Below are 72,089 nucleotides of genomic sequence, written 5' to 3' on the forward strand. Positions count from 1 at the left end.
ACAGAGTCTACCTCTGCTCCAAACACTTCAATTTTGCGAGACAACTGTGATATGGCACGTACTCATGACAAGGAAGCCTCTGTGCAAAACTGAATACAGTGGTACCTGTCTTTGTTGAAACCATGATGTGTTCCCTACAAGGCACTTACCTGTGTTCCGAGGAAGGTACCTATGCAGAGAAACGAGTCCTGGTGGATACTCAATCCAACCAGTGTGTTCTCCTTTTACGAAATAAGGTAGAACAGGGACGGACTATGGGCACCGCAGGTACACTGAGTGAAGTGCAGCCTAAGGCGCTTAGGCATCCCAAACACATAGTGGATGTTCAATACCTGTGGTTATCCTCACTCTGTTTTTCTGTGGAAAAGACTTCAAACCTTTGGAGGGAAGTCTGTTTTAGGTGGGTTTCGAGGCCTTGTTGAATGTTTCATGAAAGAAGCTGTTAGGACTGCCTGTGTGCTAAACAGGAATAGGCGCGTATAGGGCTCTAGTGTCAGATGGCCATCCCCTCGAGCATAGGACATTCTGTTTGAGGCAAACTCCTTGAGGCGCATTCTCCTTTCTGACAGTGTCTTTCCAGTGGAGGAAAGCAGATAGAAAAAGGACGGAGAGAGGGCAGGTTGCATACTGTGAGTGAAGGGCAGGGTAATGCACTTGGCCTCACAGACACATACTCGACGTGCAGCACCCTTGATATTCCGCAGAGTCTAGCTCTGCTCAAAACACTTCAAATGTTCTGAGAAAACAGTGCCATGGGACGTACTCATTACAGGGATGCGTCTGTGCAAAGCTGGAAACTGTGCTACGTGTCTGTGGTGAGATCATGATGTGTTCCATATAGGGCTCTTACCTGTGTTCATAGTAAAGTGCTATTCAGGGAAACTAGTTCAGTTGGATACTCACTCATAACAGTGTCTTCTCCATTAAGGAATGAAGGTAGAACAAGGACGGACTATGGGCACTTCAGATACTGTGAATGAAGTGCAGGCTATAGCGTGTAGGCATCCAAAACCAATAAGGAATGTGCACGACATATGGTCATCCACACTCTGTTTCTGTGTCGATTCCCCAGTGTCCACCTCTGCTCAAAACACTTCTAATGTCACGAGGAACGGCGTTCTAGGACGTACTCATGACAGGGACGAATCTCTGGAAAGTGGGTAGCTCTGGGAACTGTCTGTGTTGAAATGATTAAGTGTTGCACACAGGGCCCTTACAGGTGATTCATAGGAAAATATCTGTTTGGGAAAACGACTTCAGGTGGATACTCATTCATAACAGTGTCTTCTCCTTGGAGGAATGAAGATAGAACAGAGACGGACTATGGGCACTTTGGGTACTGTGAGTGAAGTACAGCCTATGGTGAGTAGGCATCCCAAACACATATGGATGTTCACGACCGGTTGTCATCCGTACTGTCTTTCTTGTCAAAAAAGCTTCACACATTGGGAGACAAGTGTGCTTGAGGAGGGATTCGTGGCAGTGTTCAGTCTGTCCAAGAAAGAAGCTGCTGGGACTGCATTGTGGGAAACAGGAATAGTCGCTTATAGGGCTCTAGTATCAGACGTCCATCGCCTTGACTCTAGGACCTTCTGTTTCAGGCAAACTGCATCAGGCGGATCCTCATATCTGACAGTGTCTTTCCAGTGGAGGAAAGCAGATAGAAAAAGGACGGACAGAGGGCAGGTTGCATACTATGAGGGAAAGGCAGGGTAATGCTCTTGCGCCTCTCAGACACATACTAGACGGGCAACACCCTTGATAGTCCACAGAGTCTACCTCTGCTCAAAACACTTCAAATGTCCTGAGATAACTGTGCCATGGGACGTACTCATGACAGGGATGCGTCTGTGTAAAGCTGGAAACTGTGGTACCTGTCTGTGGTGAGGGCATGATGTTTTCCATACAGGGCGCTTACCTGTGTACATAGTAAAGTGTCTATTCAGGGAAGCTAGTTCAGTTGGATACTCACTCATAACAGTGTCTTCTCCTTTAAGGAATGAAGGTAGAACAAGGACGGACTGTGGGCACTTCAGATACTGTGAATGAAGTGCAGGCTATAACGTGTAGGCATCCAAAACCAATAAGGAATGTGCACGACATGTGGTCATCCGCACTCTGTTTCCGTGTCGATTCCCCAGTGTCTACCTCTGCTCAAAACACTTCTAATGTCACGAGGAATGGCGTTCTAGGACGTACTCATCACAGGGACGAATCTGTGGAAAGTGCGTAGCTCTGGGACCTGTCTGTGTTGAAATGATTAAGTGTTGCACACAGGGCCCTGACAGGTGATTCATAGGAAAATATCTGTTTGGGGAAACGACTTCAGGTGGATACTCATTCATAACAGTGTCTTCTCCTTGGAGGAATGAAGATAGAACAGAGACGGACTATGGGCACTTTGGGTACTGTGAGTGAAGTGCAGCCTATGGTGCGTAGGCATCCCAAACACATAATGGATGTTCACGACCAGTTGTCATCCGTACTGTCTTTCGTGTCAAGAAAGCTTCACACATTGGGAGACAAGTGTGCTTGAGGAGGGATTCGTGGCAGTGTTCAGTCTGTCCAAGAAAGAAGCTGCTGGGACTGCATTGTGGCAAACAGGAATAGTCGCGAATAGGGCTCTAGTATCAGACGTCCATCCCCTTGACCCTAGGACATTCTGTTTCAGGCAAACTGCTTCAGGCGGATCCTCATATCTGACAGTCTCTTTCCAGTGGAGGAAAGATGATAGAACAAGGCCGGACAGAGGGCAGGTTGCATACTGTGTGTGAAGGGCAGGGAAATGCACTTAGGCCTCTAAGACACATACTGGCAGTGTATTGAACCCTTGAGAGTTCACAGAGTCTACCTCTGCTCCAAACACTTCAATTTTGCGAGACAACTGTGATATGGCACGTACTCATGACAAGGAAGCCTCTGTGCAAAACTGAATACAGTGGTACCTGTCTTTGTTGAAATCATGATGTGTTCCCTACAAGGCACTTACCTGTGTTCCGAGGAAGGTACCTATGCAGAGAAACGAGTCCTGGTGGATACTCAATCCAACCAGTGTGTTCTCCTTTTACGAAATAAGGTAGAACAGGGACGGACTATGGGCACCGCAGGTACACTGAGTGAAGTGCAGCCTAAGGCGCTTAGGCATCCCAAACACATAGTGGATGTTCAATACCTGTGGTTATCCTCACTCTGTTTCTCTGTCGAAAAGGCTTCAAACCTTTGGAGGGAAGTCTGTTTTAGGTGGGTTTCGAGGCCTTGTTGAATGTTTCATGAAAGAAGCTGTTAGGACTGCCTGTGTGCTAAACAGGAATAGGCGCGTATAGGGCTCTAGTGTCAGATGGCCATCCCCTCGAGCATAGGACATTCTGTTTGAGGCAAACTCCTTGAGGCGCATTCTCCTTTCTGACAGTGTCTTTCCAGTGGAGGAAAGCAGATAGAAAAAGGACGGAGAGAGGGCAGGTTGCATACTGTGAGTGAAGGGCAGGGTAATGCACTTGGCCTCACAGACACATACTCGACGTGCAGCACCCTTGATATTCCGCAGAGTCTAGCTCTGCTCAAAACACTTCAAATGTTCTGAGAAAACAGTGCCATGGGACGTACTCATTACAGGGATGCGTCTGTGCAAAGCTGGAAACTGTGGTACGTGTCTGTGGTGAGATCATGATGTGTTCCATATAGGGCTCTTACCTGTGTTCATAGTAAAGTGCTATTCAGGGAAACTAGTTCAGTTGGATACTCACTCATAACAGTGTCTTCTCCATTAAGGAATGAAGGTAGAACAAGGACGGACTATGGGCACTTCAGATACTGTGAATGAAGTGCAGGCTATAGCGTGTAGGCATCCAAAACCAATAAGGAATGTGCACGACATATGGTCATCCACACTCTGTTTCTGTGTCGATTCCCCAGTGTCCACCTCTGCTCAAAACACTTCTAATGTCACGAGGAACGGCGTTCTAGGACGTACTCATGACAGGGACGAATCTCTGGAAAGTGGGTAGCTCTGGGAACTGTCTGTGTTGAAATGATTAAGTGTTGCACACAGGGCCCTTACAGGTGATTCATAGGAAAATATCTGTTTGGGAAAACGACTTCAGGTGGATACTCATTCATAACAGTGTCTTCTCCTTGGAGGAATGAAGATAGAACAGAGACGGACTATGGGCACTTTGGGTACTGTGAGTGAAGTGCAGCCTATGGTGAGTAGGCATCCCAAACACATATGGATGTTCACGACCGGTTGTCATCCGTACTGTCTTTCTTGTCAAAAAAGCTTCACACATTGGGAGACAAGTGTGCTTGAGGAGGGATTCGTGGCAGTGTTCAGTCTGTCCAAGAAAGAAGCTGCTGGGACTGCATTGTGGGAAACAGGAATAGTCGCTTATAGGGCTCTAGTATCAGACGTCCATCGCCTTGACTCTAGGACCTTCTGTTTCAGGCAAACTGCATCAGGCGGATCCTCATATCTGACAGTGTCTTTCCAGTGGAGGAAAGCAGATAGAAAAAGGACGGACAGAGGGCAGGTTGCATACTATGAGGGAAGGGCAGGGTAATGCTCTTGCGCCTCTCAGACACATACTAGACGGGCAACACCCTTGATAGTCCACAGAGTCTACCTCTGCTCAAAACACTTCAAATGTCCTGAGATAACTGTGCCATGGGACGTACTCATGACAGGGATGCGTCTGTGTAAAGCTGGAAACTGTGGTACCTGTCTGTGGTGAGGTCATGATGTTTTCCATACAGGGCGCTTACCTGTGTACATAGTAAAGTGTCTATTCAAGGAAGCTAGTTCAGTTGGATACTCACTCATAACAGTGTCTTCTCCTTTAAGGAATGAAGGTAGAACAAGGACGGACTGTGGGCACTTCAGATACTGTGAATGAAGTGCAGGCTATAACGTGTAGGCATCCAAAACCAATAAGGAATGTGCACGACATGTGGTCATCCGCACTGTGTTTCCGTGTCGATTCCCCAGTGTCTACCTCTGCTCAAAACACTTCTAATGTCACGACGAACGGCGTTCTAGGACGTACTCATCACAGGGACGAATCTGTGGAAAGTGCGTAGCTCTGGGACCTGTCTGTGTTGAAATGATTAAGTGTTGCACACAGGGCCCTGACAGGTGATTCATAGGAAAATATCTGTTTGGGGAAACGACTTCAGGTGGATACTCATTCATAACAGTGTCTTCTCCTTGGAGGAATGAAGATAGAACAGAGACGGACTATGGGCACTTTGGGTACTGTGAGTGAAGTGCAGCCTATGGTGCGTAGGCATCCCAAACACATAATGGATGTTCACGACCAGTTGTCATCCGTACTGTCTTTCGTGTCAAGAAAGCTTCACACATTGGGAGACAAGTGTGCTTGAGGAGGGATTCGTGGCAGTGTTCAGTCTGTCCAAGAAAGAAGCTGCTGGGACTGCATTGTGGCAAACAGGAATAGTCGCGAATAGGGCTCTAGTATCAGACGTCCATCCCCTTGACCCTAGGACATTCTGTTTCAGGCAAACTGCTTCAGGCGGATCCTCATATCTGACAGTCTCTTTCCAGTGGAGGAAAGATGATAGAACAAGGCCGGACAGAGGGCAGGTTGCATACTGTGTGTGAAGGGCAGGGAAATGCACTTAGGCCTCTAAGACACATACTGGCAGTGTATTGAACCCTTGAGAGTTCACAGAGTCTACCTCTGCTCCAAACACTTCAATTTTGCGAGACAACTGTGATATGGCACGTACTCATGACAAGGAAGCCTCTGTGCAAAACTGAATACAGTGGTACCTGTCTTTGTTGAAATCATGATGTGTTCCCTACAAGGCACTTACCTGTGTTCCGAGGAAGGTACCTATGCAGAGAAACGAGTCCTGGTGGATACTCAATCCAACCAGTGTGTTCTCCTTTTACGAAATAAGGTAGAACAGGGACGGACTATGGGCACCGCAGGTACACTGAGTGAAGTGCAGCCTAAGGCGCTTAGGCATCCCAAACACATAGTGGATGTTCAATACCTGTGGTTATCCTCACTCTGTTTCTCTGTCGAAAAGGCTTCAAACCTTTGGAGGGAAGTCTGTTTTAGGTGGGTTTCGAGGCCTTGTTGAATGTTTCATGAAAGAAGCTGTTAGGACTGCCTGTGGGCTAAACAGGAATAGGCGCGTATAGGGCTCTAGTGTCAGATGGCCATCCCCTCGAGCATAGGACATTCTGTTTGAGGCAAACTCCTTGAGGCGCATTCTCCTTTCTGACAGTGTCTTTCCAGTGGAGGAAAGCAGATAGAAAAAGGACGGAGAGAGGGCAGGTTGCATACTGTGAGTGAAGGGCAGGGTAATGCACTTGGCCTCACAGACACACACTCGACGTGCAGCACCCTTGATATTCCGCAGAGTCTAGCTCTGCTCAAAACACTTCAAATGTTCTGAGAAAACAGTGCCATGGGACGTACTCATTACAGGGATGCGTCTGTGCAAAGCTGGAAACTGTGGTACGTGTCTGTGGTGAGATCATGATGTGTTCCATATAGGGCTCTTACCTGTGTTCATAGTAAAGTGCTATTCAGGGAAACTAGTTCAGTTGGATACTCACTCATAACAGTGTCTTCTCCATTAAGGAATGAAGGTAGAACAAGGACGGACTATGGGCACTTCAGATACTGTGAATGAAGTGCAGGCTATAGCGTGTAGGCATCCAAAACCAATAAGGAATGTGCACGACATATGGTCATCCACACTCTGTTTCTGTGTCGATTCCCCAGTGTCCACCTCTGCTCAAAACACTTCTAATGTCACGAGGAACGGCGTTCTAGGACGTACTCATGACAGGGACGAATCTCTGGAAAGTGGGTAGCTCTGGGAACTGTCTGTGTTGAAATGATTAAGTGTTGCACACAGGGCCCTTACAGGTGATTCATAGGAAAATATCTGTTTGGGAAAACGACTTCAGGTGGATACTCATTCATAACAGTGTCTTCTCCTTGGAGGAATGAAGATAGAACAGAGACGGACTATGGGCACTTTGGGTACTGTGAGTGAAGTGCAGCCTATGGTGAGTAGGCATCCCAAACACATATGGATGTTCACGACCGGTTGTCATCCGTACTGTCTTTCTTGTCAAAAAAGCTTCACACATTGGGAGACAAGTGTGCTTGAGGAGGGATTCGTGGCAGTGTTCAGTCTGTCCAAGAAAGAAGCTGCTGGGACTGCATTGTGGGAAACAGGAATAGTCGCTTATAGGGCTCTAGTATCAGACGTCCATCGCCTTGACTCTAGGACCTTCTGTTTCAGGCAAACTGCATCAGGCGGATCCTCATATCTGACAGTGTCTTTCCAGTGGAGGAAAGCAGATAGAAAAAGGACGGACAGAGGGCAGGTTGCATACTATGAGGGAAGGGCAGGGTAATGCTCTTGCGCCTCTCAGACACATACTAGACGGGCAACACCCTTGATAGTCCACAGAGTCTACCTCTGCTCAAAACACTTCAAATGTCCTGAGATAACTGTGCCATGGGACGTACTCATGACAGGGATGCGTCTGTGTAAAGCTGGAAACTGTGGTACCTGTCTGTGGTGAGGTCATGATGTTTTCCATACAGGGCGCTTACCTGTGTACATAGTAAAGTGTCTATTCAGGGAAGCTAGTTCAGTTGGATACTCACTCATAACAGTGTCTTCTCCTTTAAGGAATGAAGGTAGAACAAGGACGGACTGTGGGCACTTCAGATACTGTGAATGAAGTGCAGGCTATAACGTGTAGGCATCCAAAACCAATAAGGAATGTGCACGACATGTGGTCATCCGCACTCTGTTTCCGTGTCGATTCCCCAGTGTCTACCTCTGCTCAAAACACTTCTAATGTCACGACGAACGGCGTTCTAGGACGTACTCATCACAGGGACGAATCTGTGGAAAGTGCGTAGCTCTGGGACCTGTCTGTGTTGAAATGATTAGGTGTTGCACACAGGGCCCTTAGAGGTGATTCATAGGAAAATATCTGTTTGGGGAAACGACTTCAGGTGGATACTCATTCATAACAGTGTCTTCTCCTTGGAGGAATGAAGATAGAACAGAGACGGACTATGGGCACTTTGGGTACTGTGAGTGAAGTGCAGCCTATGGTGCGTAGGCATCCCAAACACATAATGGATGTTCACGACCAGTTGTCATCCGTACTGTCTTTCGTGTCAAGAAAGCTTCACACATTGGGAGACAAGTGTGCTTGAGGAGGGATTCGTGGCAGTGTTCAGTCTGTCCAAGAAAGAAGCTGCTGGGACTGCATTGTGGCAAACAGGAATAGTCGCGAATAGGGCTCTAGTATCAGACGTCCATCCCCTTGACCCTAGGACATTCTGTTTCAGGCAAACTGCTCCAGGCGGATCCTCATATCTGACAGTCTCTTTCCAGTGGAGGAAAGATGATAGAACAAGGCCGGACAGAGGGCAGGTTGCATACTGTGTGTGAAGGGCAGGGAAATGCACTTAGGCCTCTAAGACACATACTGGCAGTGGAAAACCCTTGAGAGTTCACAGAGTCTACCTCTGCTCCAAACACTTCAATTTTGCGAGACAACTGTGATATGGCACGTACTCATGACAAGGAAGCCTCTGTGCAAAACTGAATACAGTGGTACCTGTCTTTGTTGAAACCATGATGTGTTCCCTACAAGGCACTTACCTGTGTTCCGAGGAAGGTACCTATGCAGAGAAACGAGTCCTGGTGGATACTCAATCCAACCAGTGTGTTCTCCTTTTACGAAATAAGGTAGAACAGGGACGGACTATGGGCACCGCAGGTACACTGAGTGAAGTGCAGCCTAAGGCGCTTAGGCATCCCAAACACATAGTGGATGTTCAATACCTGTGGTTATCCTCACTCTGTTTTTCTGTGGAAAAGACTTCAAACCTTTGGAGGGAAGTCTGTTTTAGGTGGGTTTCGAGGCCTTGTTGAATGTTTCATGAAAGAAGCTGTTAGGACTGCCTGTGTGCTAAACAGGAATAGGCGCGTATAGGGCTCTAGTGTCAGATGGCCATCCCCTCGAGCATAGGACATTCTGTTTGAGGCAAACTCCTTGAGGCGCATTCTCCTTTCTGACAGTGTCTTTCCAGTGGAGGAAAGCAGATAGAAAAAGGACGGAGAGAGGGCAGGTTGCATACTGTGAGTGAAGGGCAGGGTAATGCACTTGGCCTCACAGACACATACTCGACGTGCAGCACCCTTGATATTCCGCAGAGTCTAGCTCTGCTCAAAACACTTCAAATGTTCTGAGAAAACAGTGCCATGGGACGTACTCATTACAGGGATGCGTCTGTGCAAAGCTGGAAACTGTGCTACGTGTCTGTGGTGAGATCATGATGTGTTCCATATAGGGCTCTTACCTGTGTTCATAGTAAAGTGCTATTCAGGGAAACTAGTTCAGTTGGATACTCACTCATAACAGTGTCTTCTCCATTAAGGAATGAAGGTAGAACAAGGACGGACTATGGGCACTTCAGATACTGTGAATGAAGTGCAGGCTATAGCGTGTAGGCATCCAAAACCAATAAGGAATGTGCACGACATATGGTCATCCACACTCTGTTTCTGTGTCGATTCCCCAGTGTCCACCTCTGCTCAAAACACTTCTAATGTCACGAGGAACGGCGTTCTAGGACGTACTCATGACAGGGACGAATCTCTGGAAAGTGGGTAGCTCTGGGAACTGTCTGTGTTGAAATGATTAAGTGTTGCACACAGGGCCCTTACAGGTGATTCATAGGAAAATATCTGTTTGGGAAAACGACTTCAGGTGGATACTCATTCATAACAGTGTCTTCTCCTTGGAGGAATGAAGATAGAACAGAGACGGACTATGGGCACTTTGGGTACTGTGAGTGAAGTACAGCCTATGGTGAGTAGGCATCCCAAACACATATGGATGTTCACGACCGGTTGTCATCCGTACTGTCTTTCTTGTCAAAAAAGCTTCACACATTGGGAGACAAGTGTGCTTGAGGAGGGATTCGTGGCAGTGTTCAGTCTGTCCAAGAAAGAAGCTGCTGGGACTGCATTGTGGGAAACAGGAATAGTCGCTTATAGGGCTCTAGTATCAGACGTCCATCGCCTTGACTCTAGGACCTTCTGTTTCAGGCAAACTGCATCAGGCGGATCCTCATATCTGACAGTGTCTTTCCAGTGGAGGAAAGCAGATAGAAAAAGGACGGACAGAGGGCAGGTTGCATACTATGAGGGAAAGGCAGGGTAATGCTCTTGCGCCTCTCAGACACATACTAGACGGGCAACACCCTTGATAGTCCACAGAGTCTACCTCTGCTCAAAACACTTCAAATGTCCTGAGATAACTGTGCCATGGGACGTACTCATGACAGGGATGCGTCTGTGTAAAGCTGGAAACTGTGGTACCTGTCTGTGGTGAGGGCATGATGTTTTCCATACAGGGCGCTTACCTGTGTACATAGTAAAGTGTCTATTCAGGGAAGCTAGTTCAGTTGGATACTCACTCATAACAGTGTCTTCTCCTTTAAGGAATGAAGGTAGAACAAGGACGGACTGTGGGCACTTCAGATACTGTGAATGAAGTGCAGGCTATAACGTGTAGGCATCCAAAACCAATAAGGAATGTGCACGACATGTGGTCATCCGCACTCTGTTTCCGTGTCGATTCCCCAGTGTCTACCTCTGCTCAAAACACTTCTAATGTCACGAGGAATGGCGTTCTAGGACGTACTCATCACAGGGACGAATCTGTGGAAAGTGCGTAGCTCTGGGACCTGTCTGTGTTGAAATGATTAAGTGTTGCACACAGGGCCCTGACAGGTGATTCATAGGAAAATATCTGTTTGGGGAAACGACTTCAGGTGGATACTCATTCATAACAGTGTCTTCTCCTTGGAGGAATGAAGATAGAACAGAGACGGACTATGGGCACTTTGGGTACTGTGAGTGAAGTGCAGCCTATGGTGCGTAGGCATCCCAAACACATAATGGATGTTCACGACCAGTTGTCATCCGTACTGTCTTTCGTGTCAAGAAAGCTTCACACATTGGGAGACAAGTGTGCTTGAGGAGGGATTCGTGGCAGTGTTCAGTCTGTCCAAGAAAGAAGCTGCTGGGACTGCATTGTGGCAAACAGGAATAGTCGCGAATAGGGCTCTAGTATCAGACGTCCATCCCCTTGACCCTAGGACATTCTGTTTCAGGCAAACTGCTTCAGGCGGATCCTCATATCTGACAGTCTCTTTCCAGTGGAGGAAAGATGATAGAACAAGGCCGGACAGAGGGCAGGTTGCATACTGTGTGTGAAGGGCAGGGAAATGCACTTAGGCCTCTAAGACACATACTGGCAGTGTATTGAACCCTTGAGAGTTCACAGAGTCTACCTCTGCTCCAAACACTTCAATTTTGCGAGACAACTGTGATATGGCACGTACTCATGACAAGGAAGCCTCTGTGCAAAACTGAATACAGTGGTACCTGTCTTTGTTGAAATCATGATGTGTTCCCTACAAGGCACTTACCTGTGTTCCGAGGAAGGTACCTATGCAGAGAAACGAGTCCTGGTGGATACTCAATCCAACCAGTGTGTTCTCCTTTTACGAAATAAGGTAGAACAGGGACGGACTATGGGCACCGCAGGTACACTGAGTGAAGTGCAGCCTAAGGCGCTTAGGCATCCCAAACACATAGTGGATGTTCAATACCTGTGGTTATCCTCACTCTGTTTCTCTGTCGAAAAGGCTTCAAACCTTTGGAGGGAAGTCTGTTTTAGGTGGGTTTCGAGGCCTTGTTGAATGTTTCATGAAAGAAGCTGTTAGGACTGCCTGTGTGCTAAACAGGAATAGGCGCGTATAGGGCTCTAGTGTCAGATGGCCATCCCCTCGAGCATAGGACATTCTGTTTGAGGCAAACTCCTTGAGGCGCATTCTCCTTTCTGACAGTGTCTTTCCAGTGGAGGAAAGCAGATAGAAAAAGGACGGAGAGAGGGCAGGTTGCATACTGTGAGTGAAGGGCAGGGTAATGCACTTGGCCTCACAGACACATACTCGACGTGCAGCACCCTTGATATTCCGCAGAGTCTAGCTCTGCTCAAAACACTTCAAATGTTCTGAGAAAACAGTGCCATGGGACGTACTCATTACAGGGATGCGTCTGTGCAAAGCTGGAAACTGTGGTACGTGTCTGTGGTGAGATCATGATGTGTTCCATATAGGGCTCTTACCTGTGTTCATAGTAAAGTGCTATTCAGGGAAACTAGTTCAGTTGGATACTCACTCATAACAGTGTCTTCTCCATTAAGGAATGAAGGTAGAACAAGGACGGACTATGGGCACTTCAGATACTGTGAATGAAGTGCAGGCTATAGCGTGTAGGCATCCAAAACCAATAAGGAATGTGCACGACATATGGTCATCCACACTCTGTTTCTGTGTCGATTCCCCAGTGTCCACCTCTGCTCAAAACACTTCTAATGTCACGAGGAACGGCGTTCTAGGACGTACTCATGACAGGGACGAATCTCTGGAAAGTGGGTAGCTCTGGGAACTGTCTGTGTTGAAATGATTAAGTGTTGCACACAGGGCCCTTACAGGTGATTCATAGGAAAATATCTGTTTGGGAAAACGACTTCAGGTGGATACTCATTCATAACAGTGTCTTCTCCTTGGAGGAATGAAGATAGAACAGAGACGGACTATGGGCACTTTGGGTACTGTGAGTGAAGTGCAGCCTATGGTGAGTAGGCATCCCAAACACATATGGATGTTCACGACCGGTTGTCATCCGTACTGTCTTTCTTGTCAAAAAAGCTTCACACATTGGGAGACAAGTGTGCTTGAGGAGGGATTCGTGGCAGTGTTCAGTCTGTCCAAGAAAGAAGCTGCTGGGACTGCATTGTGGGAAACAGGAATAGTCGCTTATAGGGCTCTAGTATCAGACGTCCATCGCCTTGACTCTAGGACCTTCTGTTTCAGGCAAACTGCATCAGGCGGATCCTCATATCTGACAGTGTCTTTCCAGTGGAGGAAAGCAGATAGAAAAAGGACGGACAGAGGGCAGGTTGCATACTATGAGGGAAGGGCAGGGTAATGCTCTTGCGCCTCTCAGACACATACTAGACGGGCAACACCCTTGATAGTCCACAGAGTCTACCTCTGCTCAAAACACTTCAAATGTCCTGAGATAACTGTGCCATGGGACGTACTCATGACAGGGATGCGTCTGTGTAAAGCTGGAAACTGTGGTACCTGTCTGTGGTGAGGTCATGATGTTTTCCATACAGGGCGCTTACCTGTGTACATAGTAAAGTGTCTATTCAAGGAAGCTAGTTCAGTTGGATACTCACTCATAACAGTGTCTTCTCCTTTAAGGAATGAAGGTAGAACAAGGACGGACTGTGGGCACTTCAGATACTGTGAATGAAGTGCAGGCTATAACGTGTAGGCATCCAAAACCAATAAGGAATGTGCACGACATGTGGTCATCCGCACTGTGTTTCCGTGTCGATTCCCCAGTGTCTACCTCTGCTCAAAACACTTCTAATGTCACGACGAACGGCGTTCTAGGACGTACTCATCACAGGGACGAATCTGTGGAAAGTGCGTAGCTCTGGGACCTGTCTGTGTTGAAATGATTAAGTGTTGCACACAGGGCCCTGACAGGTGATTCATAGGAAAATATCTGTTTGGGGAAACGACTTCAGGTGGATACTCATTCATAACAGTGTCTTCTCCTTGGAGGAATGAAGATAGAACAGAGACGGACTATGGGCACTTTGGGTACTGTGAGTGAAGTGCAGCCTATGGTGCGTAGGCATCCCAAACACATAATGGATGTTCACGACCAGTTGTCATCCGTACTGTCTTTCGTGTCAAGAAAGCTTCACACATTGGGAGACAAGTGTGCTTGAGGAGGGATTCGTGGCAGTGTTCAGTCTGTCCAAGAAAGAAGCTGCTGGGACTGCATTGTGGCAAACAGGAATAGTCGCGAATAGGGCTCTAGTATCAGACGTCCATCCCCTTGACCCTAGGACATTCTGTTTCAGGCAAACTGCTTCAGGCGGATCCTCATATCTGACAGTGTCTTTCCAGTGGAGGAAAGCAGATAGAAAAAGGACGGACAGAGGGCAGGTTGCATACTATGAGGGAAGGGCAGGGTAATGCTCTTGCGCCTCTCAGACACATACTAGACGGGCAACACCCTTGATAGTCCACAGAGTCTACCTCTGCTCAAAACACTTCAAATGTCCTGAGATAACTGTGCCATGGGACGTACTCATGACAGGGATGCGTCTGTGTAAAGCTGGAAACTGTGGTACCTGTCTGTGGTGAGGTCATGATGTTTTCCATACAGGGCGCTTACCTGTGTACATAGTAAAGTGTCTATTCAGGGAAGCTAGTTCAGTTGGATACTCACTCATAACAGTGTCTTCTCCTTTAAGGAATGAAGGTAGAACAAGGACGGACTGTGGGCACTTCAGATACTGTGAATGAAGTGCAGGCTATAACGTGTAGGCATCCAAAACCAATAAGGAATGTGCACGACATGTGGTCATCCGCACTGTGTTTCCGTGTCGATTCCCCAGTGTCTACCTCTGCTCAAAACACTTCTAATGTCACGACGAACGGCGTTCTAGGACGTACTCATCACAGGGACGAATCTGTGGAAAGTGCGTAGCTCTGGGACCTGTCTGTGTTGAAATGATTAAGTGTTGCACACAGGGCCCTTAGAGGTGATTCATAGGAAAATATCTGTTTGGGGAAACGACTTCAGGTGGATACTCATTCATAACAGTGTCTTCTCCTTGGAGGAATGAAGATAGAACAGAGACGGACTATGGGCACTTTGGGTACTGTGAGTGAAGTGCAGCCTATGGTGCGTAGGCATCCCAAACACATAATGGATGTTCACGACCAGTTGTCATCCGTACTGTCTTTCGTGTCAAGAAAGCTTCACACATTGGGAGACAAGTGTGCTTGAGGAGGGATTCGTGGCAGTGTTCAGTCTGTCCAAGAAAGAAGCTGCTGGGACTGCATTGTGGCAAACAGGAATAGTCGCGAATAGGGCTCTAGTATCAGACGTCCATCCCCTTGACCCTAGGACATTCTGTTTCAGGCAAACTGCTTCAGGCGGATCCTCATATCTGACAGTCTCTTTCCAGTGGAGGAAAGATGATAGAACAAGGCCGGACAGAGGGCAGGTTGCATACTGTGTGTGAAGGGCAGGGAAATGCACTTAGGCCTCTAAGACACATACTGGCAGTGGAAAACCCTTGAGAGTTCACAGAGTCTACCTCTGCTCCAAACACTTCAATTTTGCGAGACAACTGTGATATGGCACGTACTCATGACAAGGAAGCCTCTGTGCAAAACTGAATACAGTGGTACCTGTCTTTGTTGAAATCATGATGTGTTCCCTACAAGGCACTTACCTGTGTTCCGAGGAAGGTACCTATGCAGAGAAACGAGTCCTGGTGGATACTCAATCCAACCAGTGTGTTCTCCTTTTACGAAATAAGGTAGAACAGGGACGGACTATGGGCACCGCAGGTACACTGAGTGAAGTGCAGCCTAAGGCGCTTAGGCATCCCAAACACATAGTGGATGTTCAATACCTGTGGTTATCCTCACTCTGTTTTTCTGTGGAAAAGACTTCAAACCTTTGGAGGGAAGTCTGTTTTAGGTGGGTTTCGAGGCCTTGTTGAATGTTTCATGAAAGAAGCTGTTAGGACTGCCTGTGTGCTAAACAGGAATAGGCGCGTATAGGGCTCTAGTGTCAGATGGCCATCCCCTCGAGCATAGGACATTCTGTTTGAGGCAAACTCCTTGAGGCGCATTCTCCTTTCTGACAGTGTCTTTCCAGTGGAGGAAAGCAGATAGAAAAAGGACGGAGAGAGGGCAGGTTGCATACTGTGAGTGAAGGGCAGGGTAATGCACTTGGCCTCACAGACACATACTCGACGTGCAGCACCCTTGATATTCCGCAGAGTCTAGCTCTGCTCAAAACACTTCAAATGTTCTGAGAAAACAGTGCCATGGGACGTACTCATTACAGGGATGCGTCTGTGCAAAGCTGGAAACTGTGCTACGTGTCTGTGGTGAGATCATGATGTGTTCCATATAGGGCTCTTACCTGTGTTCATAGTAAAGTGCTATTCAGGGAAACTAGTTCAGTTGGATACTCACTCATAACAGTGTCTTCTCCATTAAGGAATGAAGGTAGAACAAGGACGGACTATGGGCACTTCAGATACTGTGAATGAAGTGCAGGCTATAGCGTGTAGGCATCCAAAACCAATAAGGAATGTGCACGACATATGGTCATCCACACTCTGTTTCTGTGTCGATTCCCCAGTGTCCACCTCTGCTCAAAACACTTCTAATGTCACGAGGAACGGCGTTCTAGGACGTACTCATGACAGGGACGAATCTCTGGAAAGTGGGTAGCTCTGGGAACTGTCTGTGTTGAAATGATTAAGTGTTGCACACAGGGCCCTTACAGGTGATTCATAGGAAAATATCTGTTTGGGAAAACGACTTCAGGTGGATACTCATTCATAACAGTGTCTTCTCCTTGGAGGAATGAAGATAGAACAGAGACGGACTATGGGCACTTTGGGTACTGTGAGTGAAGTGCAGCCTATGGTGAGTAGGCATCCCAAACACATATGGATGTTCACGACCGGTTGTCATCCGTACTGTCTTTCTTGTCAAAAAAGCTTCACACATTGGGAGACAAGTGTGCTTGAGGAGGGATTCGTGGCAGTGTTCAGTCTGTCCAAGAAAGAAGCTGCTGGGACTGCATTGTGGGAAACAGGAATAGTCGCTTATAGGGCTCTAGTATCAGACGTCCATCGCCTTGACTCTAGGACCTTCTGTTTCAGGCAAACTGCATCAGGCGGATCCTCATATCTGACAGTGTCTTTCCAGTGGAGGAAAGCAGATAGAAAAAGGACGGACAGAGGGCAGGTTGCATACTATGAGGGAAGGGCAGGGTAATGCTCTTGCGCCTCTCAGACACATACTAGACGGGCAACACCCTTGATAGTCCAGAGAGTCTACCTCTGCTCAAAACACTTCAAATGTCCTGAGATAACTGTGCCATGGGACGTACTCATGACAGGGATGCGTCTGTGTAAAGCTGGAAACTGTGGTACCTGTCTGTGGTGAGGTCATGATGTTTTCCATACAGGGCGCTTACCTGTGTACATAGTAAAGTGTCTATTCAGGGAAGCTAGTTCAGTTGGATACTCACTCATAACAGTGTCTTCTCCTTTAAGGAATGAAGGTAGAACAAGGACGGACTGTGGGCACTTCAGATACTGTGAATGAAGTGCAGGCTATAACGTGTAGGCATCCAAAACCAATAAGGAATGTGCACGACATGTGGTCATCCGCACTGTGTTTCCGTGTCGATTCCCCAGTGTCTACCTCTGCTCAAAACACTTCTAATGTCACGACGAACGGCGTTCTAGGACGTACTCATCACAGGGACGAATCTGTGGAAAGTGCGTAGCTCTGGGACCTGTCTGTGTTGAAATGATTAAGTGTTGCACACAGGGCCCTTAGAGGTGATTCATAGGAAAATATCTGTTTGGGGAAACGACTTCAGGTGGATACTCATTCATAACAGTGTCTTCTCCTTGGAGGAATGAAGATAGAACAGAGACGGACTATGGGCACTTTGGGTACTGTGAGTGAAGTGCAGCCTATGGTGCGTAGGCATCCCAAACACATAATGGATGTTCACGACCAGTTGTCATCCGTACTGTCTTTCGTGTCAAGAAAGCTTCACACATTGGGAGACAAGTGTGCTTGAGGAGGGATTCGTGGCAGTGTTCAGTCTGTCCAAGAAAGAAGCTGCTGGGACTGCATTGTGGCAAACAGGAATAGTCGCGAATAGGGCTCTAGTATCAGACGTCCATCCCCTTGACCCAAGGACATTCTGTTTCAGGCAAACTGCTTCAGGCGGATCCTCATATCTGACAGTCTCTTTCCAGTGGAGGAAAGATGATAGAACAAGGCCGGACAGAGGGCAGGTTGCATACTGTGTGTGAAGGGCAGGGAAATGCACTTAGGCCTCTAAGACACATACTGGCAGTGGAAAACCCTTGAGAGTTCACAGAGTCTACCTCTGCTCCAAACACTTCAATTTTGCGAGACAACTGTGATATGGCACGTACTCATGACAAGGAAGCCTCTGTGCAAAACTGAATACAGTGGTACCTGTCTTTGTTGAAATCATGATGTGTTCCCTACAAGGCACTTACCTGTGTTCCGAGGAAGGTACCTATGCAGAGAAACGAGTCCTGGTGGATACTCAATCCAACCAGTGTGTTCTCCTTTTACGAAATAAGGTAGAACAGGGACGGACTATGGGCACCGCAGGTACACTGAGTGAAGTGCAGCCTAAGGCGCTTAGGCATCCCAAACACATAGTGGATGTTCAATACCTGTGGTTATCCTCACTCTGTTTTTCTGTGGAAAAGACTTCAAACCTTTGGAGGGAAGTCTGTTTTAGGTGGGTTTCGAGGCCTTGTTGAATGTTTCATGAAAGAAGCTGTTAGGACTGCCTGTGTGCTAAACAGGAATAGGCGCGTATAGGGCTCTAGTGTCAGATGGCCATCCCCTCGAGCATAGGACATTCTGTTTGAGGCAAACTCCTTGAGGCGCATTCTCCTTTCTGACAGTGTCTTTCCAGTGGAGGAAAGCAGATAGAAAAAGGACGGAGAGAGGGCAGGTTGCATACTGTGAGTGAAGGGCAGGGTAATGCACTTGGCCTCACAGACACATACTCGACGTGCAGCACCCTTGATATTCCGCAGAGTCTAGCTCTGCTCAAAACACTTCAAATGTTCTGAGAAAACAGTGCCATGGGACGTACTCATTACAGGGATGCGTCTGTGCAAAGCTGGAAACTGTGCTACGTGTCTGTGGTGAGATCATGATGTGTTCCATATAGGGCTCTTACCTGTGTTCATAGTAAAGTGCTATTCAGGGAAACTAGTTCAGTTGGATACTCACTCATAACAGTGTCTTCTCCATTAAGGAATGAAGGTAGAACAAGGACGGACTATGGGCACTTCAGATACTGTGAATGAAGTGCAGGCTATAGCGTGTAGGCATCCAAAACCAATAAGGAATGTGCACGACATATGGTCATCCACACTCTGTTTCTGTGTCGATTCCCCAGTGTCCACCTCTGCTCAAAACACTTCTAATGTCACGAGGAACGGCGTTCTAGGACGTACTCATGACAGGGACGAATCTCTGGAAAGTGGGTAGCTCTGGGAACTGTCTGTGTTGAAATGATTAAGTGTTGCACACAGGGCCCTTACAGGTGATTCATAGGAAAATATCTGTTTGGGAAAACGACTTCAGGTGGATACTCATTCATAACAGTGTCTTCTCCTTGGAGGAATGAAGATAGAACAGAGACGGACTATGGGCACTTTGGGTACTGTGAGTGAAGTGCAGCCTATGGTGAGTAGGCATCCCAAACACATATGGATGTTCACGACCGGTTGTCATCCGTACTGTCTTTCTTGTCAAAAAAGCTTCACACATTGGGAGACAAGTGTGCTTGAGGAGGGATTCGTGGCAGTGTTCAGTCTGTCCAAGAAAGAAGCTGCTGGGACTGCATTGTGGGAAACAGGAATAGTCGCTTATAGGGCTCTAGTATCAGACGTCCATCGCCTTGACTCTAGGACCTTCTGTTTCAGGCAAACTGCATCAGGCGGATCCTCATATCTGACAGTGTCTTTCCAGTGGAGGAAAGCAGATAGAAAAAGGACGGACAGAGGGCAGGTTGCATACTATGAGGGAAGGGCAGGGTAATGCTCTTGCGCCTCTCAGACACATACTAGACGGGCAACACCCTTGATAGTCCAGAGAGTCTACCTCTGCTCAAAACACTTCAAATGTCCTGAGATAACTGTGCCATGGGACGTACTCATGACAGGGATGCGTCTGTGTAAAGCTGGAAACTGTGGTACCTGTCTGTGGTGAGGTCATGATGTTTTCCATACAGGGCGCTTACCTGTGTACATAGTAAAGTGTCTATTCAGGGAAGCTAGTTCAGTTGGATACTCACTCATAACAGTGTCTTCTCCTTTAAGGAATGAAGGTAGAACAAGGACGGACTGTGGGCACTTCAGATACTGTGAATGAAGTGCAGGCTATAACGTGTAGGCATCCAAAACCAATAAGGAATGTGCACGACATGTGGTCATCCGCACTGTGTTTCCGTGTCGATTCCCCAGTGTCTACCTCTGCTCAAAACACTTCTAATGTCACGACGAACGGCGTTCTAGGACGTACTCATCACAGGGACGAATCTGTGGAAAGTGCGTAGCTCTGGGACCTGTCTGTGTTGAAATGATTAAGTGTTGCACACAGGGCCCTTAGAGGTGATTCATAGGAAAATATCTGTTTGGGGAAACGACTTCAGGTGGATACTCATTCATAACAGTGTCTTCTCCTTGGAGGAATGAAGATAGAACAGAGACGGACTATGGGCACTTTGGGTACTGTGAGTGAAGTGCAGCCTATGGTGCGTAGGCATCCCAAACACATAATGGATGTTCACGACCAGTTGTCATCCGTACTGTCTTTCGTGTCAAGAAAGCTTCACACATTGGGAGACAAGTGTGCTTGAGGAGGGATTCGTGGCAGTGTTCAGTCTGTCCAAGAAAGAAGCTGCTGGGACTGCATTGTGGCAAACAGGAATAGTCGCGAATAGGGCTCTAGTATCAGACGTCCATCCCCTTGACCCTAGGACATTCTGTTTCAGGCAAACTGCTTCAGGCGGATCCTCATATCTGACAGTCTCTTTCCAGTGGAGGAAAGATGATAGAACAAGGCCGGACAGAGGGCAGGTTGCATACTGTGTGTGAAGGGCAGGGAAATGCACTTAGGCCTCTAAGACACATACTGGCAGTGTATTGAACCCTTGAGAGTTCACAGAGTCTACCTCTGCTCCAAACACTTCAATTTTGCGAGACAACTGTGATATGGCACGTACTCATGACAAGGAAGCCTCTGTGCAAAACTGAATACAGTGGTACCTGTCTTTGTTGAAATCATGATGTGTTCCCTACAAGGCACTTACCTGTGTTCCGAGGAAGGTACCTATGCAGAGAAACGAGTCCTGGTGGATACTCAATCCAACCAGTGTGTTCTCCTTTTACGAAATAAGGTAGAACAGGGACGGACTATGGGCACCGCAGGTACACTGAGTGAAGTGCAGCCTAAGGCGCTTAGGCATCCCAAACACATAGTGGATGTTCAATACCTGTGGTTATCCTCACTCTGTTTCTCTGTCGAAAAGGCTTCAAACCTTTGGAGGGAAGTCTGTTTTAGGTGGGTTTCGAGGCCTTGTTGAATGTTTCATGAAAGAAGCTGTTAGGACTGCCTGTGTGCTAAACAGGAATAGGCGCGTATAGGGCTCTAGTGTCAGATGGCCATCCCCTCGAGCATAGGACATTCTGTTTGAGGCAAACTCCTTGAGGCGCATTCTCCTTTCTGACAGTGTCTTTCCAGTGGAGGAAAGCAGATAGAAAAAGGACGGAGAGAGGGCAGGTTGCATACTGTGAGTGAAGGGCAGGGTAATGCACTTGGCCTCACAGACACATACTCGACGTGCAGCACCCTTGATATTCCGCAGAGTCTAGCTCTGCTCAAAACACTTCAAATGTTCTGAGAAAACAGTGCCATGGGACGTACTCATTACAGGGATGCGTCTGTGCAAAGCTGGAAACTGTGGTACGTGTCTGTGGTGAGATCATGATGTGTTCCATATAGGGCTCTTACCTGTGTTCATAGTAAAGTGCTATTCAGGGAAACTAGTTCAGTTGGATACTCACTCATAACAGTGTCTTCTCCATTAAGGAATGAAGGTAGAACAAGGACGGACTATGGGCACTTCAGATACTGTGAATGAAGTGCAGGCTATAGCGTGTAGGCATCCAAAACCAATAAGGAATGTGCACGACATATGGTCATCCACACTCTGTTTCTGTGTCGATTCCCCAGTGTCCACCTCTGCTCAAAACACTTCTAATGTCACGAGGAACGGCGTTCTAGGACGTACTCATGACAGGGACGAATCTCTGGAAAGTGGGTAGCTCTGGGAACTGTCTGTGTTGAAATGATTAAGTGTTGCACACAGGGCCCTTACAGGTGATTCATAGGAAAATATCTGTTTGGGAAAACGACTTCAGGTGGATACTCATTCATAACAGTGTCTTCTCCTTGGAGGAATGAAGATAGAACAGAGACGGACTATGGGCACTTTGGGTACTGTGAGTGAAGTGCAGCCTATGGTGAGTAGGCATCCCAAACACATATGGATGTTCACGACCGGTTGTCATCCGTACTATCTTTCTTGTCAAAAAAGCTTCACACATTGGGAGACAAGGGTGCTTGAGGAGGGATTCGTGGCAGTGTTCAGTCTGTCCAAGAAAGAAGCTGCTGGGACTGCATTGTGGCAAACAGGAATAGTCGCTTATAGGGCTCTAGTATCAGACGTCCATCGCCTTGACTCTAGGACCTTCTGTTTCAGGCAAACTGCATCAGGCGGATCCTCATATCTGACAGTGTCTTTCCAGTGGAGGAAAGCAGATAGAAAAAGGACGGACAGAGGGCAGGTTGCATACTATGAGGGAAGGGCAGGGTAATGCTCTTGCGCCTCTCAGACACATACTAGACGGGCAACACCCTTGATAGTCCACAGAGTCTACCTCTGCTCAAAACACTTCAAATGTCCTGAGATAACTGTGCCATGGGACGTACTCATGACAGGGATGCGTCTGTGTAAAGCTGGAAACTGTGGTACCTGTCTGTGGTGAGGTCATGATGTTTTCCATACAGGGCGCTTACCTGTGTACATAGTAAAGTGTCTATTCAGGGAAGCTAGTTCAGTTGGATACTCACTCATAACAGTGTCTTCTCCTTTAAGGAATGAAGGTAGAACAAGGACGGACTGTGGGCACTTCAGATACTGTGAATGAAGTGCAGGCTATAACGTGTAGGCATCCAAAACCAATAAGGAATGTGCACGACATGTGGTCATCCGCACTGTGTTTCCGTGTCGATTCCCCAGTGTCTACCTCTGCTCAAAACACTTCTAATGTCACGACGAACGGCGTTCTAGGACGTACTCATCACAGGGACGAATCTGTGGAAAGTGCGTAGCTCTGGGACCTGTCTGTGTTGAAATGATTAAGTGTTGCACACAGGGCCCTTAGAGGTGATTCATAGGAAAATATCTGTTTGGGGAAACGACTTCAGGTGGATACTCATTCATAACAGTGTCTTCTCCTTGGAGGAATGAAGATAGAACAGAGACGGACTATGGGCACTTTGGGTACTGTGAGTGAAGTGCAGCCTATGGTGCGTAGGCATCCCAAACACATAATGGATGTTCACGACCAGTTGTCATCCGTACTGTCTTTCGTGTCAAGAAAGCTTCACACATTGGGAGACAAGTGTGCTTGAGGAGGGATTCGTGGCAGTGTTCAGTCTGTCCAAGAAAGAAGCTGCTGGGACTGCATTGTGGCAAACAGGAATAGTCGCGAATAGGGCTCTAGTATCAGACGTCCATCCCCTTGACCCTAGGACATTCTGTTTCAGGCAAACTGCTTCAGGCGGATCCTCATATCTGACAGTCTCTTTCCAGTGGAGGAAAGATGATAGAACAAGGCCGGACAGAGGGCAGGTTGCATACTGTGTGTGAAGGGCAGGGAAATGCACTTAGGCCTCTAAGACACATACTGGCAGTGGAAAACCCTTGAGAGTTCACAGAGTCTACCTCTGCTCCAAACACTTCAATTTTGCGAGACAACTGTGATATGGCACGTACTCATGACAAGGAAGCCTCTGTGCAAAACTGAATACAGTGGTACCTGTCTTTGTTGAAATCATGATGTGTTCCCTACAAGGCACTTACCTGTGTTCCGAGGAAGGTACCTATGCAGAGAAACGAGTCCTGGTGGATACTCAATCCAACCAGTGTGTTCTCCTTTTACGAAATAAGGTAGAACAGGGACGGACTATGGGCACCGCAGGTACACTGAGTGAAGTGCAGCCTAAGGCGCTTAGGCATCCCAAACACATAGTGGATGTTCAATACCTGTGGTTATCCTCACTCTGTTTCTCTGTCGAAAAGGCTTCAAACCTTTGGAGGGAAGTCTGTTTTAGGTGGGTTTCGAGGCCTTGTTGAATGTTTCATGAAAGAAGCTGTTAGGACTGCCTGTGTGCTAAACAGGAATAGGCGCGTATAGGGCTCTAGTGTCAGATGGCCATCCCCTCGAGCATAGGACATTCTGTTTGAGGCAAACTCCTTGAGGCGCATTCTCCTTTCTGACAGTGTCTTTCCAGTGGAGGAAAGCAGATAGAAAAAGGACGGAGAGAGGGCAGGTTGCATACTGTGAGTGAAGGGCAGGGTAATGCACTTGGCCTCACAGACACATACTCGACGTGCAGCACCCTTGATATTCCGCAGAGTCTAGCTCTGCTCAAAACACTTCAAATGTTCTGAGAAAACAGTGCCATGGGACGTACTCATTACAGGGATGCGTCTGTGCAAAGCTGGAAACTGTGCTACGTGTCTGTGGTGAGATCATGATGTGTTCCATATAGGGCTCTTACCTGTGTTCATAGTAAAGTGCTATTCAGGGAAACTAGTTCAGTTGGATACTCACTCATAACAGTGTCTTCTCCATTAAGGAATGAAGGTAGAACAAGGACGGACTATGGGCACTTCAGATACTGTGAATGAAGTGCAGGCTATAGCGTGTAGGCATCCAAAACCAATAAGGAATGTGCACGACATATGGTCATCCACACTCTGTTTCTGTGTCGATTCCCCAGTGTCCACCTCTGCTCAAAACACTTCTAATGTCACGAGGAACGGCGTTCTAGGACGTACTCATGACAGGGACGAATCTCTGGAAAGTGGGTAGCTCTGGGACCTGTCTGTGTTGAAATGATTAAGTGTTGCACACAGGGCCCTGACAGGTGATTCATAGGAAAATATCTGTTTGGGGAAACGACTTCAGGTGGATACTCATTCATAACAGTGTCTTCTCCTTGGAGGAATGAAGATAGAACAGAGACGGACTATGGGCACTTTGGGTACTGTGAGTGAAGTGCAGCCTATGGTGCGTAGGCATCCCAAACACATAATGGATGTTCACGACCAGTTGTCATCCGTACTGTCTTTCGTGTCAAGAAAGCTTCACACATTGGGAGACAAGTGTGCTTGAGGAGGGATTCGTGGCAGTGTTCAGTCTGTCCAAGAAAGAAGCTGCTGGGACTGCATTGTGGCAAACAGGAATAGTCGCGAATAGGGCTCTAGTATCAGACGTCCATCCCCTTGACCCTAGGACATTCTGTTTCAGGCAAACTGCTTCAGGCGGATCCTCATATCTGACAGTCTCTTTCCAGTGGAGGAAAGATGATAGAACAAGGCCGGACAGAGGGCAGGTTGCATACTGTGTGTGAAGGGCAGGGAAATGCACTTAGGCCTCTAAGACACATACTGGCAGTGGAAAACCCTTGAGAGTTCACAGAGTCTACCTCTGCTCCAAACACTTCAATTTTGCGAGACAACTGTGATATGGCACGTACTCATGACAAGGAAGCCTCTGTGCAAAACTGAATACAGTGGTACCTGTCTTTGTTGAAATCATGATGTGTTCCCTACAAGGCACTTACCTGTGTTCCGAGGAAGGTACCTATGCAGAGAAACGAGTCCTGGTGGATACTCAATCCAACCAGTGTGTTCTCCTTTTACGAAATAAGGTAGAACAGGGACGGACTATGGGCACCGCAGGTACACTGAGTGAAGTGCAGCCTAAGGCGCTTAGGCATCCCAAACACATAGTGGATGTTCAATACCTGTGGTTATCCTCACTCTGTTTCTCTGTCGAAAAGGCTTCAAACCTTTGGAGGGAAGTCTGTTTTAGGTGGGTTTCGAGGCCTTGTTGAATGTTTCATGAAAGAAGCTGTTAGGACTGCCTGTGTGCTAAACAGGAATAGGCGCGTATAGGGCTCTAGTGTCAGATGGCCATCCCCTCGAGCATAGGACATTCTGTTTGAGGCAAACTCCTTGAGGCGCATTCTCCTTTCTGACAGTGTCTTTCCAGTGGAGGAAAGCAGATAGAAAAAGGACGGAGAGAGGGCAGGTTGCATACTGTGAGTGAAGGGCAGGGTAATGCACTTGGCCTCACAGACACATACTCGACGTGCAGCACCCTTGATATTCCGCAGAGTCTAGCTCTGCTCAAAACACTTCAAATGTTCTGAGAAAACAGTGCCATGGGACGTACTCATTACAGGGATGCGTCTGTGCAAAGCTGGAAACTGTGGTACGTGTCTGTGGTGAGATCATGATGTGTTCCATATAGGGCTCTTACCTGTGTTCATAGTAAAGTGCTATTCAGGGAAACTAGTTCAGTTGGATACTCACTCATAACAGTGTCTTCTCCATTAAGGAATGAAGGTAGAACAAGGACGGACTATGGGCACTTCAGATACTGTGAATGAAGTGCAGGCTATAGCGTGTAGGCATCCAAAACCAATAAGGAATGTGCACGACATATGGTCATCCACACTCTGTTTCTGTGTCGATTCCCCAGTGTCCACCTCTGCTCAAAACACTTCTAATGTCACGAGGAACGGCGTTCTAGGACGTACTCATGACAGGGACGAATCTCTGGAAAGTGGGTAGCTCTGGGAACTGTCTGTGTTGAAATGATTAAGTGTTGCACACAGGGCCCTTACAGGTGATTCATAGGAAAATATCTGTTTGGGAAAACGACTTCAGGTGGATACTCATTCATAACAGTGTCTTCTCCTTGGAGGAATGAAGATAGAACAGAGACGGACTATGGGCACTTTGGGTACTGTGAGTGAAGTGCAGCCTATGGTGAGTAGGCATCCCAAACACATATGGATGTTCACGACTGGTTGTCATCCGTACTATCTTTCTTGTCAAAAAAGCTTCACACATTGGGAGACAAGTGTGCTTGAGGAGGGATTCGTGGCAGTGTTCAGTCTGTCCAAGAAAGAAGCTGCTGGGACTGCATTGTGGGAAACAGGAATAGTCGCTTATAGGGCTCTAGTATCAGACGTCCATCGCCTTGACTCTAGGACCTTCTGTTTCAGGCAAACTGCATCAGGCGGATCCTCATATCTGACAGTGTCTTTCCAGTGGAGGAAAGCAGATAGAAAAAGGACGGACAGAGGGCAGGTTGCATACTATGAGGGAAGGGCAGGGTAATGCTCTTGCGCCTCTCAGACACATACTAGACGGGCAACACCCTTGATAGTCCACAGAGTCTACCTCTGCTCAAAACACTTCAAATGTCCTGAGATAACTGTGCCATGGGACGTACTCATGACAGGGATGCGTCTGTGTAAAGCTGGAAACTGTGGTACCTGTCTGTGGTGAGGTCATGATGTTTTCCATACAGGGCGCTTACCTGTGTACATAGTAAAGTGTCTATTCAGGGAAGCTAGTTCAGTTGGATACTCACTCATAACAGTGTCTTCTCCTTTAAGGAATGAAGGTAGAACAAGGACGGACTGTGGGCACTTCAGATACTGTGAATGAAGTGCAGGCTATAACGTGTAGGCATCCAAAACCAATAAGGAATGTGCACGACATGTGGTCATCCGCACTGTGTTTCCGTGTCGATTCCCCAGTGTCTACCTCTGCTCAAAACACTTCTAATGTCACGACGAACGGCGTTCTAGGACGTACTCATCACAGGGACGAATCTGTGGAAAGTGCGTAGCTCTGGGACCTGTCTGTGTTGAAATGATTAAGTGTTGCACACAGGGCCCTGACAGGTGATTCATAGGAAAATATCTGTTTGGGGAAACGACTTCAGGTGGATACTCATTCATAACAGTGTCTTCTCCTTGGAGGAATGAAGATAGAACAGAGACGGACTATGGGCACTTTGGGTACTGTGAGTGAAGTGCAGCCTATGGTGCGTAGGCATCCCAAACACATAATGGATGTTCACGACCAGTTGTCATCCGTACTGTCTTTCGTGTCAAGAAAGCTTCACACATTGGGAGACAAGTGTGCTTGAGGAGGGATTCGTGGCAGTGTTCAGTCTGTCCAAGAAAGAAGCTGCTGGGACTGCATTGTGGCAAACAGGAATAGTCGCGAATAGGGCTCTAGTATCAGACGTCCATCCCCTTGACCCTAGGACATTCTGTTTCAGGCAAACTGCTTCAGGCGGATCCTCATATCTGACAGTCTCTTTCCAGTGGAGGAAAGATGATAGAACAAGGCCGGACAGAGGGCAGGTTGCATACTGTGTGTGAAGGGCAGGGAAATGCACTTAGGCCTCTAAGACACATACTGGCAGTGGAAAACCCTTGAGAGTTCACAGAGTCTACCTCTGCTCCAAACACTTCAATTTTGCGAGACAACTGTGATATGGCACGTACTCATGACAAGGAAGCCTCTGTGCAAAACTGAATACTGTGGTACCTGTCTTTGTTGAAATCATGATGTGTTCCCTACAAGGCACTTACCTGTGTTCCGAGGAAGGTACCTATGCAGAGAAACGAGTCCTGGTGGATACTCAATCCAACCAGTGTGTTCTCCTTTTACGAAATAAGGTAGAACAGGGACGGACTATGGGCACCGCAGGTACACTGAGTGAAGTGCAGCCTAAGGCGCTTAGGCATCCCAAACACATAGTGGATGTTCAATACCTGTGGTTATCCTCACTCTGTTTCTCTGTCGAAAAGGCTTCAAACCTTTGGAGGGAAGTCTGTTTTAGGTGGGTTTCGAGGCCTTGTTGAATGTTTCATGAAAGAAGCTGTTAGGACTGCCTGTGTGCTAAACAGGAATAGGCGCGTATAGGGCTCTAGTGTCAGATGGCCATCCCCTCGAGCATAGGACATTCTGTTTGAGGCAAACTCCTTGAGGCGCATTCTCCTTTCTGACAGTGTCTTTCCAGTGGAGGAAAGCAGATAGAAAAAGGACGGAGAGAGGGCAGGTTGCATACTGTGAGTGAAGGGCAGGGTAATGCACTTGGCCTCACAGACACATACTCGACGTGCAGCACCCTTGATATTCCGCAGAGTCTAGCTCTGCTCAAAACACTTCAAATGTTCTGAGAAAACAGTGCCATGGGACGTACTCATTACAGGGATGCGTCTGTGCAAAGCTGGAAACTGTGCTACGTGTCTGTGGTGAGATCATGATGTGTTCCATATAGGGCTCTTACCTGTGTTCATAGTAAAGTGCTATTCAGGGAAACTAGTTCAGTTGGATACTCACTCATAACAGTGTCTTCTCCATTAAGGAATGAAGGTAGAACAAGGACGGACTATGGGCACTTCAGATACTGTGAATGAAGTGCAGGCTATAGCGTGTAGGCATCCAAAACCAATAAGGAATGTGCACGACATATGGTCATCCACACTCTGTTTCTGTGTCGATTCCCCAGTGTCCACCTCTGCTCAAAACACTTCTAATGTCACGAGGAACGGCGTTCTAGGACGTACTCATGACAGGGACGAATCTCTGGAAAGTGGGTAGCTCTGGGAACTGTCTGTGTTGAAATGATTAAGTGTTGCACACAGGGCCCTTACAGGTGATTCATAGGAAAATATCTGTTTGGGAAAACGACTTCAGGTGGATACTCATTCATAACAGTGTCTTCTCCTTGGAGGAATGAAGATAGAACAGAGACGGACTATGGGCACTTTGGGTACTGTGAGTGAAGTGCAGGCTATGGTGAGTAGGCATCCCAAACACATATGGATGTTCACGACCGGTTGTCATCCGTACTGTCTTTCTTGTCAAAAAAGCTTCACACATTGGGAGACAAGTGTGCTTGAGGAGGGATTCGTGGCAGTGTTCAGTCTGTCCAAGAAAGAAGCTGCTGGGACTGCATTGTGGGAAACAGGAATAGTCGCTTATAGGGCTCTAGTATCAGACGTCCATCGCCTTGACTCTAGGACCTTCTGTTTCAGGCAAACTGCATCAGGCGGATCCTCATATCTGACAGTGTCTTTCCAGTGGAGGAAAGCAGATAGAAAAAGGACGGACAGAGGGCAGGTTGCATACTATGAGGGAAGGGCAGGGTAATGCTCTTGCGCCTCTCAGACACATACTAGACGGGCAACACCCTTGATAGTCCACAGAGTCTACCTCTGCTCAAAACACTTCAAATGTCCTGAGATAACTGTGCCATGGGACGTACTCATGACAGGGATGCGTCTGTGTAAAGCTGGAAACTGTGGTACCTGTCTGTGGTGAGGTCATGATGTGTTCCATACAGGGCGCTTACCTGTGTACATAGTAAAGTGTCTATTCAGGGAAGCTAGTTCAGTTGGATACTCACTCATAACAGTGTCTTCTCCTTTAAGGAATGAAGGTAGAACAAGGACGGACTGTGGGCACTTCAGATACTGTGAATGAAGTGCAGGCTATAACGTGTAGGCATCCAAAACCAATAAGGAATGTGCACGACATGTGGTCATCCGCACTCTGTTTCCGTGTCGATTCCCCAGTGTCTACCTCTGCTCAAAACACTTCTAATGTCACGACGAACGGCGTTCTAGGACGTACTCATCACAGGGACGAATCTGTGGAAAGTGCGTAGCTCTGGGACCTGTCTGTGTTGAAATGATTAAGTGTTGCACACAGGGCCCTGACAGGTGATTCATAGGAAAATATCTGTTTGGGGAAACGACTTCAGGTGGATACTCATTCATAACAGTGTCTTCTCCTTGGAGGAATGAAGATAGAACAGAGACGGACTATGGGCACTTTGGGTACTGTGAGTGAAGTGCAGCCTATGGTGCGTAGGCATCCCAAACACATAATGGATGTTCACGACCAGTTGTCATCCGTACTGTCTTTCGTGTCAAGAAAGCTTCACACATTGGGAGACAAGTGTGCTTGAGTAGGGATTCGTGGCAGTGTTCAGTCTGTCCAAGAAAGAAGCTGCTGGGACTGCATTGTGGCAAACAGGAATAGTCGCGAATAGGGCTCTAGTATCAGACGTCCATCCCCTTGACCCTAGGACATTCTGTTTCAGGCAAACTGCTTCAGGCGGATCCTCATATCTGACAGTCTCTTTCCAGTGGAGGAAAGATGATAGAACAAGGCCGGACAGAGGGCAGGTTGCATACTGTGTGTGAAGGGCAGGGAAATGCACTTAGGCCTCTAAGACACATACTGGCAGTGTATTGAACCCTTGAGAGTTCACAGAGTCTACCTCTGCTCCAAACACTTCAATTTTGCGAGACAACTGTGATATGGCACGTACTCATGACAAGGAAGCCTCTGTGCAAATCTGAATACAGTGGTACCTGTCTTTGTTGAAATCATGATGTGTTCCCTACAAGGCACTTACCTGTGTTCCGAGGAAGGTACCTATGCAGAGAAACGAGTCCTGGTGGATACTCAATCCAACCAGTGTGTTCTCCTTTTACGAAATAAGGTAGAACAGGGACGGACTATGGGCACCGCAGGTACACTGAGTGAAGTGCAGCCTAAGGCGCTTAGGCATCCCAAACACATAGTGGATGTTCAATACCTGTGGTTATCCTCACTCTGTTTCTCTGTCGAAAAGGCTTCAAACCTTTGGAGGGAAGTCTGTTTTAGGTGGGTTTCGAGGCCTTGTTGAATGTTTCATGAAAGAAGCTGTTAGGACTGCCTGTGTGCTAAACAGGAATAGGCGCGTATACGGCTCTAGTGTCAGATGGCCATCCCCTCGAGCATAGGACATTCTGTTTGAGGCAAACTCCTTGAGGCGCATTCTCCTTTCTGACAGTGTCTTTCCAGTGGAGGAAAGCAGATAGAAAAAGGACGGAGAGAGGGCAGGTTGCATACTGTGAGTGAAGGGCAGGGTAATGCACTTGGCCTCACAGACACATACTCGACGTGCAGCACCCTTGATATTCCGCAGAGTCTAGCTCTGCTCAAAACACTTCAAATGTTCTGAGAAAACAGTGCCATGGGACGTACTCATTACAGGGATGCGTCTGTGCAAAGCTGGAAACTGTGGTACGTGTCTGTGGTGAGATCATGATGTGTTCCATATAGGGCTCTTACCTGTGTTCATAGTAAAGTGCTATTCAGGGAAACTAGTTCAGTTGGATACTCACTCATAACAGTGTCTTCTCCATTAAGGAATGAAGGTAGAACAAGGACGGACTATGGGCACTTCAGATACTGTGAATGAAGTGCAGGCTATAGCGTGTAGGCATCCAAAACCAATAAGGAATGTGCACGACATATGGTCATCCACACTCTGTTTCTGTGTCGATTCCCCAGTGTCCACCTCTGCTCAAAACACTTCTAATGTCACGAGGAATGGCGTTCTAGGACGTACTCATGACAGGGACGAATCTCTGGAAAGTGGGTAGCTCTGGGAACTGTCTGTGTTGAAATGATTAAGTGTTGCACACAGGGCCCTTACAGGTGATTCATAGGAAAATATCTGTTTGGGAAAACGACTTCAGGTGGATACTCATTCATAACAGTGTCTTCTCCTTGGAGGAATGAAGATAGAACAGAGACGGACTATGGGCACTTTGGGTACTGTGAGTGAAGTGCAGCCTATGGTGAGTAGGCATCCCAAACACATATGGATGTTCACGACCGGTTGTCATCCGTACTATCTTTCTTGTCAAAAAAGCTTCACACATTGGGAGACAAGTGTGCTTGAGGAGGGATTCGTGGCAGTGTTCAGTCTGTCCAAGAAAGAAGCTGCTGGGACTGCATTGTGGGAAACAGGAATAGTCGCTTATAGGGCTCTAGTATCAGACGTCCATCGCCTTGACTCTAGGACCTTCTGTTTCAGGCAAACTGCATCAGGCGGATCCTCATATCTGACAGTGTCTTTCCAGTGGAGGAAAGCAGATAGAAAAAGGACGGACAGAGGGCAGGTTGCATACTATGAGGGAAGGGCAGGGTAATGCTCTTGCGCCTCTCAGACACATACTAGACGGGCAACACCCTTGATAGTCCACAGAGTCTACCTCTGCTCAAAACACTTCAAATGTCCTGAGATAACTGTGCCATGGGACGTACTCATGACAGGGATGCGTCTGTGTAAAGCTGGAAACTGTGGTACCTGTCTGTGGTGAGGTCATGATGTTTTCCATACAGGGCGCTTACCTGTGTACATAGTAAAGTGTCTATTCAGGGAAGCTAGTTCAGTTGGATACTCACTCATAACAGTGTCTTCTCCTTTAAGGAATGAAGGTAGAACAAGGACGGACTGTGGGCACTTCAGATACTGTGAATGAAGTGCAGGCTATAACGTGTAGGCATCCAAAACCAATAAGGAATGTGCACGACATGTGGTCATCCGCACTCTGTTTCCGTGTCGATTCCCCAGTGTCTACCTCTGCTCAAAACACTTCTAATGTCACGACGAACGGCGTTCTAGGACGTACTCATCACAGGGACGAATCTGTGGAAAGTGCGTAGCTCCGGGACCTGTCTGTGTTGAAATGATTAAGTGTTGCACACAGGGCCCTGACAGGTGATTCATAGGAAAATATCTGTTTGGGGAAACGACTTCAGGTGGATACTCATTCATAACAGTGTCTTCTCCTTGGAGGAATGAAGATAGAACAGAAACGGACTATGGGCACTTTGGGTACTGTGAGTGAAGTGCAGCCTATGGTGCGTAGGCATCCCAAACACATAATGGATGTTCACGACCAGTTGTCATCCGTACTGTCTTTCGTGTCAAGAAAGCTTCACACATTGGGAGACAAGTGTGCTTGAGGAGGGATTCGTGGCAGTGTTCAGTCTGTCCAAGAAAGAAGCTGCTGGGACTGCATTGTGGCAAACAGGAATAGTCGCGAATAGGGCTCTAGTATCAGACGTCCATCCCCTTGACCCTAGGACATTCTGTTTCAGGCAAACTGCTTCAGGCGGATCCTCATATCTGACAGTCTCTTTCCAGTGGAGGAAAGATGATAGAACAAGGCCGGACAGAGGGCAGGTTGCATACTGTGTGTGAAGGGCAGGGAAATGCACTTAGGCCTCTAAGACACATACTGGCAGTGGAAAACCCTTGAGAGTTCACAGAGTCTACCTCTGCTCCAAACACTTCAATTTTGCGAGACAACTGTGATATGGCACGTACTCATGACAAGGAAGCCTCTGTGCAAAACTGAATACAGTGGTACCTGTCTTTGTTGAAATCATGATGTGTTCCCTACAAGGCACTTACCTGTGTTCCGAGGAAGGTACCTATGCAGAGAAACGAGTCCTGGTGGATACTCAATCCAACCAGTGTGTTCTCCTTTTACGAAATAAGGTAGAACAGGGACGGACTATGGGCACCGCAGGTACACTGAGTGAAGTGCAGCCTAAGGCGCTTAGGCATCCCAAACACATAGTGGATGTTCAATACCTGTGGTTATCCTCACTCTGTTTCTCTGTCGAAAAGGCTTCAAACCTTTGGAGGGAAGTCTGTTTTAGGTGGGTTTCGAGGCCTTGTTGAATGTTTCATGAAAGAAGCTGTTAGGACTGCCTGTGTGCTAAACAGGAATAGGCGCGTATAGGGCTCTAGTGTCAGATGGCCATCCCCTCGAGCATAGGACATTCTGTTTGAGGCAAACTCCTTGAGGCGCATTCTCCTTTCTGACAGTGTCTTTCCAGTGGAGGAAAGCAGATAGAAAAAGGACGGAGAGAGGGCAGGTTGCATACTGTGAGTGAAGGGCAGGGTAATGCACTTGGCCTCACAGACACATACTCGACGTGCAGCACCCTTGATATTCCGCAGAGTCTAGCTCTGCTCAAAACACTTCAAATGTTCTGAGAAAACAGTGCCATGGGACGTACTCATTACAGGGATGCGTCTGTGCAAAGCTGGAAACTGTGGTACGTGTCTGTGGTGAGATCATGATGTGTTCCATATAGGGCTCTTACCTGTGTTCATAGTAAAGTGCTATTCAGGGAAACTAGTTCAGTTGGATACTCACTCATAACAGTGTCTTCTCCATTAAGGAATGAAGGTAGAACAAGGACGGACTATGGGCACTTCAGATACTGTGAATGAAGTGCAGGCTATAGCGTGTAGGCATCCAAAACCAATAAGGAATGTGCACGACATATGGTCATCCACACTCTGTTTCTGTGTCGATTCCCCAGTGTCCACCTCTGCTCAAAACACTTCTAATGTCACGAGGAACGGCGTTCTAGGACGTACTCATGACAGGGACGAATCTCTGGAAAGTGGGTAGCTCTGGGAACTGTCTGTGTTGAAATGATTAAGTGTTGCACACAGGGCCCTTACAGGTGATTCATAGGAAAATATCTGTTTGGGAAAACGACTTCAGGTGGATACTCATTCATAACAGTGTCTTCTCCTTGGAGGAATGAAGATAGAACAGAGACGGACTATGGGCACTTTGGGTACTGTGAGTAAGTGCAGCCTATGGTGAGTAGGCATCCCAAACACATATGGATGTTCACGACCGGTTGTCATCCGTACTATCTTTCTTGTCAAAAAAGCTTCACACATTGGGAGACAAGTGTGCTTGAGGAGGGATTCGTGGCAGTGTTCAGTCTGTCCAAGAAAGAAGCTGCTGGGACTGCATTGTGGGAAACAGGAATAGTCGCTTATAGGGCTCTAGTATCAGACGTCCATCGCCTTGACTCTAGGACCTTCTGTTTCAGGCAAACTGCATCAGGCGGATCCTCATATCTGACAGTGTCTTTCCAGTGGAGGAAAGCAGATAGAAAAAGGACGGACAGAGGGCAGGTTGCATACTATGAGGGAAGGGCAGGGTAATGCTCTTGCGCCTCTCAGACACATACTAGACGGGCAACACCCTTGATAGTCCACAGAGTCTACCTCTGCTCAAAACACTTCAAATGTCCTGAGATAACTGTGCCATGGGACGTACTCATGACAGGGATGCGTCTGTGTAAAGCTGGAAACTGTGGTACCTGTCTGTGGTGAGGTCATGATGTTTTCCATACAGGGCGCTTACCTGTGTACATAGTAAAGTGTCTATTCAGGGAAGCTAGTTCAGTTGGATACTCACTCATAACAGTGTCTTCTCCTTTAAGGAATGAAGGTAGAACAAGGACGGACTGTGGGCACTTCAGATACTGTGAATGAAGTGCAGGCTATAACGTGTAGGCATCCAAAACCAATAAGGAATGTGCACGACATGTGGTCATCCGCACTCTGTTTCCGTGTCGATTCCCCAGTGTCTACCTCTGCTCAAAACACTTCTAATGTCACGACGAACGGCGTTCTAGGACGTACTCATCACAGGGACGAATCTGTGGAAAGTGCGTAGCTCTGGGACCTGTCTGTGTTGAAATGATTAAGTGTTGCACACAGGGCCCTGACAGGTGATTCATAGGAAAATATCTGTTTGGGGAAACGACTTCAGGTGGATACTCATTCATAACAGTGTCTTCTCCTTGGAGGAATGAAGATAGAACAGAGACGGACTATGGGCACTTTGGGTACTGTGAGTGAAGTGCAGCCTATGGTGCGTAGGCATCCCAAACACATAATGGATGTTCACGACCAGTTGTCATCCGTACTGTCTTTCGTGTCAAGAAAGCTTCACACATTGGGAGACAAGTGTGCTTGAGGAGGGATTCGTGGCAGTGTTCAGTCTGTCCAAGAAAGAAGCTGCTGGGACTGCATTGTGGCAAACAGGAATAGTCGCGAATAGGGCTCTAGTATCAGACGTCCATCCCCTTGACCCTAGGACATTCTGTTTCAGGCAAACTGCTTCAGGCGGATCCTCATATCTGACAGTCTCTTTCCAGTGGAGGAAAGATGATAGAACAAGGCCGGACAGAGGGCAGGTTGCATACTGTGTGTGAAGGGCAGGGAAATGCACTTAGGCCTCTAAGACACATACTGGCAGTGGAAAACCCTTGAGAGTTCACAGAGTCTACCTCTGCTCCAAACACTTCAATTTTGCGAGACAACTGTGATATGGCACGTACTCATGACAAGGAAGTCTCTGTGCAAAACTGAATACAGTGGTACCTGTCTTTGTTGAAATCATGATGTGTTCCCTACAAGGCACTTACCTGTGTTCCGAGGAAGGTACCTATGCAGAGAAACGAGTCCTGGTGGATACTCAATCCAACCAGTGTGTTCTCCTTTTACGAAATAAGGTAGAACAGGGACGGACTATGGGCACCGCAGGTACACTGAGTGAAGTGCAGCCTAAGGCCCTTAGGCATCCCAAACACATAGTGGATGTTCAATACCTGTGGTTATCCTCACTCTGTTTCTCTGTCGAAAAGGCTTCAAACCTTTGGAGGGAAGTCTGTTTTAGGTGGGTTTCGAGGCCTTGTTGAATGTTTCATGAAAGAAGCTGTTAGGACTGCCTGTGTGCTAAACAGGAATAGGCGCGTATACGGCTCTAGTGTCAGATGGCCATCCCCTCGAGCATAGGACATTCTGTTTGAGGCAAACTCCTTGAGGCGCATTCTCCTTTCTGACAGTGTCTTTCCAGTGGAGGAAAGCAGATAGAAAAAGGACGGAGAGAGGGCAGGTTGCATACTGTGAGTGAAGGGCAGGGTAATGCACTTGGCCTCACAGACACATACTCGACGTGCAGCACCCTTGATATTCCGCAGAGTCTAGCTCTGCTCAAAACACTTCAAATGTTCTGAGAAAACAGTGCCATGGGACGTACTCATTACAGGGATGCGTCTGTGCAAAGCTGGAAACTGTGCTACGTGTCTGTGGTGAGATCATGATGTGTTCCATATAGGGCTCTTACCTGTGTTCATAGTAAAGTGCTATTCAGGGAAACTAGTTCAGTTGGATACTCACTCATAACAGTGTCTTCTCCATGAAGGAATGAAGGTAGAACAAGGACGGACTATGGGCACTTCAGATACTGTGAATGAAGTGCAGGCTATAGCGTGTAGGCATCCAAAACCAATAAGGAATGTGCACGACATATGGTCATCCACACTCTGTTTCTGTGTCGATTCCCCAGTGTCCACCTCTGCTCAAAACACTTCTAATGTCACGAGGAACGGCGTTCTAGGACGTACTCATGACAGGGACGAATCTCTGGAAAGTGGGTAGCTCTGGGAACTGTCTGTGTTGAAATGATTAAGTGTTGCACACAGGGCCCTTACAGGTGATTCATAGGAAAATATCTGTTTGGGAAAACGACTTCAGGTGGATACTCATTCATAACAGTGTCTTCTCCTTGGAGGAATGAAGATAGAACAGAGACGGACTATGGGCACTTTGGGTACTGTGAGTGAAGTGCAGCCTATGGTGAGTAGGCATCCCAAACACATATGGATGTTCACGACCGGTTGTCATCCGTACTGTCTTTCTTGTCAAAAACGCTTCACACATTGGGAGACAAGTGTGCTTGAGGAGGGATTCGTGGCAGTGTTCAGTCTGTCCAAGAAAGAAGCTGCTGGGACTGCATTGTGGGAAACAGGAATAGTCCCTTATAGGGCTCTAGTATCAGACGTCCATCGCCTTGACTCTAGGACCTTCTGTTTCAGGCAAACTGCATCAGGCGGATCCTCATATCTGACAGTGTCTTTCCAGTGGAGGAAAGCAGATAGAAAAAGGACGGACAGAGGGCAGGTTGCATACTATGAGGGAAGGGCAGGGTAATGCTCTTGCGCCTCTCAGACACATACTGGACGGGCAACACCCTTGATAGTCCACAGAGTCTACCTCTGCTCAAAACACTTCAAATGTCCTGAGATAACTGTGCCATGGGACGTACTCATGACAGGGATGCGTCTGTGTAAAGCTGGAAACTGTGGTACCTGTCTGTGGTGAGGTCATGATGTTTTCCATACAGGGCGCTTACCTGTGTACATAGTAAAGTGTCTATTCAGGGAAGCTAGTTCAGTTGGATACTCACTCATAACAGTGTCTTCTCCTTTAAGGAATGAAGGTAGAACAAGGACGGACTGTGGGCACTTCAGATACTGTGAATGAAGTGCAGGCTATAACGTGTAGGCATCCAAAACCAATAAGGAATGTGCACGACATGTGGTCATCCGCACTCTGTTTCCGTGTCGATTCCCCAGTGTCTACCTCTGCTCAAAACACTTCTAATGTCACGACGAACGGCGTTCTAGGACGTACTCATCACAGGGACGAATCTGTGGAAAGTGCGTAGCTCTGGGACCTGTCTGTGTTGAAATGATTAAGTGTTGCACACAGGGCCCTGACAGGTGATTCATAGGAAAATATCTGTTTGGGGAAACGACTTCAGGTGGATACTCATTCATAACAGTGTCTTCTCCTTGGAGGAATGAAGATAGAACAGAGACGGACTATGGGCACTTTGGGTACTGTGAGTGAAGTGCAGCCTATGGTGCGTAGGCATCCCAAACACATAATGGATGTTCACGACCAGTTGTCATCCGTACTGTCTTTCGTGTCAAGAAAGCTTCACACATTGGGAGACAAGTGTGCTTGAGGAGGGATTCGTGGCAGTGTTCAGTCTGTCCAAGAAAGAAGCTGCTGGGACTGCATTGTGGCAAACAGGAATAGTCGCGAATAGGGCTCTAGTATCAGACGTCCATCCCCTTGACCCTAGGACATTCTGTTTCAGGCAAACTGCTCCAGGCGGATCCTCATATCTGACAGTCTCTTTCCAGTGGAGGAAAGATGATAGAACAAGGCCGGACAGAGGGCAGGTTGCATACTGTGTGTGAAGGGCAGGGAAATGCACTTAGGCCTCTAAGACACATACTGGCAGTGTATTGAACCCTTGAGAGTTCACAGAGTCTACCTCTGCTCCAAACACTTCAATTTTGCGAGACAACTGTGATATGGCACGTACTCATGACAAGGAAGCCTCTGTGCAAAACTGAATACAGTGGTACCTGTCTTTGTTGAAATCATGATGTGTTCCCTACAAGGCACTTACCTGTGTTCCGAGGAAGGTACCTATGCAGAGAAACGAGTCCTGGTGGATACTCAATCCAACCAGTGTGTTCTCCTTTTACGAAATAAGGTAGAACAGGGACGGACTATGGGCACCGCAGGTACACTGAGTGAAGTGCAGCCTAAGGCGCTTAGGCATCCCAAACACATAGTGGATGTTCAATACCTGTGGTTATCCTCACTCTGTTTTTCTGTGGAAAAGACTTCAAACCTTTGGAGGGAAGTCTGTTTTAGGTGGGTTTCGAGGCCTTGTTGAATGTTTCATGAAAGAAGCTGTTAGGACTGCCTGTGTGCTAAACAGGAATAGGCGCGTATAGGGCTCTAGTGTCAGATGGCCATCCCCTCGAGCATAGGACATTCTGTTTGAGGCAAACTCCTTGAGGCGCATTCTCCTTTCTGACAGTGTCTTTCCAGTGGAGGAAAGCAGATAGAAAAAGGACGGAGAGAGGGCAGGTTGCATACTGTGAGTGAAGGGCAGGGTAATGCACTTGGCCTCACAGACACATACTCGACGTGCAGCACCCTTGATATTCCGCAGAGTCTAGCTCTGCTCAAAACACTTCAAATGTTCTGAGAAAACAGTGCCATGGGACGTACTCATTACAGGGATGCGTCTGTGCAAAGCTGGAAACTGTGCTACGTGTCTGTGGTGAGATCATGATGTGTTCCATATAGGGCTCTTACCTGTGTTCATAGTAAAGTGCTATTCAGGGAAACTAGTTCAGTTGGATACTCACTCATAACAGTGTCTTCTCCATTAAGGAATGAAGGTAGAACAAGGACGGACTATGGGCACTTCAGATACTGTGAATGAAGTGCAGGCTATAGCGTGTAGGCATCCAAAACCAATAAGGAATGTGCACGACATATGGTCATCCACACTCTGTTTCTGTGTCGATTCCCCAGTGTCCACCTCTGCTCAAAACACTTCTAATGTCACGAGGAACGGCGTTCTAGGACGTACTCATGACAGGGACGAATCTCTGGAAAGTGGGTAGCTCTGGGAACTGTCTGTGTTGAAATGATTAAGTGTTGCACACAGGGCCCTTACAGGTGATTCATAGGAAAATATCTGTTTGGGAAAACGACTTCAGGTGGATACTCATTCATAACAGTGTCTTCTCCTTGGAGGAATGAAGATAGAACAGAGACGGACTATGGGCACTTTGGGTACTGTGAGTGAAGTGCAGCCTATGGTGAGTAGGCATCCCAAACACATATGGATGTTCACGACCGGTTGTCATCCGTACTATCTTTCTTGTCAAAAAAGCTTCACACATTGGGAGACAAGTGTGCTTGAGGAGGGATTCGTGGCAGTGTTCAGTCTGTCCAAGAAAGAAGCTGCTGGGACTGCATTGTGGGAAACAGGAATAGTCGCTTATAGGGCTCTAGTATCAGACGTCCATCGCCTTGACTCTAGGACCTTCTGTTTCAGGCAAACTGCATCAGGCGGATCCTCATATCTGACAGTGTCTTTCCAGTGGAGGAAAGCAGATAGAAAAAGGACGGACAGAGGGCAGGTTGCATACTATGAGGGAAGGGCAGGGTAATGCTCTTGCGCCTCTCAGACACATACTAGACGGGCAACACCCTTGATAGTCCACAGAGTCTACCTCTGCTCAAAACACTTCAAATGTCCTGAGATAACTGTGCCATGGGACGTACTCATGACAGGGATGCGTCTGTGTAAAGCTGGAAACTGTGGTACCTGTCTGTGGTGAGGTCATGATGTTTTCCATACAGGGCGCTTACCTGTGTACATAGTAAAGTGTCTATTCAGGGAAGCTAGTTCAGTTGGATACTCACTCATAACAGTGTCTTCTCCTTTAAGGAATGAAGGTAGAACAAGGACGGACTGTGGGCACTTCAGATACTGTGAATGAAGTGCAGGCTATAACGTGTAGGCATCCAAAACCAATAAGGAATGTGCACGACATGTGGTCATCCGCACTGTGTTTCCGTGTCGATTCCCCAGTGTCTACCTCTGCTCAAAACACTTCTAATGTCACGACGAACGGCGTTCTAGGACGTACTCATCACAGGGACGAATCTGTGGAAAGTGCGTAGCTCTGGGACCTGTCTGTGTTGAAATGATTAAGTGTTGCACACAGGGCCCTTAGAGGTGATTCATAGGAAAATATCTGTTTGGGGAAACGACTTCAGGTGGATACTCATTCATAACAGTGTCTTCTCCTTGGAGGAATGAAGATAGAACAGAGACGGACTATGGGCACTTTGGGTACTGTGAGTGAAGTGCAGCCTATGGTGCGTAGGCATCCCAAACACATAATGGATGTTCACGACCAGTTGTCATCCGTACTGTCTTTCGTGTCAAGAAAGCTTCACACATTGGGAGACAAGTTGCTTGAGGAGGGATTCGTGGCAGTGTTCAGTCTGTCCAAGAAAGAAGCTGCTGGGACTGCATTGTGGCAAACAGGAATAGTCGCGAATAGGGCTCTAGTATCAGACGTCCATCCCCTTGACCCTAGGACATTCTGTTTCAGGCAAACTGCTTCAGGCGGATCCTCATATCTGACAGTCTCTTTCCAGTGGAGGAAAGATGATAGAACAAGGCCGGACAGAGGGCAGGTTGCATACTGTGTGTGAAGGGCAGGGAAATGCACTTAGGCCTCTAAGACACATACTGGCAGTGGAAAACCCTTGAGAGTTCACAGAGTCTACCTCTGCTCCAAACACTTCAATTTTGCGAGACAACTGTGATATGGCACGTACTCATGACAAGGAAGCCTCTGTGCAAAACTGAATACAGTGGTACCTGTCTTTGTTGAAATCATGATGTGTTCCCTACAAGGCACTTACCTGTGTTCCGAGGAAGGTACCTATGCAGAGAAACGAGTCCTGGTGGATACTCAATCCAACCAGTGTGTTCTCCTTTTACGAAATAAGGTAGAACAGGGACGGACTATGGGCACCGCAGGTACACTGAGTGAAGTGCAGCCTAAGGCGCTTAGGCATCCCAAACACATAGTGGATGTTCAATACCTGTGGTTATCCTCACTCTGTTTCTCTGTCGAAAAGGCTTCAAACCTTTGGAGGGAAGTCTGTTTTAGGTGGGTTTCGAGGCCTTGTTGAATGTTTCATGAAAGAAGCTGTTAGGACTGCCTGTGTGCTAAACAGGAATAGGCGCGTAAGGGCTCTAGTGTCAGATGGCCATCCCCTCGAGCATAGGACATTCTGTTTGAGGCAAACTCCTTGAGGCGCATTCTCCTTTCTGACAGTGTCTTTCCAGTGGAGGAAAGCAGATAGAAAAAGGACGGAGAGAGGGCAGGTTGCATACTGTGAGTGAAGGGCAGGGTAATGCACTTGGCCTCACAGACACATACTCGACGTGCAGCACCCTTGATATTCCGCAGAGTCTAGCTCTGCTCAAAACACTTCAAATGTTCTGAGAAAACAGTGCCATGGGACGTACTCATTACAGGGATGCGTCTGTGCAAAGCTGGAAACTGTGCTACGTGTCTGTGGTGAGATCATGATGTGTTCCATATAGGGCTCTTACCTGTGTTCATAGTAAAGTGCTATTCAGGGAAACTAGTTCAGTTGGATACTCACTCATAACAGTGTCTTCTCCATGAAGGAATGAAGGTAGAACAAGGACGGACTATGGGCACTTCAGATACTGTGAATGAAGTGCAGGCTATAGCGTGTAGGCATCCAAAACCAATAAGGAATGTGCACGACATATGGTCATCCACACTCTGTTTCTGTGTCGATTCCCCAGTGTCCACCTCTGCTCAAAACACTTCTAATGTCACGAGCAACGGCGTTCTAGGACGTACTCATGACAGGGACGAATCTCTGGAAAGTGGGTAGCTCTGGGAACTGTCTGTGTTGAAATGATTAAGTGTTGCACACAGGGCCCTTACAGGTGATTCATAGGAAAATATCTGTTTGGGAAAACGACTTCAGGTGGATACTCATTCATAACAGTGTCTTCTCCTTGGAGGAATGAAGATAGAACAGAGACGGACTATGGGCACTTTGGGTACTGTGAGTGAAGTGCAGCCTATGGTGAGTAGGCATCCCAAACACATATGGATGTTCACGACCGGTTGTCATCCGTACTGTCTTTCTTGTCAAAAAAGCTTCACACATTGGGAGACAAGTGTGCTTGAGGAGGGATTCGTGGCAGTGTTCAGTCTGTCCAAGAAAGAAGCTGCTGGGACTGCATTGTGGCAAACAGGAATAGTCGCTTATAGGGCTCTAGTATCAGACGTCCATCGCCTTGACTCTAGGACCTTCTGTTTCAGGCAAACTGCATCAGGCGGATCCTCATATCTGACAGTGTCTTTCCAGTGGAGGAAAGCAGATAGAAAAAGGACGGACAGAGGGCAGGTTGCATACTATGAGGGAAGGGCAGGGTAATGCTCTTGCGCCTCTCAGACACATACTAGACGGGCAACACCCTTGATAGTCCACAGAGTCTACCTCTGCTCAAAACACTTCAAATGTCCTGAGATAACTGTGCCATGGGACGTACTCATGACAGGGATGCGTCTGTGTAAAGCTGGAAACTGTGGTACCTGTCTGTGGTGAGGTCATGATGTGTTCCATACAGGGTGCTTACCTGTGTACATAGTAAAGTGTCTATTCAGGGAAGCTAGTTCAGTTGGATACTCACTCATAACAGTGTCTTCTCCTTTAAGGAATGAAGGTAGAAAAAGGACGGACTGTGGGCACTTCAGATACTGTGAATGAAGTGCAGGCTATAACGTGTAGGCATCCAAAACCAATAAGGAATGTGCACGACATATGGTCATCCGCACTCTGTTTCCGTGTTGATTCCCCAGTGTCTACCTCTGCTCAAAACACTTCTAATGTCACGACGAACGGCGTTCTAGGACGTACTCATCACAGGGACGAATCTGTGGAAAGTGCGTAGCTCTGGGACCTGTCTGTGTTGAAATGATTAGGTGTTGCACACAGGGCCCTGACAGGTGATTCATAGGAAAATATCTGTTTGGGGAAACGACTTCAGGTGGATACTCATTCATAACAGTGTCTTCTCCTTGGAGGAATGAAGATAGAACAGAGACGGACTATGGGCACTTTGGGTACTGTGAGTGAAGTGCAGCCTATGGTGCGTAGGCATCCCAAACACATAATGGATGTTCACGACCAGTTGTCATCCGTACTGTCTTTCGTGTCAAGAAAGCTTCACACATTGGGAGACAAGTGTGCTTGAGGAGGGATTCGTGGCAGTGTTCAGTCTGTCCAAGAAAGAAGCTGCTGGGACTGCATTGTGGCAAACAGGAATAGTCGCGAATAGGGCTCTAGTATCAGACGTCCATCCCCTTGACCCTAGGACATTCTGTTTCAGGCAAACTGCTTCAGGCGGATCCTCATATCTGACAGTCTCTTTCCAGTGGAGGAAAGATGATAGAACAAGGCCGGACAGAGGGCAGGTTGCATACTGTGTGTGAAGGGCAGGGAAATGCACTTAGGCCTCTAAGACACATACTGGCAGTGGAAAACCCTTGAGAGTTCACAGAGTCTACCTCTGCTCCAAACACTTCAATTTTGCGAGACAACTGTGATATGGCACGTACTCATGACAAGGAAGCCTCTGTGCAAAACTGAATACAGTGGTACCTGTCTTTGTTGAAATCATGATGTGTTCCCTACAAGGCACTTACCTGTGTTCCGAGGAAGGTACCTATGCAGAGAAACGAGTCCTGGTGGATACTCAATCCAACCAGTGTGTTCTCCTTTTACGAAATAAGGTAGAACAGGGACGGACTATGGGCACCGCAGGTACACTGAGTGAAGTGCAGCCTAAGGCGCTTAGGCATCCCAAACACATAGTGGATGTTCAATACCTGTGGTTATCCTCACTCTGTTTCTCTGTCGAAAAGGCTTCAAACCTTTGGAGGGAAGTCTGTTTTAGGTGGGTTTCGAGGCCTTGTTGAATGTTTCATGAAAGAAGCTGTTAGGACTGCCTGTGTGCTAAACAGGAATAGGCGCGTATAGGGCTCTAGTGTCAGATGGCCATCCCCTCGAGCATAGGACATTCTGTTTGAGGCAAACTCCTTGAGGCGCATTCTCCTTTCTGACAGTGTCTTTCCAGTGGAGGAAATCAGATAGAAAAAGGACGGAGAGAGGGCAGGTTGCATACTGTGAGTGAAGGGCAGGGTAATGCACTTGGCCTCACAGACACATACTCGACGTGCAGCACCCTTGATATTCCGCAGAGTCTAGCTCTGCTCAAAACACTTCAAATGTTCTGAGAAAACAGTGCCATGGGACGTACTCATTACAGGGATGCGTCTGTGCAAAGCTGGAAACTGTGCTACGTGTCTGTGGTGAGATCATGATGTGTTCCATATAGGGCTCTTACCTGTGTTCATAGTAAAGTGCTATTCAGGGAAACTAGTTCAGTTGGATACTCACTCATAACAGTGTCTTCTCCATTAAGGAATGAAGGTAGAACAAGGACGGACTATGGGCACTTCAGATACTGTGAATGAAGTGCAGGCTATAGCGTGTAGGCATCCAAAACCAATAAGGAATGTGCACGACATATGGTCATCCACACTCTGTTTCTGTGTCGATTCCCCAGTGTCCACCTCTGCTCAAAACACTTCTAATGTCACGAGGAACGGCGTTCTAGGACGTACTCATGACAGGGACGAATCTCTGGAAAGTGGGTAGCTCTGGGAACTGTCTGTGTTGAAATGATTAAGTGTTGCACACAGGGCCCTTACAGGTGATTCATAGGAAAATATCTGTTTGGGAAAACGACTTCAGGTGGATACTCATTCATAACAGTGTCTTCTCCTTGGAGGAATGAAGATAGAACAGAGACGGACTATGGGCACTTTGGGTACTGTGAGTGAAGTGCAGCCTATGGTGAGTAGGCATCCCAAACACATATGGATGTTCACGACCGGTTGTCATCCGTACTGTCTTTCTTGTCAAAAAAGCTTCACACATTGGGAGACAAGTGTGCTTGAGGAGGGATTCGTGGCAGTGTTCAGTCTGTCCAAGAAAGAAGCTGCTGGGACTGCATTGTGGGAAACAGGAATAGTCGCTTATAGGGCTCTAGTATCAGACGTCCATCGCCTTGACTCTAGGACCTTCTGTTTCAGGCAAACTGCATCAGGCGGATCCTCATATCTGACAGTGTCTTTCCAGTGGAGGAAAGCAGATAGAAAAAGGACGGACAGAGGGCAGGTTGCATACTATGAGGGAAGGGCAGGGTAATGCTCTTGCGCCTCTCAGACACATACTAGACGGGCAACACCCTTGATAGTCCACAGAGTCTACCTCTGCTCAAAACACTTCAAATGTCCTGAGATAACTGTGCCATGGGACGTACTCATGACAGGGATGCGTCTGTGTAAAGCTGGAAACTGTGGTACCTGTCTGTGGTGAGGTCATGATGTGTTCCATACAGGGCGCTTACCTGTGTACATAGTAAAGTGTCTATTCAGGGAAGCTAGTTCAGTTGGATACTCACTCATAACAGTGTCTTCTCCTTTAAGGAATGAAGGTAGAACAAGGACGGACTGTGGGCACTTCAGATACTGTGAATGAAGTGCAGGCTATAACGTGTAGGCATCCAAAACCAATAAGGAATGTGCACGACATATGGTCATCCGCACTCTGTTTCCGTGTTGATTCCCCAGTGTCTACCTCTGCTCAAAACACTTCTAATGTCACGACGAACGGCGTTCTAGGACGTACTCATCACAGGGACGAATCTGTGGAAAGTGCGTAGCTCTGGGACCTGTCTGTGTTGAAATGATTAGGTGTTGCACACAGGGCCCTGACAGGTGATTCATAGGAAAATATCTGTTTGGGGAAACGACTTCAGGTGGATACTCATTCATAACAGTGTCTTCTCCTTGGAGGAATGAAGATAGAACAGAGACGGACTATGGGCACTTTGGGTACTGTGAGTGAAGTGCAGCCTATGGTGCGTAGGCATCCCAAACACATAATGGATGTTCACGACCAGTTGTCATCCGTACTGTCTTTCGTGTCAAGAAAGCTTCACACATTGGGAGACAAGTGTGCTTGAGGAGGGATTCGTGGCAGTGTTCAGTCTGTCCAAGAAAGAAGCTGCTGGGACTGCATTGTGGCAAACAGGAATAGTCGCGAATAGGGCTCTAGTATCAGACGTCCATCCCCTTGACCCTAGGACATTCTGTTTCAGGCAAACTGCTTCAGGCGGATCCTCATATCTGACAGTCTCTTTCCAGTGGAGGAAAGATGATAGAACAAGGCCGGACAGAGGGCAGGTTGCATACTGTGTGTGAAGGGCAGGGAAATGCACTTAGGCCTCTAAGACACATACTGGCAGTGGAAAACCCTTGAGAGTTCACAGAGTCTACCTCTGCTCCAAACACTTCAATTTTGCGAGACAACTGTGATATGGCACGTACTCATGACAAGGAAGCCTCTGTGCAAAACTGAATACAGTGGTACCTGTCTTTGTTGAAATCATGATGTGTTCCCTACAAGGCACTTACCTGTGTTCCGAGGAAGGTACCTATGCAGAGAAACGAGTCCTGGTGGATACTCAATCCAACCAGTGTGTTCTCCTTTTACGAAATAAGGTAGAACAGGGACGGACTATGGGCACCGCAGGTACACTGAGTGAAGTGCAGCCTAAGGCGCTTAGGCATCCCAAACACATAGTGGATGTTCAATACCTGTGGTTATCCTCACTCTGTTTCTCTGTCGAAAAGGCTTCAAACCTTTGGAGGGAAGTCTGTTTTAGGTGGGTTTCGAGGCCTTGTTGAATGTTTCATGAAAGAAGCTGTTAGGACTGCCTGTGTGCTAAACAGGAATAGGCGCGTATAGGGCTCTAGTGTCAGATGGCCATCCCCTCGAGCATAGGACATTCTGTTTGAGGCAAACTCCTTGAGGCGCATTCTCCTTTCTGACAGTGTCTTTCCAGTGGAGGAAATCAGATAGAAAAAGGACGGAGAGAGGGCAGGTTGCATACTGTGAGTGAAGGGCAGGGTAATGCACTTGGCCTCACAGACACATACTCGACGTGCAGCACCCTTGATATTCCGCAGAGTCTAGCTCTGCTCAAAACACTTCAAATGTTCTGAGAAAACAGTGCCATGGGACGTACTCATTACAGGGATGCGTCTGTGCAAAGCTGGAAACTGTGCTACGTGTCTGTGGTGAGATCATGATGTGTTCCATATAGGGCTCTTACCTGTGTTCATAGTAAAGTGCTATTCAGGGAAACTAGTTCAGTTGGATACTCACTCATAACAGTGTCTTCTCCATTAAGGAATGAAGGTAGAACAAGGACGGACTATGGGCACTTCAGATACTGTGAATGAAGTGCAGGCTATAGCGTGTAGGCATCCAAAACCAATAAGGAATGTGCACGACATATGGTCATCCACACTCTGTTTCTGTGTCGATTCCCCAGTGTCCACCTCTGCTCAAAACACTTCTAATGTCACGAGGAACGGCGTTCTAGGACGTACTCATGACAGGGACGAATCTCTGGAAAGTGGGTAGCTCTGGGAACTGTCTGTGTTGAAATGATTAAGTGTTGCACACAGGGCCCTTACAGGTGATTCATAGGAAAATATCTGTTTGGGAAAACGACTTCAGGTGGATACTCATTCATAACAGTGTCTTCTCCTTGGAGGAATGAAGATAGAACAGAGACGGACTATGGGCACTTTGGGTACTGTGAGTGAAGTGCAGCCTATGGTGAGTAGGCATCGCAAACACATATGGATGTTCACGACCGGTTGTCATCCGTACTGTCTTTCTTGTCAAAAAAGCTTCACACATTGGGAGACAAGTGTGCTTGAGGAGGGATTCGTGGCAGTGTTCAGTCTGTCCAAGAAAGAAGCTGCTGGGACTGCATTGTGGGAAACAGGAATAGTCGCTTATAGGGCTCTAGTATCAGACGTCCATCGCCTTGACTCTAGGACCTTCTGTTTCAGGCAAACTGCATCAGGCGGATCCTCATATCTGACAGTGTCTTTCCAGTGGAGGAAAGCAGATAGAAAAAGGACGGACAGAGGGCAGGTTGCATACTATGAGGGAAGGGCAGGGTAATGCTCTTGCGCCTCTCAGACACATACTAGACGGGCAACACCCTTGATAGTCCACAGAGTCTACCTCTGCTCAAAACACTTCAAATGTCCTGAGATAACTGTGCCATGGGACGTACTCATGACAGGGATGCGTCTGTGTAAAGCTGGAAACTGTGGTACCTGTCTGTGGTGAGGTCATGATGTGTTCCATACAGGGCGCTTACCTGTGTACATAGTAAAGTGTCTATTCAAGGAAGCTAGTTCAGTTGGATACTCACTCATAACAGTGTCTTCTCCTTTAAGGAATGAAGGTAGAACAAGGACGGACTGTGGGCACTTCAGATACTGTGAATGAAGTGCAGGCTATAACGTGTAGGCATCCAAAACCAATAAGGAATGTGCACGACATGTGGTCATCCGCACTCTGTTTCCGTGTCGATTCCCCAGTGTCTACCTCTGCTCAAAACACTTCTAATGTCACGACGAACGGCGTTCTAGGACGTACTCATCACAGGGACGAATCTGTGGAAAGTGCGTAGCTCTGGGACCTGTCTGTGTTGAAATGATTAAGTGTTGCACACAGGGCCCTGACAGGTGATTCATAGGAAAATATCTGTTTGGGGAAACGACTTCAGGTGGATACTCATTCATAACAGTGTCTTCTCCTTGGAGGAATGAAGATAGAACAGAGACGGACTATGGGCACTTTGGGTACTGTGAGTGAAGTGCAGCCTATGGTGCGTAGGCATCCCAAACACATAATGGATGTTCACGACCAGTTGTCATCCGTACTGTCTTTCGTGTCAAGAAAGCTTCACACATTGGGAGACAAGTGTGCTTGAGGAGGGATTCGTGGCAGTGTTCAGTCTGTCCAAGAAAGAAGCTGCTGGGACTGCATTGTGGCAAACAGGAATAGTCGCGAATAGGGCTCTAGTATCAGACGTCCATCCCCTTGACCCTAGGACATTCTGTTTCAGGCAAACTGCTTCAGGCGGATCCTCATATCTGACAGTCTCTTTCCAGTGGAGGAAAGATGATAGAACAAGGCCGGACAGAGGGCAGGTTGCATAGTGTGTGTGAAGGGCAGGGAAATGCACTTAGGCCTCTAAGACACATACTGGCAGTGTATTGAACCCTTGAGAGTTCACAGAGTCTACCTCTGCTCCAAACACTTCAATTTTGCGAGACAACTGTGATATGGCACGTACTCATGACAAGGAAGCCTCTGTGCAAAACTGAATACAGTGGTACCTGTCTTTGTTGAAATCATGATGTGTTCCCTACAAGGCACTTACCTGTGTTCCGAGGAAGGTACCTATGCAGAGAAACGAGTCCTGGTGGATACTCAATCCAACCAGTGTGTTCTCCTTTTACGAAATAAGGTAGAACAGGGACGGACTATGGGCACCGCAGGTACACTGAGTGAAGTGCAGCCTAAGGCGCTTAGGCATCCCAAACACATAGTGGATGTTCAATACCTGTGGTTATCCTCACTCTGTTTCTCTGTCGAAAAGGCTTCAAACCTTTGGAGGGAAGTCTGTTTTAGGTGGGTTTCGAGGCCTTGTTGAATGTTTCATGAAAGAAGCTGTTAGGACTGCCTGTGTGCTAAACAGGAATAGGCGCGTATAGGGCTCTAGTGTCAGATGGCCATCCCCTCGAGCATAGGACATTCTGTTTGAGGCAAACTCCTTGAGGCGCATTCTCCTTTCTGACAGTGTCTTTCCAGTGGAGGAAATCAGATAGAAAAAGGACGGAGAGAGGGCAGGTTGCATACTGTGAGTGAAGGGCAGGGTAATGCACTTGGCCTCACAGACACATACTCGACGTGCAGCACCCTTGATATTCCGCAGAGTCTAGCTCTGCTCAAAACACTTCAAATGTTCTGAGAAAACAGTGCCATGGGACGTACTCATTACAGGGATGCGTCTGTGCAAAGCTGGAAACTGTGCTACGTGTCTGTGGTGAGATCATGATGTGTTCCATATAGGGCTCTTACCTGTGTTCATAGTAAAGTGCTATTCAGGGAAACTAGTTCAGTTGGATACTCACTCATAACAGTGTCTTCTCCATTAAGGAATGAAGGTAGAACAAGGACGGACTATGGGCACTTCAGATACTGTGAATGAAGTGCAGGCTATAGCGTGTAGGCATCCAAAACCAATAAGGAATGTGCACGACATATGGTCATCCACACTCTGTTTCTGTGTCGATTCCCCAGTGTCCACCTCTGCTCAAAACACTTCTAATGTCACGAGGAACGGCGTTCTAGGACGTACTCATGACAGGGACGAATCTCTGGAAAGTGGGTAGCTCTGGGAACTGTCTGTGTTGAAATGATTAAGTGTTGCACACAGGGCCCTTACAGGTGATTCATAGGAAAATATCTGTTTGGGAAAACGACTTCAGGTGGATACTCATTCATAACAGTGTCTTCTCCTTGGAGGAATGAAGATAGAACAGAGACGGACTATGGGCACTTTGGGTACTGTGAGTGAAGTGCAGCCTATGGTGAGTAGGCATCCCAAACACATATGGATGTTCACGACCGGTTGTCATCCGTACTGTCTTTCTTGTCAAAAAAGCTTCACACATTGGGAGACAAGTGTGCTTGAGGAGGGATTCGTGGCAGTGTTCAGTCTGTCCAAGAAAGAAGCTGCTGGGACTGCATTGTGGGAAACAGGAATAGTCGCTTATAGGGCTCTAGTATCAGACGTCCATCGCCTTGACTCTAGGACCTTCTGTTTCAGGCAAACTGCATCAGGCGGATCCTCATATCTGACAGTGTCTTTCCAGTGGAGGAAAGCAGATAGAAAAAGGACGGACAGAGGGCAGGTTGCATACTATGAGGGAAGGGCAGGGTAATGCTCTTGCGCCTCTCAGACACATACTAGACGGGCAACACCCTTGATAGTCCACAGAGTCTACCTCTGCTCAAAACACTTCAAATGTCCTGAGATAACTGTGCCATGGGACGTACTCATGACAGGGATGCGTCTGTGTAAAGCTGGAAACTGTGGTACCTGTCTGTGGTGAGGTCATGATGTTTTCCATACAGGGCGCTTACCTGTGTACATAGTAAAGTGTCTATTCAAGGAAGCTAGTTCAGTTGGATACTCACTCATAACAGTGTCTTCTCCTTTAAGGAATGAAGGTAGAACAAGGACGGACTGTGGGCACTTCAGATACTGTGAATGAAGTGCAGGCTATAACGTGTAGGCATCCAAAACCAATAAGGAATGTGCACGACATGTGGTCATCCGCACTCTGTTTCCGTGTCGATTCCCCAGTGTCTACCTCTGCTCAAAACACTTCTAATGTCACGACGAACGGCGTTCTAGGACGTACTCATCACAGGGACGAATCTGTGGAAAGTGCGTAGCTCTGGGACCTGTCTGTGTTGAAATGATTAAGTGTTGCACACAGGGCCCTGACAGGTGATTCATAGGAAAATATCTGTTTGGGGAAACGACTTCAGGTGGATACTCATTCATAACAGTGTCTTCTCCTTGGAGGAATGAAGATAGAACAGAGACGGACTATGGGCACTTTGGGTACTGTGAGTGAAGTGCAGCCTATGGTGCGTAGGCATCCCAAACACATAATGGATGTTCACGACCAGTTGTCATCCGTACTGTCTTTCGTGTCAAGAAAGCTTCACACATTGGGAGACAAGTGTGCTTGAGGAGGGATTCGTGGCAGTGTTCAGTCTGTCCAAGAAAGAAGCTGCTGGGACTGCATTGTGGCAAACAGGAATAGTCGCGAATAGGGCTCTAGTATCAGACGTCCATCCCCTTGACCCTAGGACATTCTGTTTCAGGCAAACTGCTTCAGGCGGATCCTCATATCTGACAGTCTCTTTCCAGTGGAGGAAAGATGATAGAACAAGGCCGGACAGAGGGCAGGTTGCATACTGTGTGTGAAGGGCAGGGAAATGCACTTAGGCCTCTAAGACACATACTGGCAGTGGAAAACCCTTGAGAGTTCACAGAGTCTACCTCTGCTCCAAACACTTCAATTTTGCGAGACAACTGTGATATGGCACGTACTCATGACAAGGAAGCCTCTGTGCAAAACTGAATACAGTGGTACCTGTCTTTGTTGAAATCATGATGTGTTCCCTACAAGGCACTTACCTGTGTTCCGAGGAAGGTACCTATGCAGAGAAACGAGTCCTGGTGGATACTCAATCCAACCAGTGTGTTCTCCTTTTACGAAATAAGGTAGAACAGGGACGGACTATGGGCACCGCAGGTACACTGAGTGAAGTGCAGCCTAAGGCGCTTAGGCATCCCAAACACATAGTGGATGTTCAATACCTGTGGTTATCCTCACTCTGTTTCTCTGTCGAAAAGGCTTCAAACCTTTGGAGGGAAGTCTGTTTTAGGTGGGTTTCGAGGCCTTGTTGAATGTTTCATGAAAGAAGCTGTTAGGACTGCCTGTGTGCTAAACAGGAATAGGCGCGTATAGGGCTCTAGTGTCAGATGGCCATCCCCTCGAGCATAGGACATTCTGTTTGAGGCAAACTCCTTGAGGCGCATTCTCCTTTCTGACAGTGTCTTTCCAGTGGAGGAAAGCAGATAGAAAAAGGACGGAGAGAGGGCAGGTTGCATACTGTGAGTGAAGGGCAGGGTAATGCACTTGGCCTCACAGACACATACTCGACGTGCAGCACCCTTGATATTCCGCAGAGTCTAGCTCTGCTCAAAACACTTCAAATGTTCTGAGAAAACAGTGCCATGGGACGTACTCATTACAGGGATGCGTCTGTGCAAAGCTGGAAACTGTGGTACGTGTCTGTGGTGAGATCATGATGTGTTCCATATAGGGCTCTTACCTGTGTTCATAGTAAAGTGCTATTCAGGGAAACTAGTTCAGTTGGATACTCACTCATAACAGTGTCTTCTCCATTAAGGAATGAAGGTAGAACAAGGACGGACTATGGGCACTTCAGATACTGTGAATGAAGTGCAGGCTATAGCGTGTAGGCATCCAAAACCAATAAGGAATGTGCACGACATATGGTCATCCACACTCTGTTTCTGTGTCGATTCCCCAGTGTCCACCTCTGCTCAAAACACTTCTAATGTCACGAGGAACGGCGTTCTAGGACGTACTCATGACAGGGACGAATCTCTGGAAAGTGGGTAGCTCTGGGAACTGTCTGTGTTGAAATGATTAAGTGTTGCACACAGGGCCCTTACAGGTGATTCATAGGAAAATATCTGTTTGGGAAAACGACTTCAGGTGGATACTCATTCATAACAGTGTCTTCTCCTTGGAGGAATGAAGATAGAACAGAGACGGACTATGGGCACTTTGGGTACTGTGAGTGAAGTGCAGCCTATGGTGAGTAGGCATCCCAAACACATATGGATGTTCACGACCGGTTGTCATCCGTACTATCTTTCTTGTCAAAAAAGCTTCACACATTGGGAGACAAGTGTGCTTGAGGAGGGATTCGTGGCAGTGTTCAGTCTGTCCAAGAAAGAAGCTGCTGGGACTGCATTGTGGGAAACAGGAATAGTCGCTTATAGGGCTCTAGTATCAGACGTCCATCGCCTTGACTCTAGGACCTTCTGTTTCAGGCAAACTGCATCAGGCGGATCCTCATATCTGACAGTGTCTTTCCAGTGGAGGAAAGCAGATAGAAAAAGGACGGACAGAGGGCAGGTTGCATACTATGAGGGAAGGGCAGGGTAATGCTCTTGCGCCTCTCAGACACATACTAGACGGGCAACACCCTTGATAGTCCACAGAGTCTACCTCTGCTCAAAACACTTCAAATGTCCTGAGATAACTGTGCCATGGGACGTACTCATGACAGGGATGCGTCTGTGTAAAGCTGGAAACTGTGGTACCTGTCTGTGGTGAGGTCATGATGTTTTCCATACAGGGTGCTTACCTGTGTACATAGTAAAGTGTCTATTCAGGGAAGCTAGTTCAGTTGGATACTCACTCATAACAGTGTCTTCTCCTTTAAGGAATGAAGGTAGAACAAGGACGGACTGTGGGCACTTCAGATACTGTGAATGAAGTGCAGGCTATAACGTGTAGGCATCCAAAACCAATAAGGAATGTGCACGACATGTGGTCATCCGCACTCTGTTTCCGTGTCGATTCCCCAGTGTCTACCTCTGCTCAAAACACTTCTAATGTCACGACGAACGGCGTTCTAGGACGTACTCATCACAGGGACGAATCTGTGGAAAGTGCGTAGCTCTGGGACCTGTCTGTGTTGAAATGATTAAGTGTTGCACACAGGGCCCTTAGAGGTGATTCATAGGAAAATATCTGTTTGGGGAAACGACTTCAGGTGGATACTCATTCATAACAGTGTCTTCTCCTTGGAGGAATGAAGATAGAACAGAAACGGACTATGGGCACTTTGGGTACTGTGAGTGAAGTGCAGCCTATGGTGCGTAGGCATCCCAAACACATAATGGATGTTCACGACCAGTTGTCATCCGTACTGTCTTTCGTGTCAAGAAAGCTTCACACATTGGGAGACAAGTGTGCTTGAGGAGGGATTCGTGGCAGTGTTCAGTCTGTCCAAGAAAGAAGCTGCTGGGACTGCATTGTGGCAAACAGGAATAGTCGCGAATAGGGCTCTAGTATCAGACGTCCATCCCCTTGACCCTAGGACATTCTGTTTCAGGCAAACTGCTTCAGGCGGATCCTCATATCTGACAGTCTCTTTCCAGTGGAGGAAAGATGATAGAACAAGGCCGGACAGAGGGCAGGTTGCATACTGTGTGTGAAGGGCAGGGAAATGCACTTAGGCCTCTAAGACACATACTGGCAGTGGAAAACCCTTGAGAGTTCACAGAGTCTACCTCTGCTCCAAACACTTCAATTTTGCGAGACAACTGTGATATGGCACGTACTCATGACAAGGAAGCCTCTGTGCAAAACTGAATACAGTGGTACCTGTCTTTGTTGAAATCATGATGTGTTCCCTACAAGGCACTTACCTGTGTTCCGAGGAAGGTACCTATGCAGAGAAACGAGTCCTGGTGGATACTCAATCCAACCAGTGTGTTCTCCTTTTACGAAATAAGGTAGAACAGGGACGGACTATGGGCACCGCAGGTACACTGAGTGAAGTGCAGCCTAAGGCGCTTAGGCATCCCAAACACATAGTGGATGTTCAATACCTGTGGTTATCCTCACTCTGTTTCTCTGTCGAAAAGGCTTCAAACCTTTGGAGGGAAGTCTGTTTTAGGTGGGTTTCGAGGCCTTGTTGAATGTTTCATGAAAGAAGCTGTTAGGACTGCCTGTGTGCTAAACAGGAATAGGCGCGTATAGGGCTCTAGTGTCAGATGGCCATCCCCTCGAGCATAGGACATTCTGTTTGAGGCAAACTCCTTGAGGCGCATTCTCCTTTCTGACAGTGTCTTTCCAGTGGAGGAAAGCAGATAGAAAAAGGACGGAGAGAGGGCAGGTTGCATACTGTGAGTGAAGGGCAGGGTAATGCACTTGGCCTCACAGACACATACTCGACGTGCAGCACCCTTGATATTCCGCAGAGTCTAGCTCTGCTCAAAACACTTCAAATGTTCTGAGAAAACAGTGCCATGGGACGTACTCATTACAGGGATGCGTCTGTGCAAAGCTGGAAACTGTGCTACGTGTCTGTGGTGAGATCATGATGTGTTCCATATAGGGCTCTTACCTGTGTTCATAGTAAAGTGCTATTCAGGGAAACTAGTTCAGTTGGATACTCACTCATAACAGTGTCTTCTCCATTAAGGAATGAAGGTAGAACAAGGACGGACTATGGGCACTTCAGATACTGTGAATGAAGTGCAGGCTATAGCGTGTAGGCATCCAAAACCAATAAGGAATGTGCACGACATATGGTCATCCACACTCTGTTTCTGTGTCGATTCCCCAGTGTCCACCTCTGCTCAAAACACTTCTAATGTCACGAGGAACGGCGTTCTAGGACGTACTCATGACAGGGACGAATCTCTGGAAAGTGGGTAGCTCTGGGAACTGTCTGTGTTGAAATGATTAAGTGTTGCACACAGGGCCCTTACAGGTGATTCATAGGAAAATATCTGTTTGGGAAAACGACTTCAGGTGGATACTCATTCATAACAGTGTCTTCTCCTTGGAGGAATGAAGATAGAACAGAGACGGACTATGGGCAGTTTGGGTACTGTGAGTAAGTGCAGCCTATGGTGAGTAGGCATCCCAAACACATATGGATGTTCACGACCGGTTGTCATCCGTACTGTCTTTCTTGTCAAAAAAGCTTCACACATTGGGAGACAAGTGTGCTTGAGGAGGGATTCGTGGCAGTGTTCAGTCTGTCCAAGAAAGAAGCTGCTGGGACTGCATTGTGGGAAACAGGAATAGTCGCTTATAGGGCTCTAGTATCAGACGTCCATCGCCTTGACTCTAGGACCTTCTGTTTCAGGCAAACTGCATCAGGCGGATCCTCATATCTGACAGTGTCTTTCCAGTGGAGGAAAGCAGATAGAAAAAGGACGGACAGAGGGCAGGTTGCATACTATGAGGGAAGGGCAGGGTAATGCTCTTGCGCCTCTCAGACACATACTAGACGGGCAACACCCTTGATAGTCCACAGAGTCTACCTCTGCTCAAAACACTTCAAATGTCCTGAGATAACTGTGCCATGGGACGTACTCATGACAGGGATGCGTCTGTGTAAAGCTGGAAACTGTGGTACCTGTCTGTGGTGAGGTCATGATGTGTTCCATACAGGGCGCTTACCTGTGTACATAGTAAAGTGTCTATTCAGGGAAGCTAATTCAGTTGGATACTCACTCATAACAGTGTCTTCTCCTTTAAGGAATGAAGGTAGAACAAGGACGGACTGTGGGCACTTCAGATACTGTGAATGAAGTGCAGGCTATAACGTGTAGGCATCCAAAACCAATAAGGAATGTGCACGACATGTGGTCATCCGCACTCTGTTTCCGTGTCGATTCCCCAGTGTCTACCTCTGCTCAAAACACTTCTAATGTCACGACGAACGGCGTTCTAGGACGTACTCATCACAGGGACGAATCTGTGGAAAGTGCGTAGCTCTGGGACCTGTCTGTGTTGAAATGATTAAGTGTTGCACACAGGGCCCTTACAGGTGATTCATAGGAAAATATCTGTTTGGGGAAACGACTTCAGGTGGATACTCATTCATAACAGTGTCTTCTCCTTGGAGGAATGAAGATAGAACAGAGACGGACTATGGGCACTTTGGGTACTGTGAGTGAAGTGCAGCCTATGGTGCGTAGGCATCCCAAACACATAATGGATGTTCACGACCAGATGTCATCCGTACTGTCTTTCGTGTCAAGAAAGCTTCACACATTGGGAGACAAGTGTGCTTGAGGAGGGATTCGTGGCAGTGTTCAGTCTGTCCAAGAAAGAAGCTGCTGGGACTGCATTGTGGCAAACAGGAATAGTCGCGAATAGGGCTCTAGTATCAGACGTCCATCCCCTTGACCCTAGGACATTCTGTTTCAGGCAAACTGCTTCAGGCGGATCCTCATATCTGACAGTCTCTTTCCAGTGGAGGAAAGATGATAGAACAAGGCCGGACAGAGGGCAGGTTGCATACTGTGTGTGAAGGGCAGGGAAATGCACTTAGGCCTCTAAGACACATACTGGCAGTGGAAAACCCTTGAGAGTTCACAGAGTCTACCTCTGCTCCAAACACTTCAATTTTGCGAGACAACTGTGATATGGCACGTACTCATGACAAGGAAGCCTCTGTGCAAAACTGAATATAGTGGTACCTGTCTTTGTTGAAATCATGATGTGTTCCCTACAAGGCACTTACCTGTGTTCCGAGGAAGGTACCTATGCAGAGAAACGAGTCCTGGTGGATACTCAATCCAACCAGTGTGTTCTCCTTTTACGAAATAAGGTAGAACAGGGACGGACTATGGGCACCGCAGGTACACTGAGTGAAGTGCAGCCTAAGGCGCTTAGGCATCCCAAACACATAGTGGATGTTCAATACCTGTGGTTATCCTCACTCTGTTTCTCTGTCGAAAAGGCTTCAAACCTTTGGAGGGAAGTCTGTTTTAGGTGGGTTTCGAGGCCTTGTTGAATGTTTCATGAAAGAAGCTGTTAGGACTGCCTGTGTGCTAAACAGGAATAGGCGCGTATAGGGCTCTAGTGTCAGATGGCCATCCCCTCGAGCATAGGACATTCTGTTTGAGGCAAACTCCTTGAGGCGCATTCTCCTTTCTGACAGTGTCTTTCCAGTGGAGGAAAGCAGATAGAAAAAGGACGGAGAGAGGGCAGGTTGCATACTGTGAGTGAAGGGCAGGGTAATGCACTTGGCCTCACAGACACATACTCGAAGTGCAGCACCCTTGATATTCCGCAGAGTCTAGCTCTGCTCAAAACACTTCAAATGTTCTGAGAAAACAGTGCCATGGGACGTACTCATTACACGGATGCGTCTGTGCAAAGCTGGAAACTGTGCTACGTGTCTGTGGTGAGATCATGATGTGTTCCATATAGGGCTCTTACCTGTGTTCATAGTAAAGTGCTTTTCAGGGAAACTAGTTCAGTTGGATACTCACTCATAACAGTGTCTTCTCCATTAAGGAATGAAGGTAGAACAAGGACGGACTATGGGCACTTCAGATACTGTGAATGAAGTGCAGGCTATAGCGTGTAGGCATCCAAAACCAATAAGGAATGTGCACGACATATGGTCATCCACACTCTGTTTCTGTGTCGATTCCCCAGTGTCCACCTCTGCTCAAAACACTTCTAATGTCACGAGGAACGGCGTTCTAGGACGTACTCATGACAGGGACGAATCTCTCGAAAGTGGGTAGCTCTGGGAACTGTCTGTGTTGAAATGATTAAGTGTTGCACACAGGGCCCTTACAGGTGATTCATAGGAAAATATCTGTTTGGGAAAACGACTTCAGGTGGATACTCATTCATAACAGTGTCTTCTCCTTGGAGGAATGAAGATAGAACAGAGACGGACTATGGGCACTTTGGGTACTGTGAGTGAAGTGCAGCCTATGGTGAGTAGGCATCCCAAACACATATGGATGTTCACGACCGGTTGTCATCCGTACTGTCTTTCTTGTCAAAAAAGCTTCACACATTGGGAGACAAGTGTGCTTGAGGAGGGATTCGTGGCAGTGTTCAGTCTGTCCAAGAAAGAAGCTGCTGGGACTGCATTGTGGGAAACAGGAATAGTCGCTTATAGGGCTCTAGTATCAGACGTCCATCGCCTTGACTCTAGGACCTTCTGTTTCAGGCAAACTGCATCAGGCGGATCCTCATATCTGACAGTGTCTTTCCAGTGGAGGAAAGCAGATAGAAAAAGGACGGACAGAGGGCAGGTTGCATACTATGAGGGAAGGGCAGGGTAATGCTCTTGCGCCTCTCAGACACATACTAGACGGGCAACACCCTTGATAGTCCACAGAGTCTACCTCTGCTCAAAACACTTCAAATGTCCTGAGATAACTGTGCCATGGGACGTACTCATGACAGGGATGCGTCTGTGTAAAGCTGGAAACTGTGGTACCTGTCTGTGGTGAGGTCATGATGTGTTCCATACAGGGCGCTTACCTGTGTACATAGTAAAGTGTCTATTCAGGGAAGCTAGTTCAGTTGGATACTCACTCATAACAGTGTCTTCTCCTTTAAGGAATGAAGGTAGAACAAGGACGGACTGTGGGCACTTCAGATACTGTGAATGAAGTGCAGGCTATAACGTGTAGGCATCCAAAACCAATAAGGAATGTGCACGACATGTGGTCATCCGCACTCTGTTTCCGTGTCGATTCCCCAGTGTCTACCTCTGCTCAAAACACTTCTAATGTCACGACGAACGGCGTTCTAGGACGTACTCATCACAGGGACGAATCTGTGGAAAGTGCGTAGCTCTGGGACCTGTCTGTGTTGAAATGATTAAGTGTTGCACACAGGGCCCTGACAGGTGATTCATAGGAAAATATCTGTTTGGGGAAACGACTTCAGGTGGATACTCATTCATAACAGTGTCTTCTCCTTGGAGGAATGAAGATAGAACAGAGACGGACTATGGGCACTTTGGGTACTGTGAGTGAAGTGCAGCCTATGGTGCGTAGGCATCCCAAACACATAATGGATGTTCACGACCAGTTGTCATCCGTACTGTCTTTCGTGTCAAGAAAGCTTCACACATTGGGAGACAAGTGTGCTTGAGGAGGGATTCGTGGCAGTGTTCAGTCTGTCCAAGAAAGAAGCTGCTGGGACTGCATTGTGGCAAACAGGAATAGTCGCGAATAGGGCTCTAGTATCAGACGTCCATCCCCTTGACCCTAGGACATTCTGTTTCAGGCAAACTGCTTCAGGCGGATCCTCATATCTGACAGTCTCTTTCCAGTGGAGGAAAGATGATAGAACAAGGCCGGACAGAGGGCAGGTTGCATAGTGTGTGTGAAGGGCAGGGAAATGCACTTAGGCCTCTAAGACACATACTGGCAGTGTATTGAACCCTTGAGAGTTCACAGAGTCTACCTCTGCTCCAAACACTTCAATTTTGCGAGACAACTGTGATATGGCACGTACTCATGACAAGGAAGCCTCTGTGCAAAACTGAATACAGTGGTACCTGTCTTTGTTGAAATCATGATGTGTTCCCTACAAGGCACTTACCTGTGTTCCGAGGAAGGTACCTATGCAGAGAAACGAGTCCTGGTGGATACTCAATCCAACCAGTGTGTTCTCCTTTTACGAAATAAGGTAGAACAGGGACGGACTATGGGCACCGCAGGTACACTGAGTGAAGTGCAGCCTAAGGCGCTTAGGCATCCCAAACACATAGTGGATGTTCAATACCTGTGGTTATCCTCACTCTGTTTCTCTGTCGAAAAGGCTTCAAACCTTTGGAGGGAAGTCTGTTTTAGGTGGGTTTCGAGGCCTTGTTGAATGTTTCATGAAAGAAGCTGTTAGGACTGCCTGTGTGCTAAACAGGAATAGGCGCGTATAGGGCTCTAGTGTCAGATGGCCATCCCCTCGAGCATAGGACATTCTGTTTGAGGCAAACTCCTTGAGGCGCATTCTCCTTTCTGACAGTGTCTTTCCAGTGGAGGAAAGCAGATAGAAAAAGGACGGAGAGAGGGCAGGTTGCATACTGTGAGTGAAGGGCAGGGTAATGCACTTGGCCTCACAGACACATACTCGACGTGCAGCACCCTTGATATTCCGCAGAGTCTAGCTCTGCTCAAAACACTTCAAATGTTCTGAGAAAACAGTGCCATGGGACGTACTCATTACAGGGATGCGTCTGTGCAAAGCTGGAAACTGTGGTACGTGTCTGTGGTGAGATCATGATGTGTTCCATATAGGGCTCTTACCTGTGTTCATAGTAAAGTGCTATTCAGGGAAACTAGTTCAGTTGGATACTCACTCATAACAGTGTCTTCTCCATTAAGGAATGAAGGTAGAACAAGGACGGACTATGGGCACTTCAGATACTGTGAATGAAGTGCAGGCTATAGCGTGTAGGCATCCAAAACCAATAAGGAATGTGCACGACATATGGTCATCCACACTCTGTTTCTGTGTCGATTCCCCAGTGTCCACCTCTGCTCAAAACACTTCTAATGTCACGAGGAACGGCGTTCTAGGACGTACTCATGACAGGGACGAATCTCTGGAAAGTGGGTAGCTCTGGGAACTGTCTGTGTTGAAATGATTAAGTGTTGCACACAGGGCCCTTACAGGTGATTCATAGGAAAATATCTGTTTGGGAAAACGACTTCAGGTGGATACTCATTCATAACAGTGTCTTCTCCTTGGAGGAATGAAGATAGAACAGAGACGGACTATGGGCACTTTGGGTACTGTGAGTGAAGTGCAGCCTATGGTGAGTAGGCATCCCAAACACATATGGATGTTCACGACCGGTTGTCATCCGTACTGTCTTTCTTGTCAAAAAAGCTTCACACATTGGGAGACAAGTGTGCTTGAGGAGGGATTCGTGGCAGTGTTCAGTCTGTCCAAGAAAGAAGCTGCTGGGACTGCATTGTGGGAAACAGGAATAGTCGCTTATAGGGCTCTAGTATCAGACGTCCATCGCCTTGACTCTAGGACCTTCTGTTTCAGGCAAACTGCATCAGGCGGATCCTCATATCTGACAGTGTCTTTCCAGTGGAGGAAAGCAGATAGAAAAAGGACGGACAGAGGGCAGGTTGCATACTATGAGGGAAGGGCAGGGTAATGCTCTTGCGCCTCTCAGACACATACTAGACGGGCAACACCCTTGATAGTCCACAGAGTCTACCTCTGCTCAAAACACTTCAAATGTCCTGAGATAACTGTGCCATGGGACGTACTCATGACAGGGATGCGTCTGTGTAAAGCTGGAAACTGTGGTACCTGTCTGTGGTGAGGTCATGATGTGTTCCATACAGGGCGCTTACCTGTGTACATAGTAAAGTGTCTATTCAGGGAAGCTAGTTCAGTTGGATACTCACTCATAACAGTGTCTTCTCCTTTAAGGAATGAAGGTAGAACAAGGACGGACTGTGGGCACTTCAGATACTGTGAATGAAGTGCAGGCTATAACGTGTAGGCATCCAAAACCAATAAGGAATGTGCACGACATGTGGTCATCCGCACTCTGTTTCCGTGTCGATTCCCCAGTGTCTACCTCTGCTCAAAACACTTCTAATGTCACGACGAACGGCGTTCTAGGACGTACTCATCACAGGGACGAATCTGTGGAAAGTGCGTATCTCTGGGACCTGTCTGTGTTGAAATGATTAAGTGTTGCACACAGGGCCCTGACAGGTGATTCATAGGAAAATATCTGTTTGGGGAAACGACTTCAGGTGGATACTCATTCATAACAGTGTCTTCTCCTTGGAGGAATGAAGATAGAACAGAGACGGACTATGGGCACTTTGGGTACTGTGAGTGAAGTGCAGCCTATGGTGCGTAGGCATCCCAAACACATAATGGATGTTCACGACCAGTTGTCATCCGTACTGTCTTTCGTGTCAAGAAAGCTTCACACATTGGGAGACAAGTGTGCTTGAGGAGGGATTCGTGGCAGTGTTCAGTCTGTCCAAGAAAGAAGCTGCTGGGACTGCATTGTGGCAAACAGGAATAGTCGCGAATAGGGCTCTAGTATCAGACGTCCATCCCCTTGACCCTAGGACATTCTGTTTCAGGCAAACTGCTTCAGGCGGATCCTCATATCTGACAGTCTCTTTCCAGTGGAGGAAAGATGATAGAACAAGGCCGGACAGAGGGCAGGTTGCATACTGTGTGTGAAGGGCAGGGAAATGCACTTAGGCCTCTAAGACACATACTGGCAGTGTATTGAACCCTTGAGAGTTCACAGAGTCTACCTCTGCTCCAAACACTTCAATTTTGCGAGACAACTGTGATATGGCACGTACTCATGACAAGGAAGCCTCTGTGCAAAACTGAATACAGTGGTACCTGTCTTTGTTGAAATCATGATGTGTTCCCTACAAGGCACTTACCTGTGTTCCGAGGAAGGTACCTATGCAGAGAAACGAGTCCTGGTGGATACTCAATCCAACCAGTGTGTTCTCCTTTTACGAAATAAGGTAGAACAGGGATGGACTATGGGCACCGCAGGTACACTGAGTGAAGTGCAGCCTAAGGCGCTTAGGCATCCCAAACACATAGTGGATGTTCAATACCTGTGGTTATCCTCACTCTGTTTCTCTGTCGAAAAGGCTTCAAACCTTTGGAGGGAAGTCTGTTTTAGGTGGGTTTCGAGGCCTTGTTGAATGTTTCATGAAAGAAGCTGTTAGGACTGCCTGTGTGCTAAACAGGAATAGGCGCGTATAGGGCTCTAGTGTCAGATGGCCATCCCCTCGAGCATAGGACATTCTGTTTGAGGCAAACTCCTTGAGGCGCATTCTCCTTTCTGACAGTGTCTTTCCAGTGGAGGAAAGCAGATAGAAAAAGGACGGAGAGAGGGCAGGTTGCATACTGTGAGTGAAGGGCAGGGTAATGCACTTGGCCTCACAGACACATACTCGACGTGCAGCACCCTTGATATTCCGCAGAGTCTAGCTCTGCTCAAAACACTTCAAATGTTCTGAGAAAACAGTGCCATGGGACGTACTCATTACAGGGATGCGTCTGTGCAAAGCTGGAAACTGTGGTACGTGTCTGTGGTGAGATCATGATGTGTTCCATATAGGGCTCTTACCTGTGTTCATAGTAAAGTGCTATTCAGGGAAACTAGTTCAGTTGGATACTCACTCATAACAGTGTCTTCTCCATGAAGGAATGAAGGTAGAACAAGGACGGACTATGGGCACTTCAGATACTGTGAATGAAGTGCAGGCTATAGCGTGTAGGCATCCAAAACCAATAAGGAATGTGCACGACATATGGTCATCCACACTCTGTTTCTGTGTCGATTCCCCAGTGTCCACCTCTGCTCAAAACACTTCTAATGTCACGAGGAACGGCGTTCTAGGACGTACTCATGACAGGGACGAATCTCTGGAAAGTGGGTAGCTCTGGGAACTGTCTGTGTTGAAATGATTAAGTGTTGCACACAGGGCCCTTACAGGTGATTCATAGGAAAATATCTGTTTGGGAAAACGACTTCAGGTGGATACTCATTCATAACAGTGTCTTCTCCTTGGAGGAATGAAGATAGAACAGAGACGGACTATGGGCACTTTGGGTACTGTGAGTGAAGTGCAGCCTATGGTGAGTAGGCATCCCAAACACATATGGATGTTCACGACCGGTTGTCATCCGTACTGTCTTTCTTGTCAAAAAAGCTTCACACATTGGGAGACAAGTGTGCTTGAGGAGGGATTCGTGGCAGTGTTCAGTCTGTCCAAGAAAGAAGCTGCTGGGACTGCATTGTGGGAAACAGGAATAGTCGCTTATAGGGCTCTAGTATCAGACGTCCATCGCCTTGACTCTAGGACCTTCTGTTTCAGGCAAACTGCATCAGGCGGATCCTCATATCTGACAGTGTCTTTCCAGTGGAGGAAAGCAGATAGAAAAAGGACGGACAGAGGGCAGGTTGCATACTATGAGGGAAGGGCAGGGTAATGCTCTTGCGCCTCTCAGACACATACTAGACGGGCAAAACCCTTGATAGTCCACAGAGTCTACCTCTGCTCAAAACACTTCAAATGTCCTGAGATAACTGTGCCATGGGACGTACTCATGACAGGGATGCGTCTGTGTAAAGCTGGAAACTGTGGTACCTGTCTGTGGTGAGGTCATGATGTGTTCCATACAGGGCGCTTACCTGTGTACATAGTAAAGTGTCTATTCAGGGAAGCTAGTTCAGTTGGATACTCACTCATAACAGTGTCTTCTCCTTTAAGGAATGAAGGTAGAACAAGGACGGACTGTGGGCACTTCAGATACTGTGAATGAAGTGCAGGCTATAACGTGTAGGCATCCAAAACCAATAAGGAATGTGCACGACATGTGGTCATCCGCACTCTGTTTCCGTGTCGATTCCCCAGTGTCTACCTCTGCTCAAAACACTTCTAATGTCACGACGAACGGCGTTCTAGGACGTACTCATCACAGGGACGAATCTGTGGAAAGTGCGTAGCTCTGGGACCTGTCTGTGTTGAAATGATTAAGTGTTGCACACAGGGCCCTGACAGGTGATTCATAGGAAAATATCTGTTTGGGGAAACGACTTCAGGTGGATACTCATTCATAACAGTGTCTTCTCCTTGGAGGAATGAAGATAGAACAGAGACGGACTATGGGCACTTTGGGTACTGTGAGTGAAGTGCAGCCTATGGTGCGTAGGCATCCCAAACACATAATGGATGTTCACGACCAGTTGTCATCCGTACTGTCTTTCGTGTCAAGAAAGCTTCACACATTGGGAGACAAGTGTGCTTGAGGAGGGATTCGTGGCAGTGTTCAGTCTGTCCAAGAAAGAAGCTGCTGGGACTGCATTGTGGCAAACAGGAATAGTCGCGAATAGGGCTCTAGTATCAGACGTCCATCCCCTTGACCCTAGGACATTCTGTTTCAGGCAAACTGCTCCAGGCGGATCCTCATATCTGACAGTATCTTTCCAGTGGAGGAAAGATGATAGAACAAGGCCGGACAGAGGGCAGGTTGCATACTGTGTGTGAAGGGCAGGGAAATGCACTTAGGCCTCTAAGACACATACTGGCAGTGTATTGAACCCTTGAGAGTTCACAGAGTCTACCTCTGCTCCAAACACTTCAATTTTGCGAGACAACTGTGATATGGCACGTACTCATGACAAGGAAGCCTCTGTGCAAAACTGAATACAGTGGTACCTGTCTTTGTTGAAATCATGATGTGTTCCCTACAAGGCACTTACCTGTGTTCCGAGGAAGGTACCTATGCAGAGAAACGAGTCCTGGTGGATACTCAATCCAACCAGTGTGTTCTCCTTTTACGAAATAAGGTAGAACAGGGACGGACTATGGGCACCGCAGGTACACTGAGTGAAGTGCAGCCTAAGGCGCTTAGGCATCCCAAACACATAGTGGATGTTCAATACCTGTGGTTATCCTCACTCTGTTTTTCTGTGGAAAAGACTTCAAACCTTTGGAGGGAAGTCTGTTTTAGGTGGGTTTCGAGGCCTTGTTGAATGTTTCATGAAAGAAGCTGTTAGGACTGCCTGTGTGCTAAACAGGAATAGGCGCGTATAGGGCTCTAGTGTCAGATGGCCATCCCCTCGAGCATAGGACATTCTGTTTGAGGCAAACTCCTTGAGGCGCATTCTCCTTTCTGACAGTGTCTTTCCAGTGGAGGAAAGCAGATAGAAAAAGGACGGAGAGAGGGCAGGTTGCATACTGTGAGTGAAGGGCAGGGTAATGCACTTGGCCTCACAGACACATACTCGACGTGCAGCACCCTTGATATTCCGCAGAGTCTAGCTCTGCTCAAAACACTTCAAATGTTCTGAGAAAACAGTGCCATGGGACGTACTCATTACAGGGATGCGTCTGTGCAAAGCTGGAAACTGTGCTACGTGTCTGTGGTGAGATCATGATGTGTTCCATATAGGGCTCTTACCTGTGTTCATAGTAAAGTGCTATTCAGGGAAACTAGTTCAGTTGGATACTCACTCATAACAGTGTCTTCTCCATGAAGGAATGAAGGTAGAACAAGGACGGACTATGGGCACTTCAGATACTGTGAATGAAGTGCAGGCTATAGCGTGTAGGCATCCAAAACCAATAAGGAATGTGCACGACATATGGTCATCCACACTCTGTTTCTGTGTCGATTCCCCAGTGTCCACCTCTGCTCAAAACACTTCTAATGTCACGAGGAACGGCGTTCTAGGACGTACTCATGACAGGGACGAATCTCTGGAAAGTGGGTAGCTCTGGGAACTGTCTGTGTTGAAATGATTAAGTGTTGCACACAGGGCCCTTACAGGTGATTCATAGGAAAATATCTGTTTGGGAAAACGACTTCAGGTGGATACTCATTCATAACAGTGTCTTCTCCTTGGAGGAATGAAGATAGAACAGAGACGGACTATGGGCACTTTGGGTACTGTGAGTGAAGTGCAGCCTATGGTGAGTAGGCATCCCAAACACATATGGATGTTCACGACCGGTTGTCATCCGTACTGTCTTTCTTGTCAAAAAAGCTTCACACATTGGGAGACAAGTGTGCTTGAGGAGGGATTCGTGGCAGTGTTCAGTCTGTCCAAGAAAGAAGCTGCTGGGACTGCATTGTGGGAAACAGGAATAGTCGCTTATAGGGCTCTAGTATCAGACGTCCATCGCCTTGACTCTAGGACCTTCTGTTTCAGGCAAACTGCATCAGGCGGATCCTCATATCTGACAGTGTCTTTCCAGTGGAGGAAAGCAGATAGAAAAAGGACGGACAGAGGGCAGGTTGCATACTATGAGGGAAGGGCAGGGTAATGCTCTTGCGCCTCTCAGACACATACTGGACGGGCAACACCCTTGATAGTCCACAGAGTCTACCTCTGCTCAAAACACTTCAAATGTCCTGAGATTACTGTGCCATGGGACGTACTCATGACAGGGATGCGTCTGTGTAAAGATGGAAACTGTGGTACCTGTCTGTGGTGAGGTCATGATGTTTTCCATACAGGGCGCTTACCTGTGTACATAGTAAAGTGTCTATTCAGGGAAGCTAGTTCAGTTGGATACTCACTCATAACAGTGTCTTCTCCTTTAAGGAATGAAGGTAGAACAAGGACGGACTGTGGGCACTTCAGATACTGTGAATGAAGTGCAGGCTATAACGTGTAGGCATCCAAAACCAATAAGGAATGTGCACGACATGTGGTCATCCGCACTCTGTTTCCGTGTCGATTCCCCAGTGTCTACCTCTGCTCAAAACACTTCTAATGTCACGACGAACGGCGTTCTAGGACGTACTCATCACAGGGACGAATCTGTGGAAAGTGCGTAGCTCTGGGACCTGTCTGTGTTGAAATGATTAAGTGTTGCACACAGGGCCCTGACAGGTGATTCATAGGAAAATATCTGTTTGGGGAAACGACTTCAGGTGGATACTCATTCATAACAGTGTCTTCTCCTTGGAGGAATGAAGATAGAACAGAGACGGACTATGGGCACTTTGGGTACTGTGAGTGAAGTGCAGCCTATGGTGCGTAGGCATCCCAAACACATAATGGATGTTCACGACCAGTTGTCATCCGTACTGTCTTTCGTGTCAAGAAAGCTTCACACATTGGGAGACAAGTGTGCTTGAGGAGGGATTCGTGGCAGTGTTCAGTCTGTCCAAGAAAGAAGCTGCTGGGACTGCATTGTGGCAAACAGGAATAGTCGCGAATAGGGCTCTAGTATCAGACGTCCATCCCCTTGACCCTAGGACATTCTGTTTCAGGCAAACTGCTCCAGGCGGATCCTCATATCTGACAGTCTCTTTCCAGTGGAGGAAAGATGATAGAACAAGGCCGGACAGAGGGCAGGTTGCATACTGTGTGTGAAGGGCAGGGAAATGCACTTAGGCCTCTAAGACACATACTGGCAGTGTATTGAACCCTTGAGAGTTCACAGAGTCTACCTCTGCTCCAAACACTTCAATTTTGCGAGACAACTGTGATATGGCACGTACTCATGACAAGGAAGCCTCTGTGCAAAACTGAATACAGTGGTACCTGTCTTTGTTGAAATCATGATGTGTTCCCTACAAGGCACTTACCTGTGTTCCGAGGAAGGTACCTATGCAGAGAAACGAGTCCTGGTGGATACTCAATCCAACCAGTGTGTTCTCCTTTTACGAAATAAGGTAGAACAGGGACGGACTATGGGCACCGCAGGTACACTGAGTGAAGTGCAGCCTAAGGCGCTTAGGCATCCCAAACACATAGTGGATGTTCAATACCTGTGGTTATCCTCACTCTGTTTCTCTGTGGAAAAGACTTCAAACCTTTGGAGGGAAGTCTGTTTTAGGTGGGTTTCGAGGCCTTGTTGAATGTTTCATGAAAGAAGCTGTTAGGACTGCCTGTGTGCTAAACAGGAATAGGCGCGTATAGGGCTCTAGTGTCAGATGGCCATCCCCTCGAGCATAGGACATTCTGTTTGAGGCAAACTCCTTGAGGCGCATTCTCCTTTCTGACAGTGTCTTTCCAGTGGAGGAAAGCAGATAGAAAAAGGACGGAGAGAGGGCAGGTTGCATACTGTGAGTGAAGGGCAGGGTAATGCACTTGGCCTCACAGACACATACTCGACGTGCAGCACCCTTGATATTCCGGAGAGTCTAGCTCTGCTCAAAACACTTCAAATGTTCTGAGAAAACAGTGCCATGGGACGTACTCATTACAGGGATGCGTCTGTGCAAAGCTGGAAACTGTGCTACGTGTCTGTGGTGAGATCATGATGTGTTCCATATAGGGCTCTTACCTGTGTTCATAGTAAAGTGCTATTCAGGGAAACTAGTTCAGTTGGATACTCACTCATAACAGTGTCTTCTCCATTAAGGAATGAAGGTAGAACAAGGACGGACTATGGGCACTTCAGATACTGTGAATGAAGTGCAGGCTATAGCGTGTAGGCATCCAAAACCAATAAGGAATGTGCACGACATATGGTCATCCACACTCTGTTTCTGTGTCGATTCCCCAGTGTCCACCTCTGCTCAAAACACTTCTAATGTCACGAGGAACGGCGTTC

Source organism: Neovison vison, chromosome 13 (genome assembly GCF_020171115.1).
Source record: "Neovison vison isolate M4711 chromosome 13, ASM_NN_V1, whole genome shotgun sequence".
In the NCBI taxonomy this organism is placed as follows: domain Eukaryota; kingdom Metazoa; phylum Chordata; class Mammalia; order Carnivora; family Mustelidae; genus Neogale; species Neogale vison.